The following is a 72089-nucleotide window of genomic DNA, read 5'->3' as shown; positions in this document are numbered from 1 at the left end:
GCTGAAAACTTCCCAAATATGATAAAAATATTAATCTTCACATTTATGAAGTTAAACAAATCTCAAGTAGGATAAAAGATCCATATCTAGACATGTCATAGTCAAAATGTTGACAGCTAATGAAATAGAGAAAATCTTAAAAGCAGCAAGAGAAAAACAACATATAAGGTACAAAGGGATGCCAATAAGATTGATCATTGATTTCTTATCAGAAACTATAGAAGCCAAAAGGCAGTAGGATGACATATCAAGGTGCTTAAAGAAAAGAGTAAGAATCCTATATGCAGCAACACTATCTCAAAATGAAGGTAAAATGAAACAGACTGAGAGAATTTGTTGCTAGTAGATGTGCCTTAAAAAAATACTAAAAGAAGTTACTCATGCTAAAAGGAAATGTCACCAGCTAGTAATTCCAGTCGATATAAAGACTACCAATAAAGGTAATTGCATAGAATTACATAGTAACTATAAAAGACAGTATAATTATATATTTCTTGTCCTTTCTGGTCTTAATTGATCATAAAAATAATACAATAAGAAATATCTATAAAATGAAATTTTTGGTCCTATAGCATATAGAGATATATCCTCTTTGACAATAACAGTACAAAGGAGGGGGGATGGGTATAAGCTACAGTGAAGTAAGAAACTGACATCAGTTAGTAACACTATTCAACAGGAACAAGTGAAGAGTACAAGAAATGGTAAATAAAAAGGTAAATTTAAAAGAAACACAAATATATTTTTCTCCTCTCTTCTCTTAATTTCTTCAAGAAACTTAAAATTTTATCAAGCAATGATTATAACACTGTATTGCTGGATTAATAACATGTGTAGATATAAGATATTTGACAATGCTAACACAAAGGCAGGGAAGTGAAGAAAACTATAGTGAGCAAATTGTCTATATCTCACTGCAATTGTTTGTGTAAATCTCAAGTTGATTTAGATAAATTGAGATGTATGCTATAATCCACAGATCAGCCAGTAAGAAAATAACTCCAAAAAAACATATGCTAGAAAGAGAATAGCATCCATTTGGCCAACATTAGTTCAAGTGCTGACATTTGACCTATGGTTCAATGACTTTGGCAAATGACAAGCTATCCACCAAAATTCTTTTTCCATTTCCACAGTATATAAAGTTATAGCTGAGAAATAGCTAAAGTAGCTGAGGGCTCTATTTTTCAGCTTCCCTTTACTCTTGGGTGTGGCCATATGACTAGTTTTTATCAATGGACTATAAGCAGAAAGCCCTGGTCTCTTAGGAAGTAGACATAATTCCTTCTGTTCTATTTACCCTTCTGCTGGCTGAATACAGATTTCCAACAACCTTCAAGGTGTAGTAGAATTGCAAAATGGGAAATACTGTGAATCTCCAAATCACTATTTTGAGGAGAACTTCTCACATCCTGAAACACCTACCCTTGACGCATATGTGAGTGACAAATACACTTCTACTATACTTGGAGCTATTAATGTTTTTGTGTTTGTTTTATTTTTTTTATAGAAGTTGAGTTAGCCCTAACTGAAATAGTTCCTGACTATAGTTTCAACAGATTCTTTCTATTCAATAGCTAACAGATTCTCCTTTCAAAAGAAAATCAGAATTTAATTTTATAAGGAAAAGGAAGGCTGGCTGTGGGGTATTCACTTTCTAGATAGTAGGTACTGTGCTAAGTAATTTATATGTATCTTACACATAATTACATGCAATTTTATTAAAATTATTTGCATAGCAAATAATTTTACCAAATCCTAAAAGGTGATCATTATCTTCTCATTTGTTAAGAGAAGGAAGCTACAAATAGCTAAATACATCCAACATTTGAGTTTTATCCAAAATATTTCTAGCTCTAAAAACAGTTTTTAACCACTACTTCACCCACTATGAACTGAATTGCTCTTGATAATCTGTAAGATTCTGGCTTTAGCATTAACTGACTTTAAAAGTTAGTAATTGTTTTTGATATTTTATTTCACTTATTCTATACAATACCATCCAAAAGACACTTTACATTATATTAAAATACCCTAAAACTTCACTTTCATGGCAAGTAATTCATTTTTTTCTCAATACGTTTAATTCTTTCTCTAACACCTATCCATCTAATTAAATACCACCTATTAACACTAATAAGGAAAAAATCTGAGATAGTATTTTGAATTTGCTTGACAGAATTACATTCAATATGAGCTATGAGAAACCATACTTTGTGCCAAGTTTTATCTGAAGATATCAGCCTTTCCTTGTAGGTTTATTAATACTCTATGATCCCAGAAATGTAATACTGAACCCGACTACTACGACTACTTCCCCACATCCTGCACTGCTAGCACTCTCCTGGGAGCCACTTTCATCCCTCCCTCTGAGGATTGCAGTAGCTCCTCACAGTTCTCCCTGCTTCCATCCTTGTCCTTCTACTATTTATTTCAACACAGCAGTCAGAGCTGTCCTTTTAAAATACAAACCAAAGCATTTCTGTTTTCTCCACAAATCCCACCCATGGCTCTTGCTAATTCACTTACAGCATAATTAAAAGTTCTTAAAATAGATTTTTTCATCCTACATAATTAGCCCCCCTTCCCATCTCCTACTATTCTCCTTCTCTCTTCCAGCAAACCATGCTCATCAAACGTTAGAAGTATACTCCTTCCTGCTTTAGGGCCTTCACACTGTCACTGCCTCTGCTTCAAATGGACTCCATCACCAGGTATTCACAGTGCTTGCCCCTGCTCTCTCAGCTTCAAGACTTGGCTCAAACATTACAGGCTTAGTAATATTTACCCTACTAATTTATACAAAATTCAACCCACATTCAAGGGAAACCCTCCACTGCTGATCCACCTAACTCTGCTGGGCATTTTTTTCCTATAGCGTTTCCTACTTTATAGAATTTATTTCTTCTTCTTTTCTTTATTGCCTCTTATCACAGTTAAAATATTAGCTCCACAACAACAAGGGTGTTTGTTTCACTTATTTTTGACAAAAATAGTGCCTAGTACAGAATTGACTCTCAATACTTCTTTGATAAAGAATGGATCTGGTCATTTAATTAAATAACGAGTGTTTGCTCTCAAGTGGTATACTAAGGCTTAATGTCATTTTTTATAATACCTTTTGTTTTGATTGATGGTGGCTCTACAATAGAATTTTAATATAATAGCATCTCATTCTAATACAAAAGGGAGAAGTATGTTGCCCAAATATCTGTCACTTTGAGTGGTTAATCAAAGTAACCTAATCTGAACATTCATGGTCCTGAAATTTTCAGTGTTTCCTGGAGAGGAAACAAAGGAAATAAATTAACTTTAGTCAAATGCCCATATAAAGTAAGTTCATCAGACTTCTACGGAATAAAATAACTACACAGTAAGATTTTGGAATATGATAGTAATAACACTTCAATACTAGATATTTTAAGTATATAAAAAAGATGAATATTCAACAAATAAGAAACTAACAGACTACTTTAGAAACTAAGTTAGTTAAAATGTTCAGGTCGTATTCTCATTTCTTTTTGCAATATCTAGCCTCACCAAGATATCCTGTGCAACAGAGTGAGCTTTGAAGTTCACAAAATTTGATTCAACATTGGCATATCGACCTGACTTCAAAGGGATTTACAGTGCTGAAGAATTTCACTGAGTTCAAGAAAGAAAGGAGAATCTCAAACTTCCTGTGAAATCTAACTTTAGACTACCTGGTACCTTCAACAAAATTAGGTACGTCTGGGTATCAAAAACCAGGATTTGAAAGTACAGTTTAATTCATGCAGCATTTCTTTTAAGTTTCCTGTTTGGTGAATATTTATTGTGATGTGACAATAGCAAAACTAAAAGTTAGGAGTTTAGCATTTTGGAGATAAAGCTTTGCTGAAACACCTATTAATTTCTAGGTAAGAAACAGCATTGGTATATACTTGTTTTCTTCCTGCTTGTTCATTTGAGCAGCACTGGTTTGCTAATTTCATTTTTATCTTCCCCACAAAGGCTTTTCCTAAAGCTCCACTTGTTTTTCATAATCATAAGTTGGGATTTGATTTCATTTAATACAAATTTCCAGCCTGAAAATTACTGTAATTACTTTCAGAAGTTCGCTTCAGTGTGTCCTGCCCTTTTATTCTTTACTTTCTCGTGGCCATAGCATGTTCTCCACAGCCACCACTCCCTTCTCTCTCCCCACTCTATTATAGTATTGTTAACATTTATAGCTATGGAAGTGTTACTTATCCCAAAAGGCCCACTCAGATTTTCCACCTGTTTTGCAGTGTTTCGTGTTATTCTCAAGACTATATATTTTAGCATCTAAACATTCACCTATGTGAATGAAAGACTATAATTCATTTGTATCTCCCAATTAATTCTTGTTTCTGATCCTAGAGAAGAAAAAATAATTAATCATTTTGAGTCAAACTGCTAGGTTGGATCTTTACAAAACTCTCCCCACCATGTAAAACATATATGTGGGGTGAGCAGAAAGTGATGACTAAATTTATAATTACCAAGTAGAGCCATATTCTTGAAGGATAAATACTCTGCAGTTAATAACAATACATATACTTTATTTTATACAGAAATATTTCATGTGTTTTCTCCCCTGTAACCCTCATAAGAATCTTATTGATTTTCAGATTTTACATAAATGAGGTATTTGAAAAAGTGTTACTTTATGAGAAGTTTGAGAGATTGACATCCAGTAATAGAAATTTTAATAACTAAATTTTATTTAGCTATTTTTATAGGTGAGTCGGTATGCTAACCTATAAGGAATGTGCTCTTATAATCCCCATTTTGTTAATGAGGACATTAAGATTTAGAGAGATGAAATCACTCACCCATGCTTCCAGAGTGAGAGTCAATATTCAAATCCAGGCCCTTTCTCTCTACAGCAAAAGTTCCTAACTACTACATTTATTAGAATTTAGAAATAAAGGTACCTTAGAAATTATTTAGTCCAAATCGAAGAAACTGAGGCAAAAATAGTTTTTTTTTGCCAAAATCCACAAAACTTTTAGATAAAACCCATCCTTCAAGCCTCTAGACTTTACCTTTTCCTTTCAAGAGTCAGAGCCTACTGGCTGCTCATTTCTGGCAGCTCACTCATTCACCTTCACTGAAGTGGAACTCCATGCCCCTTTTGAGCCTAGACAATGGGGGTAAAGGTTAAGTTTCAAGAATAGTTAATAGGTTTATTCTTGATCCTTATCTGGGGAGAAACAAACTTATTGGGTATGTTGATTCTTCGGAATGTTGATGTACATATATGTATATGTATATATATATATATAGAGAGAGAGAGAGAGAGAGAGAGAGAGAGAAATTTATAATAGGAATTGGCTCATGTGATCATGAAAGCCAAGAAGTCCCATAATCTGGCATCTACAAACTGGAGAACCAGAACAGCCAGTGGTATTTTCAAGTTGACACATAAGATTAACCATCACAATGAAGTATCAGACTGAGGGAAGGTATCATATTAATTTTGGCTCTGGGTCCAGATTTTGGTTAGGGAAAGAAAGAACACATTTCCTGCAGATGTATTGACAGTCCTGTTTGTATTACATGATTATTTCCAAGTCTGTACCTAATTTCATGGGCTCATTTTTTTAAAATACCTTTTATAACACTAATAGTCTTGAATATGTTTGATAAATATATAAATTGGAAGATTTAAAGCATTTACTTCACTTAAGGTCATTTATTACAGTTTAAATGGTTTTATTTTGCATTAGTTGTTGCTAAGCATACATAAGATGAGAAAGATATAGTCCCTGAACAGAATGGCTTAAATTTCAGTAGGAGAGATTAATATATAAATAGAATATTTCAACATAATGTGATAACTTGGTACTAAAAATCATTTCATTTTGAATACAAGTAAGACAAAATTGGTTGATGTATAGTGATTTATTTTTAAGTAAAATATTGAATTCTAAAGAAAATTTTTGAAAGGGATAATCAAATTTTAAAAATAATAAAATAATTTGGATATGTTTTGGGGAAAAAACACAATAGGTTTTTAACTAAGCAGCTTAACTTAGAAATTTTAGACTTCAAAAGATCATTTCATTAGACATTTTCATAAAGCTAGCTGTAGCAGAGATTGTTAGGGGATAACCAAACATGTTTCTTTTTCTACTGGGAACAGAGCTACACTAAATTATCCTACATTCCTTTCAGTTAGTCTAGACAGTGACTGAGTTTTCACTAATAGAATGTGAGTGGAAATAATGAGCACCACTTGAAAGCATGATCATAAAAATTAACCATGTATAAATCCTTGGTATTCTTTCTCCTCCCAGTTTGATGCAGATGAGCATACTGACTGGTGGAATAGGGGAGCCATATATGAGAGGACCTGGGTCCCTAGGTCAGTAAGTAGAGGAGTATTTCTTCAATAACCAGTGATGTCTTTTTACAGATTTTAAGTGAGCAAGAAATATGCTTCAATAATGGTTGGGCCATTATAATTTTGGGTTTATTTCATGCATTAGATAGCATTATACTAATATGCAAGCCCTTATATTTTTTAACTATTTTTTTTTAGATTTTAATAACCCTAGCTTTTTTTATAATACAATGATTAATTGAGCATAACTTATGGGATCACAGAATTCTAAAGCAAATATTTTAGAGAACATTAGCCTCGTTTTAAAGAGGAAATTTTTCTAAATTACCAAAAGTAATTCCAAACCTTTCTCTTTGTTGCCTCAGCTCTCAAGTTGATAGCTGCTTCTATAGTTGCTACATTTCTTTTCTCTTTTTATTCTTTCAGTTATCTCATTAACAACTTTGTATCTAGTTAACAATTATTTATATTGAATCCCCATTGTTCAAATAACTGGTATAGTTTCTTTTCCCTTTCTGGACCCTGGTGTGGACACAGGTGTTCTTCCTCTTCTGGCGACTGAAGTAAACAAGGATATGGAGAAAATTGTGACTTATACTGATTGTCTTTTCTGAAATTATCTAGGAAGTGTGGGTACATATTTCAGTGGTCCCAAATACTTCCTTCCACACTGGATTATGAATAAGATATATGTGGCACAGGGATCATTCCAGGATAGCTTTGGCTCTCTCAATTAGCTTTGTTTTATATTAAGACATACATGGGTGCTTTAGTGTAGCTGAGAATGACTAACTCATGCTATAGTCATTATTTGTATATTTTAAACAAATAGGTTTCCACAAACAGTAGATTAAACCATAATTCAAAATGATACATGCACCCCAATGTTCACCAAAGCACTATTTACAATAACAAGGACATGGAAGCAACCTAAATGTCCATCGACATAGAAATGGATAAAGAAGATGTGGTATATATATACAATGGAATATTACTCAGCCATAAAAAGAATGAAACAATGCCATTTGCAGCAACATGGATGGACCTAGAGATTGTCATACTGAATGAAATAAGTCAGAGGAAGACAAATATCATATGATATCACTTATATGTGGAATCTAAAACAATGGTACAAATGAACATATTTACCAAACAGAAATAGAGTCACAGATGTAGAAAACAAACTTATGGTTAAAAGCGGGGAGGGGTAAATTGGGAGATTGGGATTGACATATACACACTACTATATATAAAATAGATAACTAATAAGGACCTCCTGTATAGCACAAGAAACTCTTTTCAATACTCTGTAATGCCCTATATGGGAAAATAATCTAAAAAGGAGTGGATATTTGTATATGTATAACTGATTCACCTTGCTGTACAGCAGAAACTCACAAAATATTGTAAATCAGCTATACTCCAATAAAAAAAAATTAAAGCCTAGAATTATTGTGTTTTCCTATCTTCAATTTTTTCCTCCTAGGAATTGCTTAAAATTTTAGCAAGGTGAACTTAAACAATATCTCTATCTACTGTCTTAATTTCTCATTTATATTGTCTAGATATTCGGGATCTTTTTTTGGGGGAGGGTAAGTGGGCCTCTCACTGTTGTGGCCTCTCCCGTTGAAGAGCACAGGCGCCGGACGTGCAGACTCAGTGGCCATGGCTCACGGGCCCAGCCGCTCCACGGCATGTGGGATCATCCCAGACCGGGGCATGAACCCATATCCCCTGCATCGGCATGCGGACTCTCAACTACTGTGCCACCAGGGAAGCCCCTGGATCTTTTTTTTTCAGCTTAATATTGTTCTCTACTAGGAAAGTGAGGTAAGCATATTTTACATTATGGCAGGGGTCCCCAATCCCTGGGCCTTGGACCGATACTGGTCAGAGGCTTGTTAGGAACTGGGTCACACAGCAGGAGGTGAGTGGCAGGTGAATGAGTGAAGATTCATCTGATGCTCCCCATTGCTCACATTACTGCCTGAACCATCCCCCTCCCACTCCAGCCCCAACCGTGGAAAAACTGTCTTCCACGAAACCAGTCCCTCGTGCCAAAAATGTTGAGGACTGCTGCCTTATGGTTCTTACATTCAACTAAAAATTCTTAGATCCACTTAAACATTTGCCCAAAATAAAGTCATACTATTTATTACTTGTATTTTCAGAGAGATTCATTCACCCTCTAGAAGATGTACTGTCCATTTCTTTTTATCCAGACATGAATTTTCTCCCTATGTGCTTGACCCTGAAGATTCATATGTCTATGTTCCTCATGCAGCTGCGTCTGATTTTTCTCCCCACAGTGATGACAACAAGTCTCTTACCTGCTTAATTTTTGACTAGAAGACTATCTTGGACTGGTCCAGAAATTCAAACTCTTTCCCTACAATTCAAAAAAAACATGGTTAACATTCCATCTCTTAAGTAAAATAATTAAGCATGTACCTTTGCTATAGTCACTTGGGAGTTTTACTGTTTAACTGTTCCATTTCCAGGACCTGTCTTCCCTTCCCAGTAGATTTACCTATTTTGTGCTTGACACACACCTGGACACATTCTGAAGGGTAAAGCATGAGGGTGATGGCCAATATCACTGCCTCTCACAGTTCTCCCTCCTGTGCAGCCCTATCTGTCACAGAACTCTAAGACTCTCTTCTGATATCCCATCTACTTCCATCTTTCCCTAGCAAATTCCTGAGGATTTTTAAAGATTGCCTCCCCTTTCATATCAGATGTAGCTGATTGTCCTGAAACTAAGATCTATTTTACAAGGTCAGAAAAGTGAGTTTCTCCTTCCAGACCAGCAGATGTTCTCAGTGCTAAGGCTGAGCAAAGCAAAATTTAGTAGAAGCCCCACTCAATTTAAGGTGTCTGTTAACCCCATTGTCAGTTAGTGGCACTAAACGGAACTGAAATTTAAGTCCCTTTAAAAGGAAAGTTTTCTCACTCTGGTAGCAGAAGAAGTCAGAGGAATTTGAAGAGTGAGAAAGACTTAATGAGCCATTGCTATTTTGAAGATGAAAGGGGCCACATGAGATGAAATGGAGGTAGCTTTAGGAGAGATGGTGGAGGCTGGCTGATAGCTGTCGAGAGAATGGGATATCAGATCTACAACCACAAGGAAATGAATCCTGCCAACAACCTGTGTGAGCTTAGAAGTGGATTCTCCACCTGGATCTCCAGATAAAACCCAGCCCAGTGGACACTTTGATTTTGGTCTTGTAACACCTACACCAAAAAATCCAGGTGAGCTCACTTGACATTCTGACCAACAGAACTGTGATAATAAATGAGGGTTTTTTTAATTGCTAAGTTTTGGTAATTTGTTACACATCATTAGAAAAATAATACAGTATTCTTACCTACATTTCACAATTGCTATGAAAAAAATTAAGAAATGAGATTTCTTATTTTGTGTTTATATTTGACTCATACTGATTTGGGGGAAATTGTTAATTTTATTTTGAAAACTAGTATTTTAACTGTAATAGTTCCATTTTTCCTTATTAATGCACTATCTTTAATATGAAAATTAATTTTTTATGATTGACATTTCTTTCTAATTTATGTTTTGGTGATTTTCTTCCATAATGCAATTTGCCATCATGATAATAACAACAAACTTAGCAAATATTATAATATCTTATAGCTCCTGATTATTAAAATACATAGCATATATCTAAACCATGGAAGATTACTCAACAATAAAAGGTAATAAACCATTGGTATATAAAACAGCTTGGATGAATCTCAAGGGAATTATTCTGAGTTAAAAAATTTACATACTGTATGATTCAATTTATACAATATTCTTGAAATGATAAAATTATAGAAATGGAAAATTGATCAATAGTTGCTAGGGCTTAGGAGACAGAGAAGGGAAGAAGGTACATGAGTGTGATCATAAAAGAGTGATATGAAGGATCCTTTTGATGATGTAACTGTTCTGTATTTTGACTGTGTTGGTAGATGTATGAACCTACACATATAATAAAATTGTATAAAACCCAAAACGCACACAAACACACACACAACAAAATGACATTTTCAAACTGGGTAGAATACAAAATATTGAGAAACATTGAGTTAGCTTTGAAAATATGTCCTTGATAAAGTATAACCAATCATTAAAAAATTACTATAAGGAATTTAGGAATGCTGTATGTAAAACCTAATTTCGAGTAATAGATTTATCTAATCCACTGAATCTAACCAAAATTTAAAAATACACTAAAACATTGAAAGAAAAATTACCTAACACAAAAATATTTCTACTTGTAGAAAAAGCCAAGTCATGACATCCAGAGCTAGCAAAAATCATAGATTGATGAGTACAAGCACAAATCCAGTAATGTTTCATTACTTAGAGAAAGTAGCTAATAGAAACTCCTTTATGGTGAAGGAGGTAGAGAAAGTGGGAAACAAAATGAGTCTTAGGTATTAGGCTTAGATAAATGGGTTAATGGTGAAACAATTCATCAAGATGGGGATTACAGTAAAATAAATGAAGTGATAAATGGAAGGATAATTATTTAGGCCATGTTGAATTTAAAGATCCCATAGATGGAGGTGTCTAATAGGCAGCAAATATATGAGACTACAGCTCAGACAGCTGTAGGCTAGTGTTCATGTTTGAAAAACGACCACTGAAAACTCAGGGTATGAAGAAACTTTCCCAGCGTGAGTGCAGTGAGATAACAAAGAAGGGCAAGAACAGAATTGTAGAAAACAGGAATATTTAAAGAACGTGAAGAGGAAGAGGAGATGGCTGAGAAGGAATAAACAAAGATACCAAAGGGGACCTACTAGAAGTAGTGTAATGAAAACCAAGGAGGAGAAATTTTTCAGGAAGGGAGTGATGGATATTGTCAAACACAAAAGGGGTCAAACAAGACTCACAGAATTGAAGGTAATTCCTCATAAATAATTAATTGAGAAATTATTGTTGACTTTAGTTAAAGCAATTTCAGTTTAATGATTGGGGTTTGAGATGGGAGTAGAGGTATTAGGTAGACAGATGATTGTTTTCAGTTGACAATGGAGTGGGAGGTGAGGTGGTGATGATAGTCAATGGGAATTATACTTGAGAATGTTTCCTGTTAACAGTAGAAAAATGGGCCCTGCCGGACCTAAGGAGGTAAATTTTAAATATGAAAATTACTGAAGCACTTATAAATAGACTGTGGGGAAGTAGCTAATAAAAAAAGAGAAATCTCAAATATGAGAGAGGGAGAGAGAAAAGGAAAATTACAGTGGAGCATGGCTCTGTCCTCATATATAACAGTGAATATGATCCAATTTATATTTTACATATATTTTAAATTTCTGAACATGGAATTAAAAAGCTATACTGTTGACTTTAATTTACCTTTTCAATGTCCTGTGATTTATATAAGACTTCAGAATTGAAGTGTAGTTCAAATAAGGTAATTCAAAATAATTACACAATTGATGGGATTAATGGGCAGTGACTATAGTGCAGCATCATTTATTTAGCTGAACACGTTCAAACCTTGTCATTGATGTGACAGCATATACTTGTTCTTTCCAAATAATATTTGATTAAGGCATTTTACAATCCCAATCACCATCACTGTGTGACATTCCATAGCCAGGAGTGTGTTATATTATATTAATTCACAGATAGACACACTGATGACACTTAGCCTTCAATGTGAATGAATATTGCACATTTCATGCTCTGTCATGTCTCATTGCATTAATAGCCATGTGTGTGATGAGGTTGATAATCTATGGCTATTTCACAACATTTTTAAATGCACTTGTCACAAATAGAGTAGCCAAGTACTTTATTAAGCAATTCTGTTTCCAGAAAGCGTGTGTCTCCAGAAGCAGATTGGCATTTGAAGTAATATAAGTTGTTTTTATCTGTGTAAGGTTGAAAAGGCACATGTAATTTTAGTAACTCTTGACTTACATAACATCTTTCCTTCAGAAATCAGATAGCATTCTGATAAGGTCTCTCATTTACCATTGTTAACTTTCTTTCTCTGCGGTGGATATGCTTAGCCCTACCACTAGCTATTTGTAAATTTTGGTCTAGCATTTAACTTCTGCAAGCTTTCATTTCACGTCTATAAAATAGAGCTACATAGTTAGCTTACTATAAAGCTTACATTATATAAGATAATGCATATAAAGACCCTAGAACCTGGAAAATAATATACTCTAAAATAAAATATTTTATTTCCACATTATAAATAAAAATAAGACAGTGATAATCTTGGAACCACAAGGAAATAGATAAAAAGCTCTAAAATTGGTCATCTAGGTACTCTGGCTTCACCATAACTTTATGAGTATGTATTTTGTTCTCTTTGGACCAAGATTTTAGAGAGACTCATGGAAAACTGGAAGTTTTATAGATCCCTATTTTGCTGTTGATTGACTTTACTTAGCAGTTCTTCCTAGATCTATGGTTGCAACAGCTCCTAGAACATGTGACAGAGAGGACAACATGAAGTGACAGCCCTGACAATGGCTACTTTCTGTTCATCTTCTATTAGTGGCTTTGAAACTCCTTTTCTACAAACATGAAACTACATGGTTGCTAAAATTCCATGTGAAAATCACTTTATTGATGAAATACAAGAGTTCTTGTTATACTTGCTCTGAGGCAAAAATTTTACAGCTTTAGAATGCCTTGTGTTGTACATGAAGGGAACCAACTTCTGGAGACTTCAGACACATATTCTTTGAATAAGGCCAGGAACTCTGTTGAGGTTCCAACATAGAAAACAAAAGAAATGGCATTGGACTTCCTCCTTCAAAAAATGGCTAAGTATTGGAGAAAAAAACCCAGAAAACGTGTCAAAAAATAAGGTGTCAGAATCTGAAATATTGTACAGAAGATCTTTGCAGAGATTAGAGGACTTGCCAAAAAAACAGTTACTATCAGCTTCACTTGAATGGCCTTGCTCTCACCAAAAGGTCAGGCTTGGTGAGTTCAGGGTGTCAAGGCATAAGAAGATTTTGCTCAGGTGCTTTATCCAGTAACTGACAGCCTACATGTTTATACAATACAACATAGATTCCCTGGGATAGAAGCCCCTTACCCTTCTTCAATCTTTTTTGTTTTCATCTTAATACTTCAATAACTAGACCCAAGTCAAATAAGTCAAAACAACAACAAAAATAACAGCTCTTTCAAGGGACCCAAGCAGCCAGGTCAAGGAAGAGTTGGCCAAACAACAATAATAACAGACATTATTATTGTTATAATACACAGTAGCAAAACAGAACTGCTGAAAGCCCGGCTATGAAAATAAGAGAGTTTACCTAAACACCCATTGACAGATAAATGGATAAAGAAGATGTGGTACATATATAAAATGGAATATTACTCAGCCATAAAAAGGAATGAAATTGGGTCATTTGTAGAGACGTGAATGTAACTAGAGACTGTCATACACAGTGAAGTAAGTCAGAAAGAGAAAAACAAATATTGTGTATTAACACATATATGTGGAACCTAGAAAAATGGTACAGATGAACTGGTTTGCAGGGCAGAAATAGAGACACATATGTAGAGAACAAATGTATGGACACCAATGGGGGAAAGTGGCGGTGGGGTTGGAGGTGGTGGGATGAATTGAGAGATTGGGATTGACATATATATATACTAATATGTGCAAAATAGATAACAGATAAGAACCTGCTATATAAAAAATAAATAAAATAAAATTCAAAAAAATAAAAAGAAAATAAGAGAGTTTAAGGATATTCAAGTGAAAAACACACACATGCACACACACACACATACACACACACACCAAGAGATTTGATGACTAAGGAACCCATGATTTTTCCACTTAAAATCTTAGTAGATAAATTTACAGAGAATATAGTCACTGGTGAGACATGGATTAGTAGCTCAGAAGATCCAGTGCAACAAATATCTCAAAGCACAGTGCAAAAAACATAAGACAAAAATAAAAAGACATGAGGGTAGATTCAGGAGACCTAATACTTAGGAGCTTCAGAAGAAGAACAAGTGAAAAAAAAAAGATTAATAAAGGTGAGGCAATAATTAAACAAATGATAGAAGTAAAACTATCAACCAAATAAACATTAGTTTATAGACTGAAAGAGCTCCCTAAGTTCCAGGCTAGATGCACAACAATTCAAATCCTAATTAAAGGTGTTAGATTGAAGAGAAATACCACAATCTTCTAGATGGAAGAAAAAAAAGCTTACCTAGAAAGAAAATATAGAGAGATATCTGAGGGCAGGCATGAGAAAATTCTAAGCAACTGACAATCATACTCCAAAGTTGAGAAAAATACTTAAAAAAAGATTCTAATCAAACATAAGATGAAAAATTGAAAAGATTTCAAGCTAAGAAAAGGAGAAAGGAAAGAAGTAAGCAAAGAACATTTTGAGATATACTTATTTATAAGGATAGACAGCATAGAAATGGGGAGGGTAAAAGCTAAAAAAAGAACCTTTGAAATAAAAGGAAGTTACTATAAGGAAAATTCTGGTTAGTATTAGAATAACAGCCACTATGGAGAATAGTTTGGAGGTTCCTTAAAAAACTAAAAATAGAACAACTATATGACCCAGCAATCCCACTACTGGGCATATACCCTGAGAAAACCATAATTCAAAAAGAGACATGCACCACAATGTTCACTGCAACACTATTTAAAATAGCCAGGACATGGAAGCAACCTAAGTGTCTATTGACAAATGAATGGATAAAGATGTGGCATATATATACAATGGAATGTTACTCAGCCATAAAAAGAAGTGAAATTGAGTTATTTGTAGTGAGGTGGATGGACTTAGAGTCTGTCACACAGAGTGAAGTAAGTCAGAAAGAGAAAAACAAATACTGTATGCTAACACATATACATGGAATCTAAAAAAAAATGGTTCTGATGAACCTAGGGGCAGGACAGGAATAAAGATGCAGACATAGAGAATGGACTTGAGGACACAGGGAGGGTGAAGGGTAAGCTGGGACAAAGTGAGAGAGTAGCATTGACATATATACAGTACCAAATGTAAAATAGACAGCTGATGGGAAGCAGCCGCATAGCACAGGGAGATCAGCTCTGTGCTTTGTGCCCACCTAGAAGGGTGGGATAGGGAGGGTGGGAAGGAGATGCAAGAGGGAGGGGATATGGGGATATATGTATACGTACAGCTGATTCACTTTGTTATACAGCAGAAACTAACACAACATTGTAAATCAATTATACTCCAATAAAGCTGTTTAAAAAAAATTTTTACATAAAACTTTGGAAAACTGTAAAGTTATTTGTTATTCAGTTGAAGTTATAACTCTGACTGTTTTATAGTGAGTCCACTGGAATATAACCTCTAAGATTCTTAGTTGTTTTAAAATTTTAGTTTAGTGTTAATAAAGTAATTAGTAATAAAAAAAAGAATATCACTATAACAAAATATATTGAGGGCAAGTGAAGAGAGGGAGAGAAATAAAATAATTACAGTGATGTCTACAGAACAGAAAAGCAGTGGTAAAATCAAAAGAGAAAAAAGTACTGGAAATAAGAATATTGGAAAGATCTATCTTATTTGTGTTCAAGGAAATAGAAGGGAATTTGAGCATCTTACACTGAGAAATATTTGATACAGAGTGCTTGATTACAAGATCAGGGAAAGGAAGTGTAACAATTAATAGATGGAAAAAGGCAATAGAAATTCTTTATTAGCAAGGAAAAGAAAGTGAAATGAACACCTTGAACAAAAAAAGCAGATGAAATGAAAATGAGGAAACAATAAAATAAAACAAGTAATAAACATGAAGGAAAATAAAATCAATAATATCATTACATACAGTGTTAACAGACTAAATCTTTCCATTAAAATAGAAAAATTATCAGATTAAAGTTAAAAGAAAATAGCTTAGATGATATTTATAATAAACATGCTCTAAGCGTGGTGAAAAATAAAAGTTAAAATTAAGAGATGAACAAATAGATATGCAAACAAAAGGCAAGTAAGAACGGTTGCCTTTTGTCTAATATTAGACAAGGTGGAAAATCTTAAAAGATTAAAAACAATAAACAGGATAAAGATGACACTGGGTAATAAAAAGGCAGGCTTATGATGGAGATATGAGTCATAAATCTATATACAGAAAGTAAAAAGCAGATAAAAAAACAAAAAAAAATGATAATTAGAAATGAATGAACTTGTTAAAAGTACAGTTATATTGGGAATCATCACCATAACTTTTCCCAAATTGCATAGATGTAATAATGACATGGATGGTAATAAATCAATTTTAGAACTCAGATGATTCCTATTTTCAGGAGCAGATAAAATAAAACATAAGGAGCTCAAGCACAATTAACTAAATAAAAAAAAATTGATGTGATTTTTTCTGTTTGTAGTCTTGCATTATATTATTCCAGAAAGGTTCATTTTTAGTCTACTTGGAAACATGTGATAATTAAATTTAGAAAATATCTGTTTCAGAAACAATCTTGAGCTTTCTTCCTGTTTATATTTCTTTTCTTTTCTTCTTCTTCTTTTTTTTTTTTTTGCTGTACGTGGGCCTCTCACCGTTGTGGCCTGTCCCGTTACAGAACACAGGCTCTGGACACGCAAGTTTAGCGGCCATGGCTCACGGGCTCAGCTGCTCCACGGCATGTGGGATCTTCCCGGACCAGGACATGAACCCATGTCCCCTGCATCGGCAGGCGGACTCTCAACCACTGCGCCACCAGGGAAACCCCCTATATTTCTTGTTTATATTTAATCAAGCCATGTACCAAGAAAAAGCAAACAGACAATCAGTAAGAATTGGTCTACTGTAATTCCACATTTGCAATATTCATCTAACTGATTTAGTATTAATGACAAAACATATTATAAGAAAGGAACAGGATAGTCATATTCTTTAATGAAGGAAACTAGGAGAAGAGAGTTAGGAAGTTGTTTACTGCTCTTTTGGGTTTGCTTTTAGTCTGTAGGGGATATATTTCCACTGTTAAAGAAAACTTGCAAAAGCTTAAGTGTTTTGACGTATGGGTATCTGAACTCCAAAGAGAATGTAATCTTTGTGGCAAGCAATCCAAAAAAAAGTCCTTGGGGAATTTGAGCAAGCTCAGAAAAAGATAACCACAGCAGCAGGATGTTTCTCTAGAAATGAAACACTTCTAAGAATAAACAGTAAAGAGTTCAGTCCTAATTTATTCAGTTTTTGTCTGGTGCGTACTAATCATTTCTGTATTTCTAACAGTTTTAGCATGATCAGAGTAATTTCCTCCCAAAATATGTAAAAACACAATTAGACAGATGTTTAACTCCAAATCCTGGAGTCAAATTACATCTTTTACATATCTGAATGTATAGTATCTAGTACCTAAGGGATTTTAATTATTAGGAAAAAATTCAGAATGTTTACTACAGAAAAATCTATACTTAGTGTAAAGATATATATACACTTTTAATAGCTAGCAATAAAGTTACAATAACAGTATTAAAATAGCTATTAAATTAATATAGTTAAATATAATGGTCTGTTGCAAATGTCTTATAGTGGTATTTGTTAAAAGGAATTAATATTAATACACAAGGTATTTATAATAACAGATATTTTGATATAATATGAAATATTCAGTATATTAAAACTATAGTACCAATTACTTATATATTTAATGACTAGAAATTAAATGCCCAATTAGTTCACAGAATTTTTAGTTTTATATGGCTTTTTTTTTTAAGTTCTTTTATGGATTCATGATTTATTTAATTTTTTTTTTTAATGGCTGTGTTGGCTCTTCGTTTCTGTGTGAGGGCTTTCTCTAGCTGCGGCAAGTGGGGGCCACTCCTCATCGCGGTGCGCAGGTCTCTCACTATCGCGACCTCTCGTTGCGGAGCACAGGCTCCAGACGTGCAGGCTCAGTAATTGTGGTTCACGGGGCCAGCCGCTCCGCGGCATGCGGGATCCTCCCAGACCAGGGCTCGAACCTGCGTCCCCTGCATTGGCAGGCAGATTCTCGACCACTGCGCCACCAGGGAAGCCCTATATGTCTTTATGTGGTCTGTTAAAAAAACATAAAAAACTGACAAGGAAATACTGATTCATTTTTTTGTCTAGCAAATCAATTATCTTAATTCAAATATTAAAGATTGAGGGAATTCCCTGGCAGTCCTGTGGTTAGGACTCTTTCACTGCTGAGGGAGTGGTCAGTGAACTAAGATCCCGTAAGCAGTGTGGCACGGCCAAAAAAAAAAAAAATGAAAATCAAAGATAATTCAATTGTTTGACTAATTCATTATGCATCAGCCAAGAATTTATATAAATTTTGAAACAATATATATTTTTACGACGGACCCACTTGTCTTAGTTTGAATTCCCTGAGATATGGATTTGAGCACACAGAGTTTATTTGGGAGAGGATCTGATTTCAGGAAGCACCAGTGGGGCAACAAGGATAGGAAAAAAGCTAATAAAAGAGTATGTTAATTAATATTAATAAGTAAACTCTCACTTTGTACTTTAGTTTCAAGTGCCTTGGGGAGCTAAAGAGATTATATAGAGTACCCTTCACCATTTTCACATCAGAAGGAGAAGAAATTCAGTGCTCGAAGACTGTTCTCAGGGGAACTAACTCCTTAGAACTCCCCTGTAAAAGAACATCCACCAGAGAAAGTTCTCAGGAAATGAATGGGTCACTGGAGGAGGCAATAGGAAGGCTTTGGCTTGGCATCCATGAGACAGGATACGGTGGGCACCCCATGTTTCCATATATTTTTAGAGCATAATGAAATCCACAATACCTGTTTGTTTTAAACCAGAGAAAATGTAAAAAATTGTAAAATAAAACCACAAGATTATGTCAAGTGATTGACTAAAGATAAGCTTTATCTAAACTATTATAATAAATGTTAGTGTAATACAGTGAAAAGAACATAGGTTTTATGTTTTAACAGATCTAAGTTATAAATCCAGTTTCACACATATATTCTCATAGCTGTGTGACTTTCAGAAAGTTTCTTGATCTTTCTGAACATTACTTTCCTCAGTGAGTGAGAAAAGGCTGTGTAAGTTACATTACAGTGAAATGAGATTCAATTATTTAAAATATCCAAAGAGCCTAATATAGCCCAGGGATACCTCAGGTACTCAAAAAACTTAATTTCTTTCTGAGCAAGAGCTGAAATTCTGGCTGAAGTTAAATCATTCTTTTATTATTTGTTATTGTGCATCCAATTTTAGGTAAAGAATGATTCCGAAAGGCAAAACTGTAGTATTTTGCCTAGATTATTCTCCTTTGAGCATTTATTTTGTACCATGTCCTGTTCTATATGGAAAGTAATTTGTCATTATTTTTGACTATGAATCCATGTGGTAGGCATTATTATTATAATTATTATTTTCTCATTTTACAGATAGAAAAGTTGAGACACTGAGTAGTCGAATAAGTGATGGCTTGGATTATTAACTCAGAAAGCTCAAATAATATAAAAAGATAAAAATCTGAGACAGTATCTATTTGGTAGACTAAATAAGGTAGAAAATGATAGAAACTGAGATTCATGAGGAGATGGCAAGATGAGCTGAAAGTAGAATTATTTTTTAAATATATCAAAATTATTATAATTAATTATAAAATTCACCTTGGAGACATTGAAAACAGTAAGGAACAGGCTTTTTGGTATGAAAAGCAGAAACAGTGATAGAAAAGAAAACAGAAACTTTCCATAAAGGCAGTGGAAGTCTACAATAACACAAAATTATGAGAAATGAGGAAAACATTTTTAAAAAATTGTAAATTCCAATTTATAATTAAACCCAGAGGTGAGTACTGAAAAGTAAAAAAACAAAAACAAAAGAAAACAGTAATTCCATTTTATATATTGCATTGATCCTCACAATAACCATATGAACAATAAACAAACATACTTGTTGAGACTTCCCTGGTGGTCCAGTGCTTAAGACTCCATCCTCCCAATGCAGGGGGCATGGGTTCAATCCCCAGTCAGGGAACTAAAATCCAGCATACCATACAGCACGGCCTGAAAAAAGACTTGCATTTTGATGTCAAATGTTATCAAATTGATGACATCAACATCATTTCAAAAAATGTTAACTTTTACATATTCACACAAAGACTTGCACGAGTGTTTTTTTTTTTAATTTATTTATTTAATTTATTTATTTTTGACTGTGTTGGGTCTTCATTGCTGTGCTCAGGCTTTCTCTAGTTGCATCAAGCAGGGCCTACTCTTCATTGCAGTGCACAGGTTTCTCATTGCGGTGTCTTCTCTTGTTGTGGAGCGTGGGCTCTAGGTGTGCAGGCTTCAGTAGTTGTACACGCAGGCTCAGTAGTTGTGGCTCATGGGCTGTAGAGTGCAGGATCAGTAGTTGTGGTGCATGGGCCTAGTTGCTCTGCAGCATGTGAGATTCTCCTGGACCAGGGCTTGAACCCGTGTCCTCTGCATTGGCAGGTGGATTCTCAACCACTGTGCCACCAAAGAAGCCCTGCACATGAGTGGTCTTAACAGCATTGTTTATAAGTCAAAAATTGTAAGCAACCTAAATGTTCATCAACTGGTAAAATGATAGACAAATCAATGGAATACTCTTACAATGGAATATTGTTCAGTAGTAGAGTGGGGGGAAGGATAAATTAGGAGCCTGGGATTAACATATACATACTACTGTATATAAAATAGATAACCAACTAGGACCTACTGTATAGCACAGGGAACTATACTCAATATTTTATAATAACCTATAAGGGAAAAGATTCTGAAAATATATTTATATTTATATATATATATAAAACTGAATCACTATGCTGTATACCTGAAACTAACACAATATTGTAAATCAACTATACTTCAATAAAAAAGAAATAAAAATCAACAACCAAAAATTTAGAATAAATAAAATAAAACAAGTACATGAATAAAAAAGAATAAAGTATTGATTTATTAAATAATAATAAATTATTTTAATAATAAATAAATTTTTGATAAATTATTAATAATTTATTATTATAGAATAAATTATTGATACATTGATACATACAAATGATTGATAAAAAATAAATTATTGAAATAAGCCAGATAAAAGACATCACATATTTCTTGGTTCCAATTTATATGAAATATCCAGAAAAGGCAAATCTGTAGACAGAAACTATATTAATGGTTGTCTAGGGTAGGGCGTGATGAGCAGCAGGGTGAGGCCTAATAATTAGTGGGCATTAGGGATCTTAATGGGGTGATGAAACTATTCTAATACTGATTTATGGTGATATTTGTACAATTTGGTAAATTTATTTCAAAAGCCATTGATGTGTACGCATAATATGGCAGGTAAAATATGCTTCAATAAAGTTTTAAAAATGTTAAATTTTATACAAATAATAAAAAAATTACTGAAGTTCCAAACAATAAAAATGAGAAACAGACATATAAAGCAATAAAGAGAAAATACAGATACTTTTGAAAATGTTTTTCCAATATATTAATAATAAAAAAATGTAGATTAAATTTGCTTACAGAAGATTGCTTCCCAATCCTTCAGAGACCTTATTAGGAAAGGGAAATGTACCTAGTCAAAGAGGAGAGGAAAGAATCACTGGTGTTCATTATTCCAAACAAGATATATGGCATCCAGATGGTTGAGAAGGAACCAAACTGTCCTCTCTTGGCCAGATGCATAGCAGTTCTACCTGAAGGCTGCAATGTCTAATTGTCTCAGAATACTAGGGAGAGTGATTCTTGGATTCCCCACCTCAGACCGTTGAGTGAGGCTGTGATTTAAAGCAACAGTCAAGCAGTCATGGCTATGTAAACTGCCACATCAAAACTGACCAGGTGCTTTCATGATTTATCTACTGCAACGTTTCAAGAGTGAGAAAACATTTTAAAACAAATAGTTACAACTAAAAGTCTATCATATATCCACATCTTATACCGAGTACTGATGTCTAAATTCAACCACCTATTTTATAGACAGGTCAGATGAGCAGATTTATATCTAAGATGTAAAGGCATAAATCACTCTAGAGGAGCATCTATGGCAAAAAGATGACATCTTCAGACAAAATGACTTGTGTATGAAAGTGTGGTTGCCCCAGGATGGGTAATGTCTTCATCAGTGGGAAGAAATCCTGAACATATCCTTATCACAGTGCTTCTAAACTGATAATGAAATGTGCTGTTCATGTATTTATAAGCACTAAACCTACTAAATTATAAGATCAGTCCTTGAGGGCAACTGTATGTTATTCAATCTTATTCAATTTTGCCCTTCTAGCAACTAGCACAGTGACATAGAAGGTGTTCAACAAGTATTTGTAAAATAACTAATCTTTAACTTGCTAGTGTAGTTATAAAGCACCAAATTTTACCGTGAATGTAAATCTTGGGATTGGGATGTGTTGATAACAAGCCTCAAATCTCTTTTGTGTTTCCTTTTCTTGCAAGGCTATCTATCCTTTGCCAGCTATCCAATTACCAGTAATAATGAAGCACGCTTACACAGCTTGCTTGCAGGCAAATATTTGGATGTTAAATCGGTGAACCAGGCAATATTACCCCTTGCCAGGATGTGATCAGTCTTTTAAACAAGGGAAATATAAATGTGCTTGAGTATTCACCCCAAATATTTATAAATTTGGGTGCTTCAAAATTCATCTAGATAAAGTCAGTCTTATTAAAATCATCTGTTCTGGCACTCATATTTTTGTAAATTTATAATACATTGTACCTTTTGTATATATTTCTTGAGTTATCCCATGAATGACTTTTTCCTGAAGGTTTTCAAGGCACTACAAGAGGTTTCCTTTACCATGAATAGAAATTACCCATTTTTTCATTGACAATGTAGTATGAAAGTAAAAAAAATATTATTGATATCAAAATTTAAGTTAAATTTTGCACTCTACCTAATCAAAGTTAAAATTATTTCCTAACATAATTTTGTAAAAGTTGAGTAGATTGCAGCAACTGGTATCACAATCTTATTAGCATTATATGATGTGTGATATAAAATAATTATCTTTTTTTCCCATTTATATTATATAAATTTTAAAAGGTATTATTAAGCCCAGAAGTAAATAAATTAATTTGAAAGTTCTGATATCTCAATATTTTTGCATTTTTAAGAATATTTTCTTTTGATATATTGGGATGTCATATATTATAAGTAGATTAGAATAGCTCATAATTTTAGCAGCCATAGTAATTTTCTCAGTGATACTTTTTGCATTTTTATACGTTGTTCAAGAACAATATGGTAACGTTAAGGACTACAACATGAAAACCGAAGTAGGAGGCTGATTTAAATTGTGAAGTAGAATAATGAGATTAAAGGCAAGATGAGATTAAAGCAGGAAGTGAGAAAATATAGACTTTAAAAATGTCTAAAAGTGAAATGAAGGAGGAAGATGGAGTGACACGAATAAGTATACATATAGCTGATTCACTTTGTTATACAGCAGAAATGAACACAATATTGTAAAACAATTATACTCCAATAAAATGTTAAAAAAAATAAAGGAGTGACACGAGTTGGAGGCAGTGTGGAGACAGGTATTTTAGGTTAAAGGACAGGAGCTTGTGTAGATGAAACCCCCATAGCAATGAGCACACAGAGTACTCACATGCTGGATTATAAATATCATTATCCACTAAATGAAATGAGGGGTCCTTGGAGAAATGGCTGAATCCAGGGGTACAACAGGGAGATTACAAGATGAGCCTGGAACATTCATTGTGCCAGAAAACAAACAACTGCTTAAAGTAAAATGGAGACATGCCAAGAGGACAAAACAGCCAGTTTAAAGGAGCTTTCTCTAACTGGCCAACCCTGAGACAATATCAGTATCAAAATTAAAAGTAAATCATTATGTATTGAATAAATGAGGGTATGTGCATCCACACTGAAATAAATAAATGAATAAATTTAGAGTTGGATGAGTAATGAGTTATTTCAAAGTATCTCTCCATAAAATACATAAAAATCACAAAGGGCAAAAGAAAATGTTTGCAAATGGAGGAAACCATAAGACATGACTGTTAATGAAAAGATCAAAGTGAACAACACAGTACTAAGATAACCCGAAACTGTGTATAGATGATAAAATGCAATGAGAAGAATACACATCACTCTAGTATTCTTGTCAATGAAGCATTATCTAAATCAAGTTATGAGGAAATATGAGACAAAACCAAATCAAAGGACATTCTACAGAATAACTGATCTGTACCCTCAAATTTTGAAGTCATAGAAGGCAAAGTAAGACTGAAGAACAATTTCTGACTGAAGGAGTCTGTAAAGACCTGATAACTAAATAGCATAATTCTCAACTGTATCCTCTTGCTGTAAAGGACATTATTGTAATAATTGGCAAAGTTTGAGTGGGGTCTGAAGATTAGATTTAGTAATGTAATTACTGATTAGTGTTAATTTTCTGACTTTGATAGCTGTATTGTGTTTCTGTGTTAACTTTCTGATTTTGATAGTTGTATTGTGGTTCCATAAGAAATTACCCAAAACATATTCAGGGTGATGGGGCATTGTTTGGCAATTTATTTTCAAATGGTTTAGGAAAGAAAGTTATTTGTATTATACCTGCAACTTTTCTATAAAGTTTGAAATTCTTTTTAAACTTGTATTAAAAATAAAAATAGACGAGGTAAATTTATGTGGTCATGGAACTATTATATATCTTGATTGTGTATACATTTGTCAAAACTCAATGAACTGTACATTTAAAATGAGTACATTCAGGGACTTCCCTGGTGGTTCAGTAGTTAAGACTCCATGCTCCCACTGCAGGGGTCACGGGCTTGATCCCTGGTCAGGGAACTAAGATGTCACATGCTTCATGGCATGGCCAAAAATAAAATGAGTACATTCATGGTACACAAATTATACTTGTACAAAAAATACCGTCAGGTTAAAAAACACATTGCCATGTTTAAAAATAAGAAAGAAATATCTTGATTAAAAATAAAAATGAAACTCACTATGGTGAGTGAGACATATGGCATAAGAATTCTAAGGCCAGCTGAGGACAGAAGACAAACACCTTGCATTTGGCAGGAAGTTATAATTGGCATCCACTCATGAAGTCTAAAGCTGGAATTGTGTTTTTCATACATAAAAGATGACTCAAGAGCTCTGAAGGACTGTACAAGTTGTGAGCATATGGGACCAAAACCTAAAAGTCTACCACCCATAGTCACAAGCAAAGCTTCTAACTAAAAAACTACACATTCCACAGGACTAGGGCTTGCCTAAAACCTAATCACAATACAGGGAGGGCCTTGCTCAGCAGATTAGCTCTTAAACATGAAATGCCAAACACAAAAGAATATCTGCTTCCATGAAAGACTTTCAACAGATTGAACAAAATGTCAAACAATGAAGATAATAGAGCAACTCTATAATTCTTACATAGATAAATAATGAAATAATGTTTATAAACAACTAGAATTTATTAAATGTTAAAGGGCATTTATGAAATTGAAAACAAGGTAAATTTTTTAGGAACTTTGGAAATTAAAAATATAGTAAAAATGCCAACATAAATATATGTATATATACATATATGTGTGTGTGTATATATATATATATATATAAAACTTGATAACAACTAAAATAATTTAACAACTGCACATAGTTAAAGAGAATTTATTGATTATAATGGTGAAACTCTCTAAGAATGCAGCATAGAAAAGTTAAATAATGAATGATAATTAAGAGACACTAAGAAATATTGAAGATGAGCAAGAAGTCTCAACATATTCTAATAAAGAAGCAGAGACAAGTGATATTTGATGAGATAATGACAGTGTGTGTGCTGTGGGTGTGCCTTTCCCAGAATCTATGAAAAAATATTCCATATGTTGAAAAATTTCATGAGTTGAAAAATCCACAAAATATAGAGTTTTTTTTCAACTAGTATCTAGACATATCATTGAAAACCTGGTGAACATGAAGAATTAAAGAAAATACCCCAAATTACCAGAAAATAAATGTAGATGCCATGAGAAAGGTACTGAGAGAATAAAACTGTAGACATAATACGTACTGTAAAATTATTGTTAAGAGTACATGCAGGGCTTCCCTGGTGGTGCAGTGGTTGAGAGTCTGCCTGCCGATGCAGGGGACATGGGTTCATGCCCCAGTCCAGGAAGACCTCACATGCCATAGAGCGACTAGGTCCATGAGCCATGGCCGCTGAGCCCGCGTCCGGCGCCTGTGCTCTGCAATGAGAGGCCACAACAGTGAGAGGCCCGCTTACCGCAAAAAAAAAAAAAAAAAAAAAAAGAGTACCTGCAAAATAAAGACATTTAGACTCACAAATTATCCCTTCAACAAAAAGAAAAATGAAGCCAGAAGGAAGAAGTGGGATTCAAGAAGTAACAGTGAGAAAATAATTCATTAAAACATAGTGAGGAACAAAATAATAAGTTAAAATTACACATTAAATTGAAAAAAGAATAAACACAGATTTTGAAAAGATGAATTAAAATTGGCAAACTACTTACAGGGCTAAAACTAAGAGGGCAGACTGTTTAATGAAATAATATTGGTAATAAAAAAGATGTTATGTACAGATATAGTTACATTTAAAATATAACAGTTGTATAAATTTAAGCATCTTAAAATATATAGATTAAAGAGGTGTTTTTCTTAAAAAATAAACAATATCATAATATAAACAAGAAGAAATAGTAAATTTGGATAGGTTAAAAGCCATTAAAGAAACTGAAACTGTATTAAAACATATCTCAACAAATAAGGCACCTGAACAAGATAATTTTATTTAATTCCTCACCAAGTATAAATTATATTGTGTTCTCTTTTCCTCTTTGGTGAGTGTGAGAAAAGGGATCAGAAGAATGCATCCTTAACTTATAAAATGAGAAAGATAAACCTATATCTTGTTTACCTTTTGAAACTTTAAATATATTCCAATTATTAGAAATTAAAATGATCACTAAGCCAAAGCAGAAGTAAAAGTAGTTTTTGAAATGACACATAATTAGATTCATAAGGGAAACTTCTTAGTCTTTTAGCTGAAGTTCAAATGTAAGCCCTATTTTAGTGTGCCAGAAATAATTTGTGTTTTATCATTCATGAATAAATAACTATTCTCCTTGGGAAATCATTCAGTTCTGCAATTAATATCTAGTGTTTCCTCTAATATTTTCTTAGAAAAAATTTGAAAAAGAAAATTGAGCACCATTATTTAGTATTTACTTGCACTTAAAAAGCAAAATATAACTCACAAGGAAAGATTTGTTTTAAAAATATATATTTATGTTTTAAAAAAATTTTAAATCTTTGGAAGTATGCCACACAATTTAAGATTAAGAGTTTAGTACAGTTAATCTGACCTGTAATTTTAAAATGCATTGATGTTCTAGGATTTCAATTATTAAATTTATTTCATAAAATTGTATTATAAACATTTGGAAAAAATTAACAGATCAGATGTGATGTTTTGTTTTTTGTTTTTATGTTTCTTATGTTACTGCTTAAACACCTTTTTTTTTTTTTTTTTTTTTGCTGTGCCACTAGGCTTTCATTTCAGGATCTTAGTTCCCAACCAGGGATCGAAGCCGGCCCACAGCAGTGAAAAGTGCCAAGTCCTAACCACTAGACAACCAGGGAACTCCCTTTAAACACTCTTCTGACAGCACTACAATTGCTGGCTTATTTTTGACAGTGGATGTAAGTATAAATCTATTTTTCTGTTCAAAGACAGTGATGCTGAAAGCTCAGCTTCTCTGTACACTGGTGCCAAATCAAATCTTGGAGACAGAGTTTTAGGTGAAATAAAAAAGGATAACTTTTTTACTTTGTCAAGCAAAGGGGGACACAGCAGATTTCTGTCTCAAAAAACTATGTGTCTGCACTTGCAAAGGATAGTGAGAAGTTTTACAGTAATGGTTCAAAGAGGGCATGATCAGCTCATGGATATTCTTCTGATGGGTTGGTGGTGAGGTAAGCAGGAGTCATCATCATCAACCTTCAGGTTCCAACTTGTCTGGGGTCTACATGCTTGTGTGCAGCATACCATCATTAATTGTTAGCTTCTCCCACCTGGAGGAGGTTTCAGTATCTGCAAAACAGCTCAAAGATATTGTTTTGTGTATGGGAAAACAGGACCTTGCCCCAAGGCTGCACTGTTGTTTCTCTTGACTGTTTCTCCCAGGTCTCCCATCCCCTGCATTTCCTAATTAGCAACTGCTTGAATCTGACCATTGGAAGTCCAGGAAGGTCATGGAGGCTGAGTGAAGGCTGTTTCCTGTAATCAAATAAATGCAGGACACAGAAAGGCTTTGTGCCCAGGAGCCCCACAGGTTCCTGCTTGGTATCAACAGGCACCTAATCCAGTTGACCATTTGAACAAATTGTATACTTATCACAGGCTTGTGTCTAATTTAGTGCTTTGTGTATTTGAGTACCCATTTCATCTTCTAATTAGAATTTCTCTTTCCTCTAAAATACAAAGCCTCTTCAGGTCACAATTCCAACCACCTTCTGTAGACTGTGGTTCCAATGTTACCTCAGTGTTCAAAATCTTTGCTGTACTATTTGGGTCTCTCCCACATGAGCTCTACCACTGGCCAGCAGATGGTCTTTTAGTCCAGTTCTCCAGTCTTTGATATTCTAATGAGGGTCAGGTCTCTGCCTGTGCAGCACAGGAGTAAGTGCAGGACTTCATACACAGCTCATGGGGTCTGCTTGCCCATAACAACCCCTCTCCACAGTCTCTCCAGTACTTTCTGGTTTTCTAGTGGTCCCCTTTTCATTATTCCAGTCAGAAACTTGCAGCTTATTACCCCACTGCCATGCTTTTCCATTGCTGCATTTGCACTTGGGATCAAGCAGCAGGAGAGCAGAGAATAAAAACACTAACATGGTTTCATGTCCCCTGCCCCACCCTTTGGGGCTACAGTTCCACTGATCAGAGGAAGATTCTTTCCTTAAGAATTTTGGTTCCTTGGGAATCCTGCTGACAGGGCTGCCACTGACACCACAGGATGGCTGTGGGCCTAGTTTGAGAGGTAATTGAGAAAATGAAAGAATGGAAAAATGAGGGTTTTCTATGCTCTTTGAGCCAAAACTAGCTTGCTATTTTTTTTTTTTTTTGTAGTACGCGGGCCTCTCACTGTTGCTGTCTCTCCCGTTGTGGAGCACAGGCTTCGGACGCGCAGGCTCAGCGGCCATGGCTCACGGGCCCAGCCGCTCCGCAGCATGCGGGATCCTCCCGGACCAGGGCACGAACCCGCGTTCCCTGCATCGGCAGGCGGACTCCCAACAACTGTGCCACCAGGGAAGCCCTAGCTTGCTTTTTTTGGCTCTCTTCCTGTCTGTGCTCCGGTGGCCATGTCTGTGCTTCAGACTACATTGAGCTCAGGTTAAATCATACCAAAGTAAAACAAAAACAAAAGTATACTTACCTCAGGTTCTGAGTTCTGGTTTTTCTTCCCCTGTTACTTTTTACTTTTCAAATCCTCAAACAGTTGCTCTGGGCATTCTGTCTAGGTTTTATATGTGCAGTTGTTATGGGAAGGGCAACTACTTCTAGGGCCGAGAGTGGCTTTTCATCTAACACTAGGAAATGAATTGTCCGAGGAGACACACATACTGACAAAGCAGAGAGGTCTGGAGCAGAGAGTAGCAGGGTAACGGAACCCAGGAGGACTGCTCTGCCAAGTGCCTCACAGTCTCAGGGTTTTATGGAGGTGGGGTTAGTCTTTTGGGTTGTCTCTGGCCAATCATCTTGCCTGTGCCTATATGTGGTCCAATTAAAGGCCCTTCCAGGCAGCGCGCGCATCTCTCAGTCAAGATGGTTTTCAGCAAGACATATATGGGCTGGCTTCTCCTCCCTGCTTTTGGCCCCTCCCGAATTCTTCTGGTTGGCCACAGCTGGTCAGTTCCATGTTCCTTATCGGGATTTCCTGTTGTGAAATAATCCATGCAAGCTGGCCAGGGCAGGTGTTTTCAGTCAATGGTTCCCTAACAACTCCCCCCTACCGAGAGACTTCATACTCAAGATACTTCTTGGGAATTGGGCCGGAGGTCTCTTTCTTCTGTAACTACTTCCTCCTGGAAGTGGGTGCCATCCTGGCTAGTAGAGTAGAAGTCTCTCTCTACCTTATCTAAACTGAGGTATTTCATGTCCGAAGTCGGCTTCCACCCTTGTAGTAACAACTTAGTCTGAAAATGTTGGAGCCTGTCCGAGATAAACTTTGTGAGCAGCTGAAACAGACAAGGGCCAAACAGGAGGTCCAACAGGATGGTCACCACCGGACCCAGAAAAGAAACACAGAATCCGGGGTGAGGGCTGCAGGGTGTGTGACTTTCTTCTGACTGTTTGGTGGTGATATAATATGGTGGTGTTCCAGGAATCTTGTGCTCAGCCTGAAGTTACCATCCTCCACCTGGGTGGGGGCCTTAGTTTCTGCTGAAGAACTCAAAGATATTGTTATGTATATTCCTTGAGGAGGAACCAGAATACTGCCCCAAGGCTGCACTATTGTTTCTTGATTGTTCCCCCCCTAGTTTCTGCATCCCCTCCCTTCCCTGATTAGCTATTGTTTGAATTTGCCCTTTGGAACTCAGGGAAGGTCAAGGAGGGTGAATAAAGCCTATTTCCTACAAACAAGAAATGGGGGACACCAGGGACTTCCTTGGCGGTCCAGTGGTTAAGACTCCATGCTTCCACTGCAGGGGGCACGGGTTTGATCCCTGATTTGGGAACTAAGATCCCTCGTGCAGCATGGTGCAGCCAAAAACAAAAAATGGGCGACACGGAAAGGATTTGTACCCAGGAGCCCCACAGTTTCAAGACCAGAAGATGTGCTGAGGGTGAGGGAAGTCTGGACTGGGTATATAGGAGGAAGATGATTAATGTTATTTGTGGTTTCAATTGAGACCAGCTACAGTGGTGGGCACTGCTGTTTGTCCCACTGACTTTTCCAAGTTTCCTCCAGGGGTTTTCTTTTGAGTAAGATGGAGAAAGTCCACTTCATTTGTCTCTCCTATTGACTGTGTTAGGGAAGGGGCCTTCCGGTTATTTTCCTGCTGGCCTGATATGAGGGATCTGAGCACATTGTCACGATGCTCTTTTCCAATTGGGGTTGCTACACTTGTCCATTTCCCATCAAAATTGAGCAAGTGGAAGCCAAGAAGAGCTCATATGGATCATGTGGTGCCAAATAAATTTCTCCCTTACCCCAAAATGTAACAAGAGCCTTACCTCCTCCTCTTGACAATTACATCTGTCAAGATATTATTACTCATTTTGTCTGGGCATGTTATTTTGAGGAAGAGTTACTCCTTTATCAGTAATTCAGAATAATAGGGCAATAATGCAAAAATTAAGGGAATATGCTTCCTAATCAGAAAAGCAGATGTTCAGATGTCACTTTTGGAGAGTTTTTAACTTATCTGATGTGTTTATAATCTGTAAAGTGGGCATAAGTAGGGGATAGGTATTTGGATTACATAATAGGACCTATGGAATATACTTACCATGATGCCTGACACGTACATGCTCTTGTGAAATGTTTTCTCTTATTATTATTTTCCATGATACATCATTAGGATAGCTATAGGTCTCTGTTTTCCTCAGAACACACAGACTATGTATGCTTACACAGTGCAATTAACAATAGTGGCCACTTTAACTTTGAAAATTATCCCAGTTTGGACACTAATATTTTATACTCACCCTTTGTTGGCCTCCTGTACACGTGAGTCTACTTCCTTAACACTTCTAAAATCTGTCACCTACTTCCTATCCTCCTTTTCTTTGCTTCTATAAAATTTCTCAGAATTTTTTGCAGATTACCACTACAGTCTTTTAGCTACTCCCAGTACCTCCAGTATTGCCCCTTTCATCCTGTCTCAACACTGACAGTAGAACAAACTTTCCAAGTTCAAACAAATTCATATCACTAAGGTCATTCAAAGACTTTCCAAAGCCATCTTTATATATATATATATATATATATATATATATATATATATATATATATATATATATATATTTTATCATGGCAGATACAATTCATTATGATCTAAAACCTGTCTACAACTTTTTTCAACAGGCCAGCACCTTGAAGCTCTGTTTTCTGGGCACAATGAAACAAAAGCATTGCTTTTTTCAGGTAACATCAGTAATCCTTTCCCTAAAATTAGGCAATGTATGAAAATGCCAATTAGGGCCCCATTTCCCAATGAAAAAATTAATCAACATTTGGTTATCAAGCTAAAATCCCTAACCAATTTCTGAAAAGTGTAATAAAACATATAACAGTTGATAGTGTTAGGATGCACAATGCTTAAAATATCTCCATTTTATTGCTAAAAATCAATATATTTGTTAACAAACTGTTGACTTTTATGAAATAACACATATTGTTTGTATGTCAGGCCATAAATGTTATCATTTACAATACAGCAAGGCAAAACCAAAACACAAAGAAATGAATTTTTGTTAGACCAAAATACATTAAATATATTCAATAAAAAAGCTAAGTGATTCCTCAAAAATAACTTTTACTCCCAAATGAGAAAGAAAATTGAAGCATGAAAAACGTTGAGGAGGGAGACTTGAAGCAGACACAGTTTGTCACTGGCTGTGAAAGTGTATGATGCTGGGTTTTGTATAGACATATGTCTTCAATTGTCTTGGTGTACTTGGTAGCACTTCCAACAAGTGGAAATGCTGGATTGTATGGTAACTTTATCAACTTTTTGAGGAAATATCAAGTGTTTTCCACAGGGGCCGTACCACTTTACATTCCTACCAGCAGTGGATTTAGGATTCCAATTTCTCCACATCTTTGTTAAAACTTGTTATTTCCTTTTCCTTTTTAAAAAAATCACCTTCCTAGTGGGTATAAAGTGGTATTTCATTGTGGTTTTAAAACTCTTCCCTGATGACTAATGATGTTGAGTATCTTTTCAAGTACTTGTTAATTATTTGTGTATCTTCCTTGGAAAAAATGTCTATTTAAGTCTTTTGCTCATTTTTTAAATTGGGTTTTTGTCTTTTGTCTTGAGTTATAAGAATCGTTTATTTATAATGGGTAATATCCCATTATCAATTATATGATTTATAAATATTGCCTCCTCTTCTGAGGGTTACCTTTTCACTTTTTTGATGGTTCCCTTTGAGCCAAACGTTTTTAATTTCAGTGAAGTTCAACTTATCTGTGTTTTCTTTTGTTGCTTGTGCTTTGGATATCATAATTAAGAAGTCCTTGTCTAATCCAAAGTCATAAGACTTACACCTATTTTTCCTCCCAAGAGTTTTCTAGTTTCAGCTCTTATATTTAGGTCTTTGATTCATTTTGAGTTAACTTTTATATTTTGTGTGAAGTACGGGTCCAAATTCATTGTTTTGAATATGGATATCCAGTTGCCTCATGACTATTTGTTGGAAAGACTATTCTTTTCCCATTGAATGGTCTTGGCACCCTCATTGAAAATCAGTTGACCACAGATACATAGGTTTATAACAATATTACCCCTAATAGCCAAAAGGTGGAAACAACACCAATGTCCATCAACTGATGAATGAATAGAGTAAACATTGTATATCCATGCATGTGATATTATACAGACATGGAATAATATTCAGCTTTAAAAATAAAGGAAATCCTGAACCTTGTGACAACATGGATGAAACTAGAAGACATTATGCTAAGTGAAATAAACCAGACACAGAAAGACAAATATTGCATGATCTCTGTTATAAGAGGAATCTAAAATAGTCAAATTCATAGAAGCATATAGTAGAATGGTGGTTGCCAGGGCCTGGGGATAAGGGGAAATGGGGCGAGATGAACAAAGGATACAAAGTTTCCATTATGCAAGATGAATAAATTCTGGAGATCTAATGTTTAGCAGTATGAATATGGTTAACAATACTGTAATTGTATACTTGAAATTTGCTAAATGTGTAGATCACATACACACAAAAAGGAATGGTCACTATGTGTGGTAATGGACATGTTAATTAGCTTGATTGTGGGGATTATTTCACAAGGTATACGTATATCAAAACATCAAGTCTTACACCTTAAATATATACAATTTTTATTTGTCAATTATAGCTCAATAAAAATGGAAAATTACTGGCAAAGTACTTAGACCTTGCTACTAGCACATAACACAAACTCAATAAGCATTTTTTTCTTTTGCTAAAAGCCAATTTGTGCAATGAGAAGTTTGCTGTAAATCTTCTTTTGTCCATTTACAAGCTACAGTTCACTATGGTGCCACAGGTCCCTGCTCAGAATAACATCATTAAACATTAAATTAAATTAATGAAAGACATCAGAGACAAAAGGTCACATATTATAATGATTCCATTTATATGAAATATCCAGAATAGGCAAATACATAGAGACAGAAGCAGATCGGTGATTGCCAGAGACTGTAGGGAAGGAGATGGGAGTGGCTACTTAATGGGTTTTCATTTGAGGTGATAAAAAAGTTCTGGAACAAGATAGTGGTGATGGTTGCACAACATTGTGCATATACTTGGGCCACTGAATTGTACACTTTAAAATGGGTTAAATGGTACATCTTATATATATTTTACCACAATAAAATAGCTAAATTCATTGGATTCCAAAGGAAATCAACTTTACTAAAATAGTTATGAGACCACTAAAAATAAACCAAATTTTTGATGTAAAAAAAGGAATGAATACGGATATATGCTACAATATGAGTGAACCTTAAAAACAAGCTAAAATGAAAGAAGCCAGTCATAAAGAACCACAGAGTGTATGCTTCCATTTATATGAAATACACACACACACACACACACACACACACACACACACACGAAAATCTATTATTGCCTAGGGCTGTTATTGCCTAGGGCTGGGGAGATGAGGGCTTAGGAGCTGGGGGCTAAGTAATGCAGGTTTTCTTTTTGAGGTAGTGAAAATGTTCTAAAATTATGGTGATTAATGGTTGCACAACTTTGTGACTATAATAAAAATGATTGAATTGTATACCATAAGTGGGTTAATTGCATGATACATGAATTATAACCCCAAAATTTTGTAAAAGAAAGTTTATGATGCTGAATAGTTGAGTGATGAAGGGAATATTTTAGACCGATTATCAGATTCAGAGGATCTGATAGTCTTCATCATTTTGGTGCACGTGAAAGAACTCTATAACAAAAAAGGTTGGTAAATCATCAGGTTACCTGGTTGATGCTCTAGCATGAGAGAATTGCAAAATGGAGTTATGTTCATATTCCTGTTACTGATATCTTTGTATGGTGCTGTAGTGTCTCTGTTTTAATCCCTTTTGTCATGCCCATTGCTACCTTCTGTATGAATTTTATTTCAACTTTTTAAAAAACTTTTGTGACTTATTATACAACTCTAGGCAAAAACAAAGCTAAATATGAAAGAAACAGTTGAAATATTCAAGACAATGACAGTACACAGTGACAGAGAATATCACAGACTGCATATGGGAGTGTGATTGCCTTTCTCAGGACTAGTAGCAGTGAAGATGTGTGTCCCCCATTTATATTCAATGTGATTTTTAAAATATCTACACATGAGTAGATATCTAACATTCTACCAATTATGTTTTAGAATATAACTGGCAACTTCCCACATATTATTTTGCTTTTGAGTTCATAAATATACATTTTTCTTATATGAGTTTTCACTAAGACCCTTTAACTGATAGATATAATTGTTCTATGAAGTTTAGTTATAAAATTAGCAGAACTATCTTAATGGGAAATCATGAAGAGGAGACAGTTCTGCCACAGAAAGCTGTATGTGTACTTCCCCAGATATATCCCAGTTTTCTTTGTCCCTATTTCTGTGGATAATCCTCTCTCTCCTCAAATCACCATCTTTTACACTTGGAAAATATATTTCCATATTTTGAGACATACTTTATCTTCTGTACATACCTGAGACAAAAGTCCCCCGAGTTCTACAAGTCTGCCCAACCTGGGTTAGGTGTATATCCTACGTTCTCGTCTTTCCTCTGTAGTGGCTATGACAACACAGTACTTAGTTGTCTATTTATTTGTCTTTATTTCATATATTACTTAAATTCCCTGAGGGCAGGAACAATATCTAGCTCATTTCTGAACCCCTATGTCTAGCAGAGCATCTAGCACTTGGTAGCACTCAAAAACATTCAGGGAGTGAAGAAAGGAAGGAATGCAAACTGAGCAATTATCTACAACAAGCCTGTGGCTCAGGAGAGAAGCTAGAGTTGCTGATACATATTTATAAATCTTCTGTGTAGAGCAGGTAGTTGAAGCTTTATGAGTGGATGAGATCACTCCGGGAGAATGTAAATAGCACTGGTTCTCAAATCTGGCTACACTTTAAAATTACCTATGGAGCTTTAAAAAAAAAAACCACCCAGGATCTACCTGAGAAATTCTGAAGCAACATTTCTGGGGGTGGGGGGAGGCAGGCAATCCTGTTTTGTAAAATCTCCCCAGGTGACTGTAATGCAAAGTCAGAGTTAAGAAATACTGTACTGGTAGAGTTAAAAAAAAAAAAAAAATTTAAGATGTCACCTGAATGCAAAAGCCTTTAGAGTAAAAAATATCTAAAGATCAGGATAAGAAAGAGCATAAACAAACAAACAAACAATGAAAAAAGAGCATAAAAATTTTAAAAATCAAACAAGCAGATAAATAAATAAGAAACTGAGAAAGATGACTCAGGAATGTAAGAGATCCAAAAGCTGTATTGTCAAAGAAGCCCAGAGAGGAGAGCGTCCGAGAAGGAAGAATTGTGTATAAAGTGTAAAATGCCAGACAGATTCCCTGGACGTTAAAACCTAAAAAGCAGAGAGAAAGACAGAGTTAGGAGTTCAATGACAACTTTTATTAAAGCTATTTAGGTGGTGGGATGCTAAGAAAGGAATCCAAACTATAGTGAAAGAATACATTAAATGTAGAAACTACAAATTTCCCTATAAATCATAAGAAATACTTATTATAAATTATTTTCAAGTAATTAAGTCAATGTGTATTGTATTTTTTTAGGATATAGTCATTCATTATTCCATAATGTTCCTGTACAAATGTTCACAATAAAAACATATTGTAATATGATATAATCCTAAAAATATAATGTAATCCCCCAAATAGCATGAATCACCTTCTGTGTAATCAGAAACTAATCTGCTTTATATTGTATGTAGGTAACGGTTCTAAAGCTGTGGGAACAAAGAGAAGGGAACTAACCTGTTTCTTATTTTTCTACTGTGTAAGACAAAAAAGCTGCTTTGCATGTATTTTTAACAGATAAGGACTATCTTATTTTGCTATTACCTCAACTGTAAATACCAGGATTTTCCTGATCAAGGTATCTTGTTGCTATTACTGACTCCAAAACCAAGATAATGTAAGTAAGAAAGTGTAGTAAATTGTCAACTTCTAACTGATTAAGAAGTAATTACTATATAAACCAAGATACAGGCTCTAAACTAATTTGTCTCCTGCAGAAAGAAGATACTATCAGATCCCAGTAAAACTCTATTCAAATAACTTTGAAAGCCTATTTTAAGGTACAGCATGCAAATTACAACTGTTTAGGGTTAATACATTTCTTAATTTGTGTACATTGCTTTGCACAAAATTAGAAACTCAGAGCATGGTTGGATGAATTTACAGACTCAAGAATGAGATAGTTATGCATATTTTATAGCCCTAAATTGTGGTTCCCAATCTTTTGATTTGGATGATATTTTTACTTATGTCACATATTAAAGGTACAATGCCTTCATTTATTGGTCTGCAGACAATGGAATGCTTATACTAGATTTTGTGAACTCCTTACCAAAACACTGGGTCCAGTGGCTCACAGATTGAGAAACTCTGTGCCAGCAGCCAGTGGAATTTGTTTCACCCTGAAACTAAATCTGTTGTCCCCAAAAGAACGTTTTTGATGGACAAATATATGAATAAAACTTTGAGACCTTTAAGACTTGTATTTAAATTTAAGATTTTAACTATATACCATGCATTTATGAGTTTTCTGAGAGAGTATAGCTGCAGATTTCTTATGATTTTTCAACAAAATCAATCTTCTTCTTACTTCTATTTTGTCTCAGCTGCTTGGAATGAAAATTCAGTTATATGTAAACTATTCCTCTATGAAAGCCAAGGAAGGATTAAATAAGTATAAATAAAGAGTCTCAGTTCCACAAACTGATTAGGTACCAGACACTTCTACTTGGCTTTGGGTTCTTCCTCTTGGGAAAAATAAATCTTTCTCTCTCTCTCCCTCTCCCTCTCTTTCCCCCCATCCCCACCCATCCCTCTACAGACATCATTCCTTTGTTTACTCTCCTTTGCGGTATATCTCCTTGCTACTTTTTATTCATTTCTTCCCATTCTCTTTGATCTCACTCCAGTAGGACTGCAGTCTCTATTCATCTAAAACAAAGCTTGTCAAGGTCGTTAGTGGCCACAATATGACTAAACTCAGTTTTCACCATATTCAACCCTTTAGTACAATTTAGTGGTTCCATTCTCTTGACTCACTTTCTACAACTGGCTTCTGAGACACCACCTTGTCTCTTTCCCAGTCTCCTTTCTGATTCTCCATCCTCTTCCTCTACACCTCAGAATGTCCAGGTTTGGTATATCAAACTGCCTAATCAAAATTTCCCCGGATGTTTAACTTGCCTTAAAAAAAAAGTAACAGGTTCAAAACCAACCTCTTGATCCTCCTCACCATTAATAAAATAAGTTTTTTCTTAAAAAAACTTTCCCTTACTTTAGGAGCTCAAGGCAAACCTCCTGATATCATCTGTGGCTTACCTGTTTCTCTCATACCTCACATCATATGCACCATCAAAATATATCCAGTATCTGATCCATCCTCACCAACTCCAAGATATTATTAGAGTTCAACCAACCATCATTTCTTGCTTCTATCATTGCATTATCTTCTTATTCTATTTCTCTGCATTCACTTATTCCTTAAACTATTTTTAAATGTTTTTCATTTACTTAAATCCCTCCAAAATATTCTTATATCAAAGTAAAATCTAGTTTCTTTATAATTGCCTATAAAACCCTAAATGATCTGTTCCCCCATTCCACTTTATGCCTTATATCCTTCTGCACTTTTCCTTGTTATCTGCTCCAACCATGCATTCTTTCCTCTGCTGGTATTTTCCCAATATACATGCGTTCCATCCTGGTCCTAAATGTCCATCATTATTTTTGGATACTCAGCATATTTCTATAATTATTTTCTCCCTCAGGCATTGGCATCTAAATGATGTGCTTTAACTGTCATCCAGACAATTGAATAGCATCAACTTCTCATCTTACCTCTTCATTCTTACCAGTTCTTACCAGCCCATTTGCTTGATACTGCCTTGGAAATATGAAGGTATAGAAATTATCAGCAATGCTTTTGGCAGTCACTTTTTTTTCTTTCATATTTTCTTTGTATTTCTCTTCAATAGTTGCTTGACTCAACATCCTTCTGTCTGCTCTATACAATGAAAATACAAACTAAATTGAGAATAGAAAAAAAATAATTAAAGCACTAAATCGTACAAATTACAAATCTGTTCCAAAATATACTTACATTAAATAAAATACACATTTCAGTAAGTGATCTACAGTGAATGGTTATGCATTTTAGGAAGCTTCACGACGTCTAGGCAAGGCTAACATTTGTGGAAGGAACTAAGAGAATTTGCATCCAGTCAGTTTGTAGTGGGTGTCTGATCGCCAATCTGTGAGCTATACTGAGCACATCATTAGCATGACCTGTGCAGGGAACTGGCTTTGGGAGAAGGGAAAGAAGCAAGCTCTAGCCTCAATTCTGAGTTCATTACAACTTCTCGAGAATCTCACCACCAGCCTATACAGTACAGTTTCAAAAAAGTAAGCATGTTAAGGTAAGGGACAACTCTTGAGAACCCCAAACACATTCTCTTGCTGTATTTATGTAGAACTCTCCATCTACAATGGGCAGTCATGAAGAGGTTCTTCCTCAGGACAACATGGTCACAGGACTTGAGGACCCAATGGGACCGAGGGGAGCAGGAGGACTGAGGAAGAGGCTCCCTTTTTGTTTAAGTTGGAGACAAACTTATAACGCACAGTCCACGGCGCTGCAGTCTTCTGGTCCTATCCTCTGGCATAATGTTTCATGTACTCTTCAACTTTATTCTGGAAGTCCTCCTTGTCTGGCAAATGATGTTCTGCAGCTTCAATATGCAGTGGATCATCAAAATTCAAAAGATCACTTAACAAAGCGTTGAATCCCCGAACAACATCCTTCAGTGTCCTCGTGGGAGTGCAGCCGGTGCTATCAATCGAACGTTCTCTCAGTAAACTCAGACATACTTTGCCTGTCTCTGTGATGTTGGGGTTCCAGATCCTGGTCAAGCATTTCACTGTGGGAGGCACCACGTTGTACATATCAGGAACTTCAGTATCAAACTGAAATTTTCCACCCTCGTAGTAACCCTCATCTATCAAAAGACCAAAAAAAAAAAAAAAAAAAAAAAAAAAAATCCTGGGGTTACAGTTAGCTGAAAGCAATGAAACCTGTTTGGTTGAGGAAAATGCACTTTACGTGTACAAGGTAAATTAGCTTCAAGTTCTGCAATCTCTTTAACAAGTAGACTGTCTCTCGCCGAAACCCACTGAATGGAATCAGAGGCTGTGGCTGACTCCCGGGAGGGACACTTTGAGACTGACCATCATCCTGCTTCAGTTGGCTTGCCAGCGTCAGCATTACTACCACCTTGCCCTGGGCACCACAAGACGGGAGAGTCGGGGCAGCACCCAACACCACACCCGGCCAGCCAGGGCGACACGCAACGCTCAGAGACACACCCAGCTCTGGACGCTGGACCGGAAGTGGCTTGGCAGGCGGCGGGACCGGAAATGAGGCCGGACTCGGCTTCTCTCTTCCGTCTTGGCAGTCATTTTTAAGAGCTGGGATGAGCTCTTCCCCTCCCTGCAAAATTGACTGGAACCCCAGAAGTCGGTAGATATAGCAATTAAAGAGTTAAGCTCAGAGAAATAGTTGGTAGTACCCAGATCAATAAAATAACCTCTTCTTATTTGTACCTTACTGATTCCACAACTAAAATTCTGTAGTGAAAGCTGAAGTATATAGTTACAAAATGCCACTCTTCCTGTGGTGGCCACTGTCCAAAAAATAGCTCCCCATGATCCTTATCTCCCAACATGCACATCATTGTGTAGTCCTCTCTGATATTGCTTCATAGGTTGTCTCTGTGACCTATAAAATATGACAGAAGTGATGGTGTATGACTTATAAGGCTAAGTCATAATGGAAATTGTGGCATTTGCCTCTCTTGCTCTGTCTTGGATTATGTAGTTCGGGGGAAGCCAGCTTCTATGTCATGAGGTCAACTGGTGATCTTATGAAGAGGTCCACCTATACTCCCTACCAACAACCCTGTGAGTGAGCCATCTTATGAACAGATCCTCTAGCTCCTGTCAAGCCAGCAGATTCCTGCAGCCCCTATCAGGTCTCTCGTAAGAGGCTGTGAGACACAAACGCTCAGCTAAGTTGTCATGAATGCCTAACTCATAGAAACTGTGAGATACTAAATTTTATTGTTTTAGTCCTTCATATTTGGGATTAATCTGTTGTGCAGTAATGGGTAACTAGTACATTTCTCAGAATTTATGTCTTAATTGCTAGTTTAGTGTATATCTGAATAACCTAATAATCAGATAACTCTTCAGCATAGGAATTTAGGTGATAACCTCCCACTATAAAGGCCCAAAAGGGCAGATACTCATTTTTCCAACACCCAACATTGTACACTAGACACCTGTATGTGACATAAGCTCAACCAATTTCACCTGGGACTTTGAGTCAGAAGTTATTTATACAATAAATCAAATGTGATAGAAAATAAATTCTAATAGTAGCTGCAGAGACTGCAGCAACTTCAAGTATCCTGGTGTGCCAGGGACCACAGAGCCAGCACCTGAACCCAGTGTCCAGTGCCAGTGGCAAAGTTACAATTTCTGGTGTTCAGCTGTGGAAACAGAAGTGTCTTCAGCCAACTGATTCAGTGGTGAGATTTGGCTGTGGTTTTCACTTTTAGTTTTCCTTTATCATTGCCAGTTTTCCAAGCCTGATCATCTAGAATTCCAGCAACTCTATGCATATATCACTTCAGGTAACTGTAGCTGCTTGAATAAACTACTCAAAACTTCAGTGGTTTACAATATAGAAGTTTATTTCTCATCAACTCACTGAACTTCGACAGCATTTTAGTTAGTGGATGGCTTGTGCTGTTTTCATCTTTATGTTCTATCTCCCCCTAAGGCTTTGTCAGCATCTGCAGTTAAAGCAAGAACAAATGCGAATGAAGAAGTTACTCCATTTTAAAGCAATTCTATGAAGTGACACACATCACTTATCCTCACAATCCTAGATGAGATCCAGCCACCAGACCCACATGGATTCACAGGTGAAGGGAGATATAGTCCATAATTTACAGCAGTTCCTCAGCAACAACTCTATCCGACAGAATAGAAAGTACAAATCTGTTCCATAACTATACATCTTTGTCACATTGTGCTATGAATATGTTAAAAAATTTGTTTGTTTTGCTTAAATGGGCCAGAGGTAGCTTGCTTGAAACTGGGAATCCTGCTTAATACAACTGTATTCTCAGTTACTTGATCAAAATCAACCTATAATTGGGACACTGAGCATAAATTACATTGAATTAACTCTTTTTACATTATTGAATTCCTTATTTTTCAATAATAAATAGGTTGTTTATCAATAAATAGTTCATGAAACCCACTCTCCTCTGTAACACTAAAAAAGTTCCAAGCCTCTGCTTGTGGTGTATATACTTAGAAACAAGGAAGAGCTCATAATTATAAACCATTTGTCAGTTATGGCAACATTATATTCTAAAAACCCTGGAAGCCTCTTATTTCTTTTACCTCCATTAATCAATAATACCAATACCCAGCACTACCATAAGCACACATTTTTTCAGAAATTATTTCAGATATTGGGAGGTAATTTGCCCAGAAATAGTTGAGGATTATTTAATATTATATTATTTATTATATTTGCTTAGTCATGTAAATGCTTATAGTTACATAATGTTTTATTGCTGTGGAGAATCTCTACAAATTATGACTACAGCTTAAAATTGTTATATTATTGTTCTTCAAATTTATTTTCTTGAAAAATAAATTATTTTTAGGAGAACAAAAAGACAAGACACAGAGTGGGAGAAAATATTTGCAAACACATAGCTGATAAAGTACGAGTATCCAAAACATATAAAGATCTCTTAAAACTCAAGAATAAGACAACAACCCAATTGAGAACTGGTTAAAAGTTCTGAAAAGAAATTTCACCAAAGAAGACATGTAGATGGCAAATAAGCACATGAAAAGATGCTCAAGTTTGCTAATTATTAGAGAAATGCAAATCAAAACTGCAATAAGGTATCACCTCACACCAGTCAGAATGGCCATCAGTAAAAAGTCTACAGGGGGCTTCCCTGGTGGCTCAGTGGTTGAGAGTCCACCTGCCGATGCAGGGGACACGGGTTCGTGCCCGGGTCCGGGAGGATCCCACATGCCGCGGAGCGGCTAGGCCCCTGAGCCATAGCCTCCGGGCCTGCACATCTGGATCCTGTGCTCTGCAAAGGGAGAGGCCACAGCAGTGAGAGGCCCGTGTACTGCAAAAGAAAAAGAGAAAAAAAAAAGTCTACAAATAATAAATGCTGGAGAGGGTGTGGAGAAAAAGGAACCCTCCTACTCTCTTGGTGGAAATGTAATTTAGTGCATCCACAGCGGAGAACAGTATGGAGGTTCCTTAAAAAACTAAAAATAGAGTTACCACATGATCCTGCAATCCCATTCCTGGTCATATATACATAGAAAACTCTAATTCCAAAAGACATTGATACATGACTTATTTCACTTAGCTTAATACCCTCCAAATCCATTCATGTTGCTGCAAATGGCAAAATTTCATTCTCTTTTATGGCTCAGTAGTATTCCATTGTGTATATATATATATACCACATCTTATTTATCCATTCATATAAAGTGTTGATAGACACTTAGCTTGCTTCCATATATTGGCAATTGTAAATAGTTGCTGCTGTGAACATTGGGGTGCATGTATCTTTTCAAATTAGTGTTTTTCCTTTTTTTCAGATATATACCCAGGAGTGGAATTGATGGGTCATATATGTGAGTTCTGTTTTTAGTTTTCTGAGAAACCTCCATACTGTTTTCCACAGTGGCTGAACAAATTTATATTCTGGCCAACAGTGTACAAGGGGTCCCGTTTCTCCACATCCTTGCCAACATTTGTTTTTTTGTGTTTTTTTTTTCATGTTTTGAGGTGATATCTCATTGTGGTTTTGCTTTGTAGTTACCTGATGGTTAGCTAATATTGAGCATCTTTTCATGTGCCTGTTGGCCACCTGAATGTCCTTTATGGAAAAGTGACTATTCAGGTATCTGCCCATTTTTTTAATGGGGTTGTTTGTCTTTTGATGTTGAGTTGTATGAGCTGTTTATGTATGTTGGATATTCACCCCTTACACGTCATATCATTTACAAATATTTTCTCCCATTCAATAGGTTGTCCTTTTGTTTTATATTTTTATTGATTCCTAAACATTTTATTTATTTATTTATTTATTTATTTATTTATTTATTTATGAGTAAGTATGGCCATCTCAAAAAAATACTTCAATTTAAAATAAGCTTCATCTAGAAATTTCAGAAATTATTCATTCATAAATTTACTAAGCAAATATTTTTCAGCTCCCTAATATGTATGAGGCTCCCTACTAGTCACTATAAAGTTAATATAAAGTAAAGATAAACATGTTACCTGTTCATGGAATTTAAAAACTGGTTAACAAAGAATAATAGCTTTTACTTCCAGATTACTTACAGACTTTTTATCCATTTGAAATGAACCAAGCTTTTAAGTAACAGAAAGCCCAGATACAGTGGCACAAACATATAGGGCTTATTTATCTCATATACAAACACTCCAGATGTAGGCAATTGTTGTCCTTTCTTCAGGAGCCCAATAAAAGTGGAACTACAATCTTGACTGTTGTCCTTGGCTTTCACTTGTGTCTCCTATGATCACAAGATGACTAATGTAGCACCTTATTATAAAGGAGTCTTATTGCACTCATTTCAATGGAAAGATGAAAGAAGAGAACAAGAGGACATCTATATAAGAAAAGCAAAAGCTCTATATGAAGCTCACAGTGTACTTCTATTTACATTTAATTGGTCTAAACCTAGATTATATTGTCACCATTGGTTAAAAGATGATCAAGAGGATTGCATGAGTCAGATAGAAGACCCTTCAACATTAAGACTAGACAATTACTAAGTACTGTTTTCTGGTGCAACTGACCAATGAAGAATTCCAAACCAGCCTGCAAATAACAAATTTAGAGATAAGTCTCAATTCTGTTGAAAAACAAAGCATTAAATGGTATAGAGCATACATAAAACATTTGGCAATTTATTAATCCTTATTTTGTGTGAAAGTTGTTTTAAAGGTATAATGGATATATGTATATATGTATATATGTATATATATATAGTATATTTTATATATATAAATATATATGCAATGTATATATTAAGCATGTACTGAGAGTAAACTATAAATTATTGGCTGTAGTATTGGATATCATGAATGTAAGAATAAATAAAAGATAACCAGGTTCATTAAGTACTTCACAGTGTAGCAGGGGAGACAGACAGTAAAACAGTTAATTATAAGACAATGTGATCTGTACAATGTTGAATCTTTTAGCATAATGTATCATCTCCAGATAGTATTAGAATATTATAAAGTCTTTGGTTAAGATGCCACTGGTGGTAATCCTTACACTGGAAACCTGGGCAAGACTGAAAGAAAAGGACTCTATTGTCATCTAGTGGCCAAATTCATGTCCTTGAAATGGTTGAGTTACCTTGGATATCATCTATCTGTAAGAAGCTTTTTTTTTTTTTTTTTTACTGGTTTAAATTTTATTTTATTTTATTTTTTAACATCTTTATTGGAGTATAATTGCTTTACAATGGTGTGTTAGTTTCTGCTTTATAACAAAGTGAATCAGCTATACGTATACATATAACCCCATATCCGCTCCCTCTTGCATCTCCCTCCCACCCTCCCTATCCCACCCCTCTAGGTGGTCACAAAGCACTGAGCTAATCTCCTTGTGCTATGCAGCTGCTTCCCACTAGCTATTTTACTTTTGGTAGTATATATAAATCTATGCCACTCTCTCACTTCGTAAGAAGCTATTTTGGGAACTAAAAAGCAATTGAGCACAGTTTCACAATTTTTTTCAGATCCTAATACATAAAGGAGAATTAATACGGATACTCGAAAAATGATGATAATATTGCATGTATTTTTTTTGGGGGGGTGGATTTTTTTTAACATCTTTATTGGAGTATAATTGCTTTACAATGGTGTGTTAGTTTCAGCTTTATAACAAAGTGAATCAGTTATACATATACATATGTTCCCATATCTCTTCCCTCTTGCATCTCCCTCCCTCCCATCTTCCCTATCCCACCCCTCTAGGTGGTCACAAACCACCTAGCTGATCTCCCTGTGCTATGCAGCTGCTTCCCACTAGCTATCTATTTTACCTTTGGTGGTGTATATATGTCCATGTCACTCTCTCACTTTGTCACAGCTTACCCTTCCCCCTCCCCATATCCTCAAGTCCATGCTCTAGTACGTCTGTGTCTTTATTCCTGTCTTACCCCTAGGTACTTCATGACCTTTTTTTTTTTTCTTAGATTCCATACATATGTGTTAGCATACGGTATTTGTTTTTCTCTTTCTGACTTACTTCACTCTGTATGACAAACATCCACCTCACTACAAATAACTCAATTTCATTTCTTTTTATGGTTGAGTAATATCCCATTGTATATATATGCCACATCTTCTTTATCCATTCATCTGTTGATGGACACTTAGGTTGCTTCCATGTCCTGGCTATTGTAAATAGAGCTGAATGAATATTTTGGTACATGACTCTTTGAATCATAGTTTTCTCAGGGTATATACCCAGTAGTGGGATTGCTGTGTCATATGGTAGTTCTAATTTTAGTTTTTTAAGGAACCTCCATACTGTTCTCCATATTGGCTGTATCAATTTAAAATGCCACCAACAGTGCAAGAACGTTCCCTTTTCTCCACACCTTTTCCAGCATTTATTGTTTCTAGATTTTTTGATGATGGCCATTCTGACCGGTGTGAGATGATACCTCATTGTAGTTTTGATTTGCACCTCTCTAATGATTAATGATGTTGAGCATTCTTTTACGTGTTTGTTGGCAATCTGTATATCTTCTTTGGAGAAACGTGTATTTAGATCTTCTGCCCATTTTTGGATTGGGTTGTTTGTTTTTCTGTTATTGAGCTGCATGAGCTGCTTGTAAATTTTGGAGATTAATCCTTTGTCAGTTGCTTCATTTGCAAATATTTTCTCCCATTCTCAGGGTTGTCTTTTGGTCTTGTTTATGGTTTCCTATTTTTATGAAATTTTTTCATTCTCTCAACAGAGATAGAAATGACTTCAATTTAAGAAACTGTCTGGGATTAAAGGAAGCTAAATGGACATGATAACTAAATTCAGTTTGTAATCTTGAATTGGATACTGTGACAATTAATGTTAGTTAAATAAAGCCTGTAGATTATTTATCAATATTATATCAGTATTAATCTCCTGGTTTAGATAATCACACTGTGGTTATGTAAGACTTTAACATTTTGGGAGACTGAATGTCAGGCATATAAGAATCCTATGACCATTTTTGTAACTTTTTTGTAAGTCTGAATTTATTTCAAAATGAAGAATTAAAAAAACTGAATGATAAAAATGTAGTAAAAATTATTAAGTAGTTTAATAATGTGTCTTCTGTTTCCCTAAGCTAGATATATATCCTATAATTATATAAGTATTATAATTTAACTATTTATTTGTTTTTCTCTAAAATGTACATTTTAAGTCATAGGGTTAGTGTGAAAGAAAATTTAAGACAATCTTTATAGTACTTGGTTTGTAGTTGCTGATGAAAATGATACTGTTTTTCTAAGTCTAGCCACGATGGTAGTCTTTTTATAAGAAACCACAAGTTACTATTTTATTTGTACTGTTAACTCGATAAATTATGCTAGATTCTCAATTCAGTACTGAAAACGTCTGATGGTACTTTCAGTTTTCTGTGGTTTCTATACTAAGATTATATCCTAACATTTCAGGGACTCACAGAGTTATTCACATCATATCACCTTAGAAGACTTTGTGGGAATCTCAGAGAATAATGTCGGCTAGGTCTGTCAAACTGGAAACAAAAATAGGCAATGACCTGAAACCATTCTAGCTTTTAATGATATATGCTGCTGATTGATTTGTTGTCTGGGACCACCATTTGGGATGCACAGTCTGCAAGAAATCTCTGGATTTTGTCTTCTTTAATGGATAGGTGAAAAAATGAACAAAAATTAAAAGTTATGTATATGATAGTACAAGTATAGGAAGAGAGGTAATTATACTTGCTTTATACAAATCAGATAAAGCACATTAATATTATGAAATATTCCTTACTAAAAATAATACTTTAATCATCTAAGTGCAATTTAACATTGTAAGATAGAAAATCCAGTGCAGTCATTTACATTGACTTTTAAAAGTTGAAAAGTCTAACTTCAAAGTATCAGCTAATTAGGTAGTCATTTGATGAATGTCCAGGATTTTAGTTGAAAATCAAAGAGATGATTTTTCATTAAAGGTGACAGCAAATTCTTTGCCACTCCTCCTGTCAAGAAATGGCATGTTTTTCCTTATTTCTTCTTGTCTGGCCTTATTACTTGCTTTAACCAACAGAATCTGGAGGCAGTGATGCTATGTAACTTCTAAAGCTGTACCTGAAGAGATTTGTGGTTTCTACTTTCACACACCTGCCACACTCCATTTTAGAATCTAACTGTAATTCTGTGAAAAACCCAAGCTATATAGAGAGGTCCTCTCTACTAACAGGGAGGGAGACACTGCTGTCCCTAAAACTATAGGGGGAGGCCACGTAGTGAGAACTAGGGCTCTTTGCTCAACAGCCTCACCTGAGTTCCCAGACAACAGCCATTACTAAACTGTCAGACATGCAAGTCAGCTACCTTGGATGTTTCCATGTAGCTTCCAGGAGATTGCAGCCCCAGTCAAGTCCACATGCAACAGAAGATCCACCCAAACATGTTTAGACAAATCATAAAACCATGAAAGACAATAAATGGTTGTTGTTGGTTTAAGATTTGAGGTTTGTTATTCAGCAACAGATAACCAAAATTGAGTGTGTTCTATATTAACCTCCTCATCAGGGTATACAATTTCTATGATCACAATGTCAGCTCCCAATTTAGTAGCCTCTATTATACTACCATGTCAATTTTATTCTTCCTCAGTCTTAAAGCATTTGTCATAAAGATTTGATAACTGTTTTTCTACTATAAAATGCATTTTTCAAGACCTCTTTTTTTCAGTTCAGATAATATTTGTTGAATCTTCTTCTTACCACTAAGTTTAGTGAAATGGAAAACACTAAAAATTTATAGGACATAGTCCTTGTCATTAAAAGTCTCATTATTATTATAGAGAAATAAGATATATTTATTTAAAACAATTAACAAGGAGTAAGGAGGTGATTGTCAGTAGGGGCAAAAAGGAAATTTAAGTGGGACTGAAATATTTCTGAAAGGCCTTTGGTAAGAAGAAAACAAGTGTTTAGTCTTATAAAGTATGGAGAATTTGAACAGTGAAGAAAAGAAAGGTGAGGGTGCTCCAGATTGTTAGAGATCCACAGGCGAAGATTGAAGAATGATGGCAAGTGGGAGACAGTGAGGAAACAAAGTTCACCAAAGCATAATATAAATGTCAGATAATAATAGGAGGAAATAACCAAAAATGCAACTGAATTGTGTACAAAAAGTATGCCATTTGATTTGTTTAAATATTATACTTTTTTGTTCATAATTAAATATGTTTTTGAATGTACTGAAATGTGGCTGTTGGCCATAACCACAAATTTCCTCTCATGTAAATGAGCATGCCAGATTTTGCATTTAAAATTCAGGAAGCAGAATTTCATCATTTTACACAGATCTGAGTTTGCAATGCATAGATTCCTGACGGCAGAAATAGAGACTGCTAGTTAGAAATATATAGAAAGTGAAGTACATAAATGATGATGAAATGCAAATATGCTGAAATTATATTATAAAGTTCTCTCCTTCCTTTTTAGCTTCATTTTCTATATCTTTGACTAAAGAATATTTATCCTCCATCTGGAACAGTCATCCTCTGGTATTGTGTGGCAAAGCAAAAAGAACACTCATGAGCACTGAGCAAGGACGTCGATGCTCATGAGCCCACCAGACTACCACCAGTGATCAGAAATATGGAAGATATTTCAGTTAAATTGCCCTTACATACACTTAGTCGTAACACTACTGTCCCTCAGAACCCTGGCAAAGAATTCTATCTATTTTAGGAAAACACAGTTCTACCTGAATAGCTGTATTCTTTTTCTTTCACCTTATATACTAATTGTACCAAGAGTGAGAGGTAAGCAAACCAGTTTATTACATAATCAGAGATTTGATTTTTTTAAAAATTCAGTGCGCTACATATTCTATATTTGCTATTTAACACTTTTAGCAATTTCAAAAATATATTGACTCCATATTACCTCATTCAAAAGGCAAATATTCTTATTTTCTTAGTAAAAAGTGAACACATAATCATCTTTTTATCCATTAATCACTTACCCTTACTGATATTGTAGTAGGCGCTGGGGCGCAAAAATGAGATATGGTCCATGTGCATTATACTCATTAGTCTTATTTCTAATAGCCCAGCTCCATCTCTTATCAGTTAAGAGACATTAACACACTTCAATTTTCTATGCAAAAATGCAAGCATACAATTTTTTAGGTTGTCTGAACCCTGCAAAAACCATATTCATTTGGCTTATATCTGGAGACTTCACTTCATATATATTTATTCTTTAATCCAACACACATTTTCGAGTACTTATTTGCCAAACAGTGCAAAATACTGAACATATAAAGATGAATAAGTTCTTATACTCAAGGAGATTTTATGGTCTAATAAAATGCAGTAATGCAAATAAATACAGACAATAGCATATCAAATGTTCAACAATGCAAAGTTTTACATAGAAAGAAGTAGTCCTTGCAAATCAGAGAGAGTCAGAAGATGCTTTATAAAAAGTTAATCCTTGATCTGAGTTTTGAAGGCTAATTGAATATTCAGCAGGTAAACAAGCATGGTAGATGGTTCAAAAACCTAAGCATGTTACTTTGAGAGTGATTTGCAATTGTTTTGGTAAGATATAGAATTTAAAATTGTCATTCATGTGTGTCTGAATGTATAAATATGAACACATATCTGTGTCTCATTGGGTAATGGGTTATCTTTCCTGCTTGAAAAGAAGCCAGAAGATGCTGGTGTTGTTTGTGGATGTCAAGAAAAATAATGAGCTTATTAATTTAAAAAAATCTTTGTATATTCACAGATATGACCAATTGAGTCAGACGTGACTTGATGACCAATTCTTTTTCTTTAGGATTCTTAAGTGATATTTCTCCTAGTTTTTAAGAGCAATTCTATTCTTGGACATAAACCCATTATCTTCATCACATTTTCACATCTGTAAAATAAGGATGAGGATACCCACATACCATAGTTATTGAGAAAATTATTGGAAAGAATATGTCTTTTTGATCTGAGTATTTGTAGACCTGATTTTAAAGGGAAAATATATTCAGATATATGCATGAAAAGTGTACTATATAGAACTCCACTAATGATGTAGGAACAGGAGGAAGGGACTGTAAAAAAATAACAAAAACTAAAGATGAACAAGTTTCCTATTACTCACTTAAAAGTATAATTAGAAAATCAGAAACAACAATTATATCATCAAATGTCTATATATCAATGCACAGACTATGAATGTTAAACATGAAATTATACAAAATGTGAAAGTAACGTCTTAAGTGCTTTATCAGGTTTCAAAACTAGCCAAAAGCAACAAAAAGAAATATATAATTCAAAAGAAAGGTAAAAAGTAGTTCTAGTATACTACTTGTTGTAGGAAGAGAAAGTATATTCAGTGAAAAATATGAGCAAGATAATTAAATACAATGAAATACATTTGGATAAAATGAACGGGAAAAATTATATTTTTGTATAAATATGCTATGCATTATACTTTTGTAAAAATATGCTATGCAAGGAAATGAAGGAAAGAGATAATGCTTTGCTAATTCACAATATACAATAGTTAAAGACACAAAATGTAGTGTTGATAGGAGACTCCTCTAATAAAATCATCTGCTACACATAACATTCAGTTAAAAACAGAGCTTTTGATAAATTCTTGGCTTGATTTCATGGCAATTTTACCTCTAAAAGCAGTCGTGGGGGGGGGAAAGGCAGAATTTATAAAAATGGAGTGATCTGTCAGTTAAAATCTTTGCATTTTAAACTGATGTGTTGAACTGAGAAATTTTTCTCATTTTGTTAGTTTACTAAGGCTGCCATAAAAAAGTACAATTCTGGAGGCTAGAGTTCTAACATCAAAGTATCAGTAGGCTTGATTTCTTGTGAGAGCTAAGATTTCTTCCGTCTTTCTGTGTTTTCACATGGTCACCCTTCAGTTTGTGTTGTCTTGTGTTTAATCCTCTTCTTATAAGGACAGCAATCATATTGGATTAGGACCAACACTAATGAACCCATTTTAACTTACCTCTTTAAAGGCTCTATCTCCAAATACAGTCACATTCTAAGGTAATGGAAGTAAGGGCTTTGATATCTTAATTTGGGGGGGACAATTCAATCCATAATACTCATCTTAGGAAGAAGATTAAGAAAATAGAAAAGAGCATCAAACGGCCCAAATGTTAGACCTAAGAATCTTCCCTCCTTTATAAAACCTCCCCCAGTGGTTCTGTTTTTAGCTGCACTGTAGGTCACAACTTGGGAAGGTTCTAATGCAAAGATTCAACAATTGTGGGCAGGTGACAAACCCAATGTTGTTTGATGCCTTTCTAACCATATAATATGATTATATTATGTTGTTTTGACTAGTACAAGTTTACAGATTCAACATAGATCAGGGAAAGAGGTTGTCAGTCATGTGCCAGCTTTGGTTGGCAGTGGTCCTCTGAAGCATTGTAATGAGAAGTGTCATGAGACCACATCCAGGCTCCAAAGAGAAAAGGATCACAAGGTATTACCTGTTTGCTATGGACAAGGGAGGGAAGAATAGCCCTGCATGTTCTATATATGTGCCTTTTTCATATAATAGGAAATCTCTTAGTTTCTAAGGAAAGTGTAGTTTTCAATCATATGTCTCCTACAGCACACAATTTTGGCTACAGGTATCTTATCTCATCATCTTAACTAGAATAATGCCCACATTAAAAATGTGACCAGTATTTCTCTTGAGTTCAGAAGCAGGTTTTTCTATTAGTTATTATGTGGAATCACACTTTAGCAACACTTTCAATGTTTTTTCCACTCTTTCCAGACCCAGATCTGTCCTATTATTTCTTTGGCTTCCTCCTGTCATGTCTCCTTCCTTACTGTCATGTCTTTTCTCATGAGGTTTTCTCTGCCTCCCTTTCCTGAGTCAACTGACTCTTCTTTCTTCTGCCTGCTCTTTCTCTTTCCTATCTGATTCTTCCTTTTATGAAATGCCTTTTTAACTCTATACAACAACCTACCACCTACACATCAGCTTTGTTATCAGAACCACAGTAGATTCAGCTTAAAAATCCTATTCTTTTTAAAAATAAATCACAACATTCTCATTCCATGAATTATTTTTTATTCAAATGAGCAAATGTGCATTATTTATAATTTGAATGTTCAGTTGCCTCTTTTCCTTCAGTTTTATTGAGTGAGATATAATTGACATAAGTAAGTGTAAGTTTAAGATATACAATATGCTGATTTGATATACATGTATATTGCAAAAAGATTACCACAGTAAGGTTAGTTAACATTAAATTATTCATTTTATAACTGGAAATTAGCACAATTTGACTAACATCTCCCCATCTCCATGAGTTCTTGAAGCCTAAACTTACATTCTCATATTAAAAATATTTACCATCAGTGACATGGGGAAACTTTCTATCATTCTTTATAAAGCCAAAAATACTTAAGCTACTATTTTTATAGTATATCACTAAAGCTCAATTTATCCCATATCTGTTCACTAATTCACAGTGATTTGGGGGTTCAGATGAATATTTAACATTATTTTTCAGGATGTCTATTAGTTTTTCATTGGAATGATCAGGTTTTGTGGGGGTTTTTTTGCACATGGAAAAATTAGGAAGAATATTTATATACTTGCAATTTTTATATTCTTAAGTGATTTGTAAACTTATAACAAATTTTTTTGCAATAAATGCTGTGTTGGAAAATAGCAGAAGCATTTATAAAACTATGAAGTAAATAGCTGTTGAAACTTAAGAATATATCCTGAAGCTGAGTGAAGTATTTGAAGAATAAATAAATTTCTTTTCAAGATATTCTGTTTTAATTTGTTATTTTTCACCTAAGGGATGTATATACATAATATAGGAGGAAATCTAACAAAGCAAATATTTTTAATTAAATTCAGGGGAAAGGATATATAATTTTTAAATTACTGTGTTACATTTTATATTCTGTGGAAGATGTTCAGGATGAAATGTGAAAAGGTAAATGAAAGTAAGAAAATCAGTATAATTTACATTAAAGGTGTTAATTAAGATAAGAAATAAAAGAATATTTCCTAAATTATCCTGAAATCTTATGACGACTATAATTCCTATACTTCAAGGAAAATGTATTTTTTCAAATATTTCGTTCCTTTGTCCATGTAAATCATTAAAATTCCAGAAAATATTTTACTATCTATAGTCTACTTCATTTTCTGCATTTTATATTGAGAAGCATCACAAAACAATTTTATCAGATCAAATATCTAAGGTTCTGGTTTAGAAAATATGTTCACTGAACATATGCTTTACTTCACATGCAAAAGCAGCTATGACCATAACCATTAGGACTGTAGTTTGTGAGGTTTTTCCCAAGAATTGTAGTAAGTTGGTGCTAATCGATACATATATTCTAACTCAAGCTTTCCTGTACCTAAGTCTGTACATTTGCAAGATAGTTGGTTAGAGCTAAAGAGGTAGTCGGTAGAGAAGGAACAAAGTGAAGCAAACAGTTCCACTTAGGAACCAAATCTCATTCAGGATGCAAAACAACTGATCTAATCAACATAGGTAAATTAATAGTACACTGGCACATTTAATCAGATTGGTATGGGCATTTGCAGTTGGATGTAGCACAAACATGTATTCTAAAAGAGTTTATTATTTTCGCCCTCAAACCCATTTCTACTTCTGTAATCTTATTCTCTATAAATAATCTTATGACCAAGACAAGACACACTTGAGAGAGAAGGGGTCACAAATTAATTCCTATGCAGGTACAATGCATGTAGACTTGGGCAGTCTTAGGCAAATGAGGATGAGATGATCACACTATTTGTGAATAATATAACCATTTGCTCATTTGGCCAAATCAAAACCAGGAGTCCTACTTGACTTACCATTTCCTTCAAATAAAATAAGCTTGAAGAATTTGTTGATTTTCCTTTTATTCCCCTTTTTATTGCCCCTAGGTGGAGCTCTTCCTCACCCAAACAGGAGATTCTGCCCCTGACCCATCCAATAACCAGTGCCAAGGTGATTGCTTTGCAAAATGCAAAATGCAATCTGATAATGTCACTGCTCTAGTTAAGACAAAAATAAATACATAAATAGATCTTACCAACTCCAGGATAAAGTTCAAACTTCTGAGCATTTCATGAAGCAGACTCATAGATATAGAGAACAAACTAGTGGTTACCAGTGGGGGAAGGGAATGGGGAGGGGCAATAAAGGGGTAAGGGAATAAGAGGTAAAAACTATTAGATATAAACTAAGATACAAGGATATATTGTACAACACTGAAATATAGCTTATATATATTATATAATATATACATATATTATATATATATAATATATGTATATATATATAATATATATATAATATATATGTATGTATATATATATATATATAATATATATGTATATATATATATATATATATATATATTTTTTTTTTTTTTTGCGGTACACGGACCTCTCACTGTTGTGGCCTCTCCCGTTGTGGAGCACAGGCTCCGGACACGCAGGCTCAGCGGCCATGGCTCATGGGCCCAGCTGCTCCACTATAGCCAATATTTTATAATAACTTATAAATGGAATATAACCTTTAAAAATTTTGAATCACTATATTGTACACCTGTAATTTAATAATATTGTACAACAACTATACTTCAATTAAAAATATAAAATAAATAAATTGTTAACCCAACTCTTTATGAACTTATCTCCTGTGACATACTTCATATTCTTGCTACACACACCTCATCTCCTTATATCTTGTACATCCTGTAAACCACATACATTCTGCCCTCCAGGCTCCTCTGAATACATCATGCTTTCCTGTTCTTCCTTGACTTCCAGGTCCAATTTCATTTGCACAGAATGTTCCCTAATACACACACATAAGCACACACACACACACCCATGTAATGGATTTGTTGCTATTTTTTAAATTATTGTCTAAGACTAGAGACCTTGGTTTTTATTCTGAGTACTCATTCTCTGAGACCAAATTCCTTTTTGGGGGGAACAATTTTTCCCACACTTCTAACATATATGATTCTAGTGAGGGGTCCTAATTGTGGATTTACATCTCCTGATCGCTGTTGATTTGTTCAGGGATAGGCATATAGTCCAAGCCATGACAAATAGTCCATCTTCATGCTTTTGTTGATTGGGCTGCATAAAGAGATTCAGCGCCTATTTGATGACTAAGCTATGCTACAGGAGGCATGGCAGCTGCCAGAAACGAAGTTCCTAAAAAAGTAATTTGAAACCTGTATCCAACAACACAGAAGGAAGCTGTAACGCTAGACAGAGCCGGAGTCCTGAACATGTTCAAATGGGCTCCTAACTCCACTGGTCCCTGAGGCCTGTACTTCCCAAGGATATGTGAAATTATAAACAAAATCCACCTTTCCTTGTCTATTTTGTTTATATATTTAATTTTTGCTTGTAACATTGGATTTTTCTCAATTGCCAATAAGAGTCAATGAACAAGAATAATTTTCCCTGATTCCCCCAAGATGAGAAAATCTTTCCCTAATCTGGAATTTCATACTACAGTGAGGTTGTACCATATAAACTTAACTTAGACAAAATCATCTGTATATAATAATGAAGAGAAAAGGGAATTAATATTTAAAATAATGTGGACAATTATACTCAATGAGAACAGGTCTTCATGTGTGTATAAAATCTGAATCTCCCTCATTATCATCTCCCATATTTCCCTCAGAGTGAAAGCATTTTTTCTTTGGTGAGTTTGAGTCTTGCTTTTTAACATATGATGCGATTCTTAAATTCAAAATGGCCTCCAAATGCATACCTAGCATCTCTATCTTGGTTTCTAAATATTCACCAATAAATGGAACTGGGGCTTCTTGGAGAAGTGGTTAATTCCAGGACTATGCAGAAAAAATAATGAGCCTGGTTCCAGAAAATAAGAAAATGCTCAAAGAAACATAAGGGCTTGTCAAAAGAGCACAGGAGCCAACCTGGGGGCACTTCTAATGGTCCAAACTGGAACAGTCCAAACATCAAAATAAATAACGATAATATTGAAATTTAACCCATAAAGTAAAATAAATATCCACAAGTCTGTACTGATATAAATAAATACTCAATTTGGAAATAAGAGATGGCTTATTTCTGTCAGTTAATAAATGTGGAAAGAAAGAGGAAAATAGAAAATCAGCATTAAGCAAATATCACAGTAATCATTTCTGCAGACCAGATCTACTGATGGATGTTAAAGTTAGCACAAGCTTGAGGAGAAATGGGATTTGCATCATATCAAAGTATCTCTCCCCAAATATTTATTAACTAAAAAGTGATAGATGGTAATGCTGCAGTAGAGGAAGCCCACAGAAGACACCTTCACCAAGTAATCAATGACAACATCACCAGTAGACAACATCACCAGTAAAAAACATCATCATCATGAACTCCATGATATGATGTACTCAGAAAAACACAATATCATTCCTATGGTACAATACAATACAATGAAATACGATTCCTATGGCATTTTTGCCGAAGAAACATAACCACAGTCCAATTATGACAAAATATCAGACAAACCCAAACTGAGAGAATTTGAAAAATAACTTGTCAGTACTTCAAAAGTGTCAAGATCCTGAAAGACAAGGAAAGGCTGAGGATCTGTTGAAAGACAGTAGGGAACTAAGAAGAGATAAGAGGATGTATCCTAGAGCAGAAAAGTGCACTTATGAAACCATAGTAATTAAGCTTTTGATATATTGACAGAAATAGACCAAGGGGACAGAATAGAGGGCCTACACACTGACCTATGCAAGTATGAAACTTGGAATAAGCCAGAGATGGCAGGTCAAATGAGTGACAAAATAAGTTAGAAAATGTAATTAACTATGTGAAAAAGGATGAAAATATTTCCTTACCTCATTCAGGTACAGGATTATCCATCCACAATAAAACTATTTACAATAGCAGAAACCTAGAATAAACTTAAGTGGGTAACAATGGAAAAGAGGACGAATAAGTTTACAAACACACACACACACACACACACACACAGCTACAACTATTATGAAGCAGTCAAAGCAAATAAAGTAGAACCACATAGATGTTAGCATTAATAGAAGTGAAAAATAAGTCCTACGGAAGACATAACACATGATTTTTAATAAATCAAAAGAATTAAAATTCAAAAATATACTCTGTAGTACACATATAGGTGCAATAAAATTACACTATAAAATAAAGGAGAGAGTAATATAAGATTCAGAATGGTGGTTACTTCAGATGAACTAAAAATAATTTGCATCTAATTATGTGACATCCACACCATCTATTGCCCTGTCTCATTGGTGGACATACCATATTTTATTTGACTAATCCTTGGAGACGTCCCTGGTGGTCCAGTGGCTAAGACGCCACATTCCCAATGCAGGGGGCGGGACTAAGATCCCTGCACATTGCACGGCGATGCCTAAAAAAAAAAAAAAGAATCCCCTTGCCAACTTACTATCTAATATGCTGCTTGCCAGGCAATATGAAAATATTCTTACTCAATAGGTTAGTTAAGCTCATTTGCACTTGTTGATATGACTGATATGTTTGTTCTGTGTTAACTATTTTATATAGTTTATATAATCATTTCATTATGTGGTTTATTTATTTACTCAACCTTTATTTTTATATATAAGAGGGTTTTTATTTTTATTTCAATATTTGCTTTTCATTAATAACTATATATAAAGTTGATGACCTTTTTTTCCTTTCATTGTGTATTGGTACCCTCCTGTGAGCAAGAAGGAAATTAGCTGTTAGACCTCCCCTCCCTTTCCCACAGTATCTAATATATAATAATAAATTTTAGTCTCAATTAATAACTTTGAAACAAGTTTATTCTACCTTTCATATGATCCTCTCACTTTTCTTCTTATTTTTTTATGAATATACTCTTTCTACATCATCAGAGAGATAGGTATGCCATACTTTACTCCTTGATAATAGCTATTATAACCACTTGTGTCCTTTTTTATAATCGTTGTCTAATCTTGGTTCTGAAGGAAAATGTTTATCACCAGTACTCATGCTGATGTTATTCTATCATTTAGTAAGATAATCTAATTATTTAATAGATTCCACAGGAAATGTGTATGGAAATAATACTTCCTGAGGAAGTGATTGTGAAAATACTATGTACCTGTATATTTATAACAGTGCACAGTCTTTTTATTTGAAAGTCAGTTATTTGGATATAAAGTCACAGGTTCACATTTCTTTCCTAGACTATTAAATGTGTTATTTCATTGTCTTCTGGCATAAAATGATTATTATTGAAATGTCTAATAATAATTTAATTTCCTTCACTTAGAAGTGACTTTTCCTAGAGGCCTAAAAGATATTTTCCTTTTATTATAATCTAGTAGTTTTATCAGAATGTCTGTGTTTACTGTTCCATGTACATTTTTCAGATATATAGTATGCTCTCTCAATATTTCCTTATGGAACTACTTTTATGAAAAAATTAAACTTGAAAAATTTCAGGGATTTATTTTAAATGCAAACTTTAATTTTACAATTTACAATTTAGTAATTTTTCTGTGCTATTGATTTTATTTTTTTCTTTGAGAACTTCTAACAGAGGTAATTTCTGTACTTGTTAAGTCAATATAAATTGACCCAACAAGTAATATGAAATACAGGATTATCCAAGATAATACAGCCCTGAAATTATATACCAAATATGACTTCTTTCCCCACCATTCTACTGAAACTTTTTGCAAAACTCCCTAATGACTTTCTCATCCCAATAACTAGTGGCTTTTTTTTTTTTTTTTTTTTTTTTTTTTTGCGGTACGCGGGCCTCTCACTGTTGTGGCCTCTCCCGTTGTGGAGCACAGGCTCCGGACGCGCAGGCTCAGTGGCCATGGCTCACGGGCCCAGCCGCTCTGCGGCATGTGGGATCCTCCCGGACCGGGGCATGAACCCGTGTCCCCTGCATCAGCAGGCAGACTCACAACCACTGCGCCACCAGGGAAGCCCTAGTGGCTTCTTTTGAGTTATTTTACATTACTTCATCTCTGATGAATTTGATTCTGTTGATTACTTCTTTCTAATGTTCTGTTTTAGTTTGGATTCTTTGATTGATCTTTCCTGATACTTTTTCTCTGTTTCTCAATTATTCTTTTTACTCTCTTTCACTACCTCTTAAATGATTGACTCCCTAGGTGTCAATCTTGTTTCATTTTTCTTTTTTGTTACACTTGTCCTATGGGCATGTCATCTGCTCTCCAGTCTTTAGCTGGATTCTGTTGAAGATTTTCTAACTTTTATTTCATGCTCCAGTTTGTATTTTCAACTGCTTACTAAGTGTTATTGTTCTGATAATATCTCAAACCTAATATGTTCATAATGAATCTCATTATCTTCCTTAAATTCCAAACCTGCTTTTCTTACGTTATTTGCATCAGAGAAAATTTTGCAATTATCTTATGAATCATTATTTGGCTACATTTTCCCTTTTTAATTCACATCCAGGTTTTTTTCTGCATTACCTTAAAAATGCTTCCTAAATCCCTTTATTTAAAACTGCACTACCACTGCCTTTAACTGAGGCTTTTTCAACTCACCAGCCTCCTAACTGGTGTCCCTGCTTTTCATGTCTACTTCCTCCAAACTGCATATTCTCCACAAGATTATCAGAATAGCACTTTGAAACACATAATTCATATATACACTACCATGTGTAAAATAGATAGCTAGTTGGAACCTGCTGTATAGCACAGGGAGCTCAGCTTGGTGTTTTGTGATGACCTAGATGGGTGGTATGATGGGCGGTGGGAGGGAGGTCCAAGAGGGAGGGGATATATGTATACATATAGCTGATTTACTTCATTGTACAACAGAAACTAACACAATATTGTAAAGCAACTATACTCCAATTAAAAAAAAAAGTTAAAAAAAAACATAATTCAGCACATCATTCTCCTTCTTTAAAACACTTGATGGGGCTTCCCTGGTGGGGCAGTGGTTGAGAGTCCGCCTGCCAATGCAGGGGACAGGGGTTCGTGCCCCGGTCCGGGAGGATCCCACATGCCATGGAGCGGCTGGGCCCATGAGCCATGGCCACTGAGCCTGTGCATCCGGAGCTTGTGCTCCACAACGGGAGAGGCCACAGTAATGAGAGGACCGCGTACCGCAAAAAAAAACAAAAAACAAAAAACAAACACTTGATGGCTCCTCTTTGCATATAGCAGTGATTATCAGTTTATTTTATCATGTTAACAATGTCTCTTTATTGTTTTCTCTGCAATGAAGTCCATAGATAAAAAAAGAGTTTCTTGAGCCAAAGCAGGCATAGGAGTGGTAGAGGGAGGAGGGTCTAGAGTTTCACCCCATGAATCTTCTTATTCACTACATCCTGGAACACCTCTGATGAATCCTAAGAATTCAAGGTAAAGGGTCTGAAAATCCTGATCAAAAGCCTCAAACTTTTTAAGCATGCTATTGAAGATCCTTCCTAAACTAGTTTTATCTATTTTTTTTACTATCGTCACACCATTTATTCAAAACTTTGCAATCCTAACCTAATAACAGTTCATTGAATATAGCATGCATTTTCCACTTTGTTGGGTTATTTTTTGTTTGTTTGTTTGTTTTTGGCCTCATCATGTGGCACGAGGGATCGTATTTCCCTGACCAGGGATTGAACCGGTGCCCCCTGAAGTGGAAGTGCAGAGTCTTAACCACTGGACTGCCAGGGAAATACCTAGCATGCATTTTCATGTCTATTTTATTTTGCATTTCTTCTTTCTTTTTTCCCTTTATATGCTTAATAACTTAAATTCGTCCTTCAAATACTCCCTCTTCTTTGAAGTCATCCCTCAAGACAAAACTACATTTCCTTCTATGCACTAGTCTCTTGAGAGCACTTTGCATAAATGTTTCCTACAACACTGATCATGCTTTTCTATCATGTGTCTATGTGTGTGTCCCTCTAACAGAATGTAAACTCCTCAAATATAGGGTCCATATCTTAGTCTTACCTGTGTATTACCAATGCCTCATACAGCCTCCAGAACTTAGAAGCTATTTTATAAATATGGACATAAGAACTGACAATGAATGTGTAGAATAAAATATTAAAATATTATTAAGTATGCATGGTCTATTATTCTTTACACTGAGTCTAATTTTCTACTCTACTTTATACACTCTGATATCCAGCCTCAGTGGTCATCTTGTCTGAGAGTCTCTTTCGTATTTATTGTTGTGGCATACAGTATTTTCTAAAGATACTGCAGCAACAATATCCTTCATCTCACATGTTCTTCTAGAACGGAACTTGCCAAGCTACAGAGTATGAAGCAAATCAGCCTAGTTTTATACCACCTTGTTCTTTTGATTTTTACTGCTCACAAGCAAGGATTTTTTTCCACATTTTTAACAGTTACAAAATAATGAAGAATATGTGACAGAGATTGTATGTGACCAGTAAAGTCTAAAATATTTACTCTTTGCCCTTTTGCAGAAACTTTGCCAAACTCTGTTCTAGAAGCTTGACACATCCTTCAAGTGTGGAATCCAATTTCCTTCCCCTTAAATCTATGTATTTATGACTTACTTATAGCCAATAGAATGTGATGGATATCATGCTGCATGATCCCCAAGGCTAAGTAAGAAAAGACTATGCATTGCTCACCTTGCTTACTGAAACATTCATGCTGAAGTCCTGAGGCTGCCACATGGAGAGTAAGCCTGAACTACCCCACATGGAGAAAACATGGAGAATCTGTGTGACTGTGTGAAGAGAGAGAAATGCCCGACCAGCTTCCAACTCCTCCATTTTAGCTACTATCTGACCACGGCTTCATGAGAGACTCAAACAAGGACCATTCATCTAGCCTCTTCCCAAATTTCTGATTCATAGAATGTGTGTGGTAATAAAATGTTGAAGTGGTTTATTATGCAAGAATATGAGCTGTAATAGATTTTAGCACCTGCATCTAGGGTGCTGCCCCCAAAATCATCAAATGTAGTAGTATTATCTTTGGGACTGAGCAGCAGGCAGAAGCTTGAAGGGCTTGAGGAGACTGTTAGTAAACTCTAAGGCTCTGAAGGGCTTCAAGGAGGCTCTTGGTGAAGACTTACAGGAAAGTAAGAAAAATGATATTAAAAATTGAAGGGAAGGAGATCTGTGTGACAGAAAGACTGCCAACTCCGTCACCTGCAGGAAAGTAGATAACAGGAAGTGTACTTAATGATTGTGATGATACAGCTAAGCACACTTAAAGGCAAAATATTGAAAGTAATGCCTGTATTTTTCTTGTTGCTCCTGGCAAAATGTAGGAAGATAGAAATGAGCTAAAGAGAAACTGTTAAATATTAAAAAGCCAAAATGTACTAGATTAAAAAATAAAATTGTTTCTCATTTTTAGATAATCTTGACAAATGATTTTCAGATTAAGAAAGGGACTCAGGCTAATCAAATCCAGAGTGGGAATCTAGGATCCTTTTTAAGCCCTCCAAAAGATATAAGTCTGGGACTTATAGAGCCTTTCAGACAAAGAGCCCCCAAAAGATCATAAAGAAATGATTCACAGATTCATTCTACTAAACAACAGAGCTTCTAAGAATCTTAGATACATTGTCTCACAACAGCCTCATAAGGTTGTGGATTTGTCTAGTGGAGAGAATCACAGTAAGATTCATAGAATAACCCACAACACTTTAAGAGAAATATGTTGGTGGAAGTACTGCCAGCTTGTACTAAAAGGGACAGACACAGTACAAAATGGATAAAGGTCCTTGAATCTCCATCATTTTATGGACATGAAGCAGGATGAGAAGGTAACTCAGTTTCAATCTCAGGTTTTTAAAATTTTTGTTTGTTTTTATGGAAAAGAAAGAATGAAATAAGATCTCAGGCAGTCAGGCCAAGATCCCAGAGAACAACACTCAGAGTAGTAATTATCCATATTCAAGAAACTGATATAATATGTGTCCGGTGGGTTTTAGGATTGACATGGACCAGTGACTGCTGTGAACCTCTTATTTCCCTTTGTTTCGAGCAGGAGTGTCTATACTGATTGTCTTATGCCTGTCCTATCATTATGGGCTGAGTGTATGGAGAGGTCATAATCATCTCTTTAGTTCACTGATTTTTTAAGTAAAAAAAATAGTACACATGGAACTAACAAACCTGAAGTCTGAGTGTGAGGCTTATTCCATAATACAGTGATAATGTGGAGGGGTTGAGGGAGGATGGGAGAATATCTTACAAATGTGAAGGACGATATTTATTGTGGTCAGAGGATAGAAATGACATCAGTAGCATATTTTCTTTTCAGAGAAGGACACAAAAATGCTCCTGTCCTACATGTTTTCTATGTCTTTTTTTAGCTTTATTGAGGAATAATTAACAAATAAAATTGTAATGTATTTAATGTGTACAATGTGATGATTTGATATTATATATACATTGTGAAAGAATTCTCACATCTAGTTAATTAACACATGCAGCATCTTACGTATTTACCTTTTCTGTTTTTTTTTTTTTTTTTGGTGAGAATCCTTAAGATCTACTCTCTTAGCCAATTTCAATTATATAAGACAGTATTATCAGCTATAGTCACCACATTATACATGCTATACATATAGATGGTCAGACTTTATCTTATAACTGAAAGTTAGCAATATTTTACTAACCTTTCCTCATTTCCACCACCCTCTAGCCCCTAGCAAGTACCATACTGCTCTCTGCCACATGTTTTCTAGAAATTAGAAATAAACCCACCAAGAGGTGGAGTCTAGGTACTAGCTCCTTAAAATTGTGTGGGCTTTTGTGACAACCCAGACCATTACAGCATGGTGGAAGTGATGTTATATGACTTCCAAGGCTAGACCATAAAAATATCCTGCTTTTTTGCCTTGTTCTCTTGAAATCTTCACTTTTGGATCACTGCTGCCAAACAGAAATCCCTCTGGCCAACAGCCCCACTGAGCTTCCAGCAGACTGTAAGCACCTATCTTCCAACCATGACAGTGAGCCATACTGACAGTGGATTTACCTCAGTTAAAACCTGGAACAAAGGCAAGCAATACCAGATAATCCCTGCCCAAAGTGCAAATACCTAAGTATTAAAATAAGTTTAAAGCCATCAAATTTAGGAGTACTTTTTTGTTTTTATTTTTGTTTTGCTTTTGTTTTTTGGAAGTAACAATCAAGCTTTTATTCCCTCACTGAGATAATGGAAACGAAAGGCAAAAATAAGGGCAAGCTCCCCAGTGTTCCATTTTTCCCCACAGAATATTACCAGGGGAGGGTCAGGTTTTGTCAGGTGTATCAGGTAAATATATTTTAAAGTTACGTATATATATTATAATTATGTATATACATGTGCATGTGTATACACACATATGTATATATAAAGAGATTTATTTCTAGGAATTGGGTCTTGTAATTACAGAGGCTGGGGAGTCTCACATTTATAGGGAAGGCCTGCAGACAGGAAGTTTTTAGGCAGGAGCAGATGCTGCCATCCACAGGTGGAATTTCTTCTTGGAATGTTTGTTATGAAGTAATAGATAACTGATAATTTTTCTTTTATTATTTTATTTATTTATTTTTTCTTGCGTTACGCGGGCCTCTCACGGTTGTGTCCTCTCCCGTTGCAGAGCACAGGCTCCAGATACGCAGGCTCAGCGGCCATGGCTCACGGGCCCAGCCGCTCCGCGGCATGTGGGATCCTCCCGGACCGGGGCATGAACCCGTGTCCCCTGCCTGCATCGGCAGGCGGACTCTCAACCATTGCGCCACCAGGGAAGCCCAACTGATAATTTTTTTTTTTGCTTAGGTTGTCCCCTTTGTTTGGAAAGCATAATCCCCTGGTTTAACCCACCCCCATTCTCCATCTTTTAAAATCTATCACAATCTCCAATTTCTAGCTCCAGTGGCATCTCTCTAGAGTTCCCTGAATCTTCCAGTTCATTTGAAACTATTTCTTTGTACTCCCCAGCAAGTTATCAGATCTCTTTTCCATTTTTGTTAATTCCTCACCTTTTACCAAAACATGTAACTGTATTGGCAATTCATGTATTCTACTTAGACAAATACATTGTCTAACCTTACATGATTTAAAATACTTTGTAAGCTTACATTAAGAGTAGAAACCACATCTTTTTACCTTTCTTCTCATTCTTGCCTCCTAATATTATATGTTCCATGTAGCAAAACATCAAGAATTTTGTCGAACTGAGTAAAATTTAATTTTAAATAGTTTCAGAAGGCATTTTAAATTAATAGAAGTGTAACTTTGCTTATACAAATTGAGAGAATGGACTAAGTTGTTTGGTTCAGCTATTAGTTCAACTTATTTTTTGTTTGTTTTATTTGAGACTAATTACAAAAATGTGAGAAAACAGATACTAGAGGATGGTACTTTTTTGTTTTTAACTTTCTGCTTTATTTTATTTTATTTATTTTTAATTTTTTTAAACATCTTTATTGGAGTATAATTGCTTTAAAATGGTGTGTCAGTTTCTGCTTTATAACAAAGTGAATCAGTTATAAATATACTTATGTCCCCATATCTCTTCCCTCTTGCGTCTCCCTGCCTCTCACCCTGCCTATCCCACCCCTCTAGGTGGTCACAAAGCAAGAGGATGGTACGTTTTAAATTACAGGTCTTAGACCTTAACAGTAAAGCATCAATTTTCCACTTGTGCCATCTCAACTAAAATATTACTTATTTATTGTTTCAAATGTCCTTGTTAAAATCTGATGGCTTTAATATTTAATGAAGAAAGCCAGGCAGAAAAAAAAAAAAAGACATGCTGTATGTTTCTATCTTTATAAAGTTCAAGAACAAGACAAAAATAATTTCTGCTATTGTAACACAGTATTGTGGTTACCCTTGGGAAAAGGGAGTGATTCAAAGGGGATACGAGTGGGACATCTGGGTAGCTGATAATACTCTGTGTCTTGATCTGAATGACAATTACATGGTTGTACACTTTTGAAAATTCATTGAGTTGCATTCACATGACTTGTAAACTGTGTTTAATATTACACTTCAATTTTGAAGGTGCATATTTTTAGTCATCAATTAACTGTATTTACATATTAATGTTCAGTGAAATATGCCTTGGTATAACATGTTGAAGAAATTAAAGAATATGAAAAGGTTAGGAAGAGAAGGGATGTAAAAGATTATGTAATGCAACCATATTTTTTTTATTTTATAACTTTATTTATTTTATTTTTATTTATTTTTGGCTGCATTGGGTCTTTGTTGCTGAACACGGGCTTTCTCTAGTTGCGGCGAGCGGAGGCTACTCTTCATTGCAGTGAGCAGGCTTCTCATTGCAGTGACTTCTCTTGTTGTGGAGCAAGGGCTCTAGGCACGCAGGCTTCAGTAGTTGTGGCTCGTGAGCTCTAGAGCACAGGCTCAGTAGTTGTGGAACATGGCTTTAGTTACTTCACGGCATGTGGGATCTTACCGGACCAGGGCTCAAACCCGTGTCCCCTGCGTTGGTGGGTGGATTCTTAACCACTGTGCCACCAGAGAAGCCCCCATAATTTCCTATAAATGAAGCATCTGACATCCCAAGATGGTATCACATACAAAGTCATGATGCAATTTAGGAGCCGAATTAAATGGTTTTATGGCTCCTTATTGAGTGTTATTTTCACAGTGCCTAGTATAAAAAGTTGTATAATAAAGATATGTTGCTTATTCTTGAATATACTGCATTATGAAAATGAGTTATGAAAATTAATGTCTATTCCTCTACCACCCTCTTTAGATTCTGAACATACTTATAACTTATATTTATACTTCTAGTTCTTATAAAAACATCCTAGCTCTGTTTTATTCACTGCTGACCCAGCAAGTTTCTGGAAGATTTGACCTCAGAAGACCCTTCTGATCTTAGAGACCTTGTAAGTGTCTATACTTACAATATCCTCTAACTCTGCTAAAAATTCACAGTCTCTGGATTGTTTCCCATTAAAGAAGTGTAAGAGCTTAGATTTCAGCCTGTTCCCTCTCTGCAGGCATCAAGTCTTTATTAGGTATTTTTCCTAGCACATAAGTCAGGACTTCATCAAACTGCATCCCACTGGGTACAAAGACTGTTCTTAAGTTTCTGGAGAGAGATATCTTTTGCAATGACTCCTCTGTCCTTTTTCTCATTTCTAGGTCACTTTCAACTTATTCTTTACAATACATGGAGATTAATCAGTCAGCTTTGCTGATGACCATATCCTCTTAATCAGAATAGAACACTGCTGCTCTGGCTTGTCTGCTAGTTGCTCACTATTCTTTTGACTACGTGCCATTTCTTATCATCGAGAGACTATTTAGTATTTTATGATGTTTTTTATATTGGAAGTTGGCAGTTTAATTCTTCTACCTTTATGATTTTGACTTTTTTTCTGACTAAAAGTAACATATACCCAATATTAAAAAATTGGGAAACACAGGAAATTATCATAATAACAATATCAAAATCACAATCATAATAATAGTTAACATTTATTTACAGGTTACTCTGAAGTACTGTGCTAATTTTTTTACACATATTAATACACATTAATATTTTACCTAATTCCACAATATCCCAGCGAAGTAGGCACAGATACAGTTAAAGGAAGACAAGTTAAATTGTTTACTTCCAAATCATATGGTTAGTAAGTGGCTGAACTGGGAATTGAATCTAGATCTTCTGAATATGAAGCCCCAAATCTCTCTTAAATCTACTATTTAAAAATAACCATTGTTTACATTTTAGTGTTTTTCTGTCATGTAATAAACACATATAGCTCTAAATATTTTTCTATATAATTGGGATCATTCTGTACATATAAATTTATACCCTGCTATGAGCACTTAGTATTATAACAATTTTCTCATTTTATTAAAGTTTGAAATATTGGAAATCTGTATTTTCTGGGTTATACAGTATTAGGAACAATTTTTTAAACAATGTAACAGCTATTCATTTCTCATATACATTACATGAGGTGTACAACTCAATCGTGGCTCTGTTGGGCTCTGCTTTGGATGAGCTAGGCTTGGCTTCATATGCCTTCTCAACCAGAATCAGAGCTGAAGGACGGACATCTATCTGAGAAGAGTGTTCATAGAGGAGCAGTAGAATAAGAGGAGCCCAGTTAAGTCACTCATCTGCAGTTGAACCTGTGTTCAGATGTGTGAAAAGTCACAAATGTTCATATCAAATTGGCAAAAGTGTGCCACATTGTTAAGCCCAAAGACAGTGGTTCCAGGAAGCATGGCACACATGGGAAGGGAGTGAATAATGGTAAACCAATAATACAACCTACCATAGTATACATTTCCATTCTGAAGGAAAATATACATTCACTCCCTCCCCAAAGCATTCAAATGTCTTTTGATGAAGTAAAAATAGGATCAAAGCCCAAGATCTTGGGATACAAATCAGATGCTGTTAGAGCTTCTCTTGAATCAAAGAACTTTCAATTAAAAATACAAGTTATCTGCTCCTCTGTATACCCAAAGTACAGTGAGAGAAAAAGAACAGGATAATCACAATGAATATTCACATAGAAACAGAAAAAATATATATTCACAGTAATCACTCATTCTCAGAAATCCTGAAATCCCACTGGGCAAATGTGAGATTGGCCTTAACCTAGGTAATGTTATTTGACTAGGCTCCAGTTATGTCCCATAGAATTAACAGTTCTCTCCCTGGTACTCCAAGGTACTTAGCTCTGCCTTTGAGAATATTCTCCTTGGCCTGGTTTAAGGAGGCAATGGGATATGTATAACAGAATCACTTTGCTGTACACCTGAAACTAACACAACATTGTTAATAACTATATTTCAAAATAAAATAAAAAGATAAAAAAAGAAGGCAACATTGGGGTATGCCTTCCTTGTCATTGAGCAAATTTTCTTACCTGTGGAGAGTTGAGGGATGATGGGAAATTTTACATCTAGAATATTTACAGTCTTTTTAATCAAGATACATAACAGTTTGGTGATACATCTCTCTCAAAATGTTTGCTGGTTTTATCTCTTTGATTCTAGTCAGTGGTATATGATAATAGGCAAACTCTCAATTTTTCCTGAGATATACCTCTGCCACTCTTTCTAGACTTAATTTAGGGTCTTCATATTTATCAGGCTTCCATGAGACCACAACAGTGCACTCTCATCTTTAAGAAATTTTGTCAAAATGAAAGGATTTACTGAAGGCTAATGAATGAAGTCAGACTTAAGGAAAATTTGGCATTTACTCCTTTGATTTAGTCTTTGTCCAGAGGTTATGTTTCTATGACCACACCCTTGATTTGTTTTTTTACCTTTGGGTTTGACCTTAATTTGAAAATCTTTTAACAGCTGAGATAAAGAACATATACATTTTCAACTCTGTGACTCTCTAAGTTTCTGTATTCTCCCTTCTTTCTCACATGGAAACCATTTTTTTCCTGAGCTCATTTCTTACTTGAAATACCTTTCCAAATGGAGCAAATAATGACCAACTCAGGCTGCCATCACTTTGATAAAAACCTTTTAAACTAAAGTTTAAAGTTACATATTCTGCCTTCCAAATGAATACTTTACCAAATATTTCACAATAGAATCCTGTGGTCTTCCTTTTTCTAACCTCTTATAACAGTGTTCTCACTGCCTTCCCTCTGCATCTATAGCCAATGACACATATTTTGGTGTTCTGTTATGACAGGTAACATATTTATAGATACCCTATTTATAGAACTGAATTATATATTCAGTTTTCATTGAGTTAAGCTATAGGGGGAAAACCCTCAAAATATCAGTGGCTTACATGACATATAATTGTTTCTTATTAACATCAAATGAGGG

At 35.1% G+C, this 72089-nt stretch overlaps 1 pseudogene across 1 annotated transcript; it reads right to left on the bottom strand.

The window, feature by feature from the left end:
* Positions 1–40518: 40518 nt before the first annotated feature.
* LOC307064771 (NEDD8-conjugating enzyme UBE2F-like) lies at positions 40519–41131 on the bottom strand (annotated as a pseudogene). The gene is made up of 2 exons: positions 40976–41131; positions 40519–40865 (listed from the first exon to the last, which is right to left on the bottom strand). The product of its transcript is annotated as an NEDD8-conjugating enzyme UBE2F-like (transcript).
* Positions 41132–72089: the final 30958 nt, after the last annotated feature.

This window comes from Hyperoodon ampullatus, assembly GCF_949752795.1.
Source record: "Hyperoodon ampullatus genome assembly, chromosome: 2".
In the NCBI taxonomy this organism is placed as follows: Eukaryota; Metazoa; Chordata; class Mammalia; order Artiodactyla; family Ziphiidae; genus Hyperoodon; species Hyperoodon ampullatus.
This window is presented reverse-complemented; position numbering and strand designations above follow the sequence as displayed.